Below are 70,036 nucleotides of genomic sequence, written 5' to 3'. Positions count from 1 at the left end.
TGCACAGCTGAACGTATTTCTAATTGCGTACAACTGCTTCAGCCGCAAAGAGGCAAGTGTTTAGTAAGTGGTTTGTCTGTGAATCTTGCTGAGGTGAATGGTTAGCATTTGTTTGCTTGATACGCACATTAGTGTAGGAACTGCTAAAATCCAAAGGAATTAGGAAAAGGAAAGCCGGACAGGATGATTTATAAAGACTGCAGGCGAAAGGAGCTATTTCATTCAGCAGCAGGGCCTCGCTATATTATTACCCTGGCCACGAAACCCAAAGGGTGATGCTGGAATGTCTGGAGTCTTACCTGAATAACTACTAGCCCTGCGTTTGCATTTAACGTCCCCCTGCACCTGCTCTGCTGTTCGACAGGCAGGAGAATCCCTGCCAGCAGGGAGGCAGGAGCRTAAGACGTGCCGTGCCGTCATTTTGTTCAGTCGGCTCGGCACATCCAGTTGTTTTTCTCCTCGGCAGATGGTACAAGCCCATTTGTCGGCTGCAGGAGCGGCTGCGGGACGCGTCAGCTGCAGCCGAACGGCTAGACAACTATTTTGCAACACCTGCTCCCCCTTTTTTTTCCTCCCCCCCCGCCTTGCATTTGCTTTAGACGTTTGGTATTCAGGGCCAGACTCTCCTGAAGGTTTCTTATGTGCCCGAGGGTCTCCGTGGCACGACTCCAGGAAAAGCTGTTTATACTGCCATCATCTGAAACAGCTCTGGCTTCGTGCTGCGAATGAGCCAGCCCTGGCTGTGTGAGTAAAACAGAGCCAGGACAGGTTTCCACTTAATTATAGCCACTGGGGGGGAAAAAAGGGGAGGAGGATGGGAATAACTCAGCTCCTAGCCAACAGGAAAAAGATACCTTCACTAAGAGACTCTAGGAGTCAGTAAGTACCAGCACCTGTGTTTCCCTGGCTGGAGAGCATTGTGTGCTCCCTGTAGAACAGGACGCCTGTTTTCTTTCACAGGCTGCTGGAAAGGGGTCCAGGCCTCTGCTTTGCCTGTTGACCGTGCTCTCCGTAGTGATCCTAGCAAGCATCTACCACTAAGGAACAGCTGCCTATAGCTAACTGTTATTAAGCACTTGGCAGGAAGGTGAGGGTCCCTCTTTGGCGTGTGTCTGCCCGGGTAAACGCCCAGTTTACGTGTCACCTCCGAGAGCCAGCAGCCTGCAGGAGTGATAGGTCTTGGGGCAGAAGTGATAGATCTTGGTGAGGTCAGGGAGGTTTCTGAGCRTTTCCTTAACCCGTGGCGCAGGTTGTTATGCTTTGGGAGCAGGCGTACTGTGTGAATGAGGTAGCGCTAACAAAATTGGCTTTGCTCTACAGGTGCGGATTTACTTGTGGGGTACTTAGTGGTTAATTATTTTTGTGGTGCTCTGAGGGGCTTGAATGGGAATTACTATGGAAACAGAAACAGTAATCTCTAAGGAGGACATGGGTTTTGGCTCCTGGAAGGTTTTTGTAAGTTCCTGGAGTAGAAATTAGCCCAGAAATTCCTCTCTGAAGGTCTGGAACGGCTGAAACCTGGCTCCAGCCATGACCACAGTGAAGATCAGGTTCAGTGAACATCTTGGGTAAAGGGCCAAACTGGGACTTCAGTGTCGGCATTTAAATTAGGGGCCATGCTGGGATTAGAGAGTGATGCAGGGAGCCAACAAGAGCCTGACAAGCCACAGCCAGAACCAGAATCCAGCATTAATGAACCAACCAACCCCACCAAAGCCCTGCAAATTGCTTGAGCCTCCAGCAGCCCGTCTGATGAAACGCATGTCTCTGCTGTCTCGTCCTAGGACAAGGAACAGATGACTACAGGGATTTACACGACCAAATGGTTCCTGCAGTGTTTCATCGACCGGGTGAGCACTGTTTGTGGGTTATTTTCTGCTCTGCCGCCTGTACACACAGTGAATTCTGGTTATTTTACTACTGAATTTTGAGAAAGAATCTTAATTTTAAGAAGACATTAATATTTATAAGGTGGGATATTAGGCATATTTTCATAAGGCCAGAAAATTTAACAAGGGAGAAGCTAAAAACAACTGCATGTCACTCAAGGCTGATGACAAGCAAACTCTGACTGCCACACTATAAATAATAGCTGGGAGAGGGCTTTAGAGCAAAGGTATAAGCTTCCAAATTGGGAGAGACTTTTCTCTTGCCCACTRGCACTGCCGTGAACTTGCAACGGCAATTAACCTCACTTTGGCTCTGGAAACATGTAGGGAGAAGAAGAGCTTGAGGCATAAACCTGAACAAATTGCACTACAGCAGCTGCACACAAATTAGCAGCCTGTGCACTGGAGGCACATGAAAGCGCGAGAAAATTACCCTGATTTGTCCAGAGCTAATTTGCCAGTGCTGAGCCAAGACTACCTTATTTTTAAGGGCAGCCCTGTGCTCGCACACTTGAACATGGGTTTGGTAATGTTTAGTACATCTGTGTGTCCATAGTCTCTTCCCTATCTCTTATAAAACAGAGGATAACCTCTTCCTTTCGGGAGCGAACTCAGTTGTGTCCGTGCAGAGCTTTGTGTTCCTTGGGCAAAAGCTGTTTAAAATGCAAAACCCTTTAACTGCTGTAATTTATGGTAAATGAGCTGTGATGATCGATTGTGCCAGACTCGGGAGAAGTGTAGCATCCTAAATTTGAACTTAAATGTCACGGGAGGATCAGGATTAACTTCTGTTTTTGGGAGGTGCCAAAATCTTCACTGACCTCCCTGGGAAGTGGGCTGCTCTGTCGTTTTGGATATCGATTCGTTCCCACTGGTCAGAACGGGTCCGGGCATAAGAAAGAACCTCTTCCAGAGGCACTCGGAGGTTAATCTAGCAAGCAGGAATAAGCCCTTCTCAGCCTTGTCTCAGAAAGAAATCTCTGTGTGCCCCTAGGCCCCACACTAGGCCCTTTTTTTATGCTAGTGAAATCCCCCACCCCACTCTGGTCCTAGGGCACCATGCACCTTCAGGTCTGTCACCTAAACAGCCATTTCCTTGAGCAATTCTGACCTCCTCCTTGAAAACAGGAGTGGTTTTACGCCCTTGGAAAGCTGAAGGGTAGCGGGGCTTCCTCCACGGTACAGGAATCCATTTGCTGCTATGCCTGAGCTGACTAGTTCTTCTTTTTCTGCCCTCCTGTCTCTGTTTTAAGTACAAGTGCCGGGCCGCCCATGTGTTAGCTTTAAACCCGCAACCGTGGCAAATAAAATACATTTCGGGCTAGATGAATCCTGGGCATGAAGTGCCTTGCTCTGCTGCATGTTTCGGTGCAAGTGGTCATACTTATGCCCCTGACCTCTGTATTTGCCGTCCCAGAAGTCAGTGCAATTAGAGTAACGCTGGAAAGCGGTCTCTGTGTTGTCTCATGGGCTGGGTCTGTTTGTTTGATGCAGACGCCTTTCACTCTCACCTTGCGGCTATGGGATATCTACATCCTGGAAGGAGAACGGGTCCTGACAGCCATGGCTTACACCATCCTCAAACTGCACAAAAGTAAGTCCCCAGCAGAAACCCTTCCTTGTCCCATGCAGCACAGGTGGTACCATGTGAGGCCATGGTTACCCCATCGCTTAGCTCAGCGTGCCTCTGTGAGCGGTAACCGATTTGGCTGTGGAAATTCCCTGCTCCCCATTACCACACGGCCGCAGGTAGGCGCAGAGCGCCGGCGCAGGAACGAGCTCCTGGGGAGGGCAGGAGAGCCCTTCTGGCAGCAGAACGGATTAGCTGCCACGTAGCCACGAACTGAGAGATGCGCTTTCGCGTTAGCCTAAGCCTGTGCTGCCATCCAAAGGCAGCAGTTTGTGTTTAGCTAGCTCAGCTGCGCAGTCCCCGCTGCCAGGGTGCTGGAGGTGCTGGGGAACGCCTTAGCGGCGGGCRAACGGCTGCGCCCATTGTGCGCGACAGCGCCTGTTTAGAGGTGGCGATCTAGAGCGTGACCCCTTTGCCAGGAAGGGCAAAAAGGATGGAAACCCAGCGCTGCTCCGAAAAGCTTCCTGTTACTTTAGCTGGACAATCAAACTGAGCCGAGGGCTCCTGAAAAGGTTGTAGAGGGAGAAATAAAATCATTAATATACCTTTAAAATACTTCTGAAATGCCCCAAACCTGTTTTTCTTACATAATGTTCAGGCGGTGCCATTTCTCTCTTGAGATCTTTGTGCCTTTGAGGTGAGCCAACCAGCCTCACGAGGAAGTCAGAAACTGCTTTCTCCTTGCCTGCCCCAAGCTACAAGGCGTTGCTCTGCAGCCCTGCTAGATCAGGAGATCTTAAATCCGTGACGGGGAGAGCAGCGGATACTGCGTGCTGTTCAGCCTGTCGCTTGGGGTCTATCACATGGAGCTTTTCCTCCTCCTAGAGGTGTCAGCGAGAACTTCTCAAAAAAACCCACATCCTAGTCGTGCCAGTCGTGCCCTGACCCTGCAAACACCTCCAGCATCCGCGCTGGCCCCTCGCTCCTGCTAAGCAGCTGCTCAGAGGACTTGCCTGGTAGGGGTGCACAAGTGTCGGTGAGAGCAGGGCATGAGACAGACAACCCCGAACCCCGCAAGGAAAGCAGAAGAGATGCAAACGTGTTCAGACCTTCTCACGCCCAGAGCGCTGGCTTGCAAACAGCAGCAGAACCCCCTGGCTCGGCGGATTTCGCTCTGCCCATCTAGGCAAAACCAGAGCAATGCTACCTGCACTCCTGTTGCATGCTTAAACAAAACCCTGAGGTTTGGCCTTGCCGCCCTTCTTACTTTGCTGTGTTTTCTGCCGTTGCCTAGAACGCTTGCTGAAGATGTCTCTGGAAGATTTACGGGAATTTCTGCAGGAGAAGATTGCTGCTTCTTTACAGTATGAGGATGATGCTGTGATTGAGCAACTGCAGGTGTCCATGACCGAACTGCGCAAGATGAAATTCGACCTCCCCCCGCCAGGTACGCAGAGCAAAGGGAAGGTCGAGCAGCGGGAACTGCACCCTGGCGCCAGCAGTAACTGTGCACCCGGGGGGACCAGGCCACCGCCACTGCCCCGGGGCGCTGCTGTCTCCCCGCAGCAGCTGAAGGCTTATTGCCACAGCTCCACAAACGGCGGAAGCGGCTGTGTCTTCCCAGCTCTCCGCTCCCTTCGGGAGCTGTGTGGTGCAGGGGGAGGACCAAGGGGGCAAAGGCACCTTCCTCCAGTCTTCTGCAGCCAGCAGCTCCTGTGGGAGCGTGGCAGCGGTCAGGCAGAGCTCAGCATTGCTCAGTGCCGGAGCCAGAAATTCAGCTCTGTGTGGCACCGGTTTTAATCCTAATGCGTGTGTTTTGCTGCTCCTCCCAGGGACATTGTTCATCTCTCTCCCCAGCCTCTCTGACTGCTGGCAGGTGCCGTGGCTGTGGCCTGCATGCGCACTGCGCGGGCTGGGCGGGTTTTCTGTCCGTGCACAGCTTCTGGCCGCAGGCGCCTTGTGAGGCGGCGGCTTTGCGGGTCGAGCGCAGGGGGCTGCCGGGGGAAGCGCCCTTTCTCGGCTGCAGTGCCGTGCACCAGCTGAGCAGCCCAGCACGCTCAGCGTCTTGCAGCTCACTGACTTGGTAGCGGCGTCCCTGCTCACAGACAGGGTAAACGGAGGGAGGAGACACGGAAACGGACTCATCCAGCACCCCAGCCACGCTCCTGCGTTGGGTTTCTCTGGTTTCCCTTGCTTTTTACACCTTGCTGTTTTTAGTGAATCAGGTCTCCCCTGCTTTGAGGGGCTTCCAGGAATGCCTGTTTGAGCCCTGCCTGTAAGTACCGGACAGACGGTATGTTGGACAAAAGATCTTCCTGATCCAAAGTGTTAGGTTCATGCTGTTAAATAGTTGTCAATAACTATGGAAACACAAACAAGGGAAAAGCTTGGAAAATCTCTGACTGAGATCTCCTGTCAACAGAAAATATGTCTGTAATGGCACTGGGTTAGCCTGCTAGGCCTCTGCTTACGATTGCTCCTGGAGACAGGGCTCTGGGCCGCAGAGACCACTGGTCTGGCCCAGCAGAGCTGTTCACATGCTAACTGCTCGGGCTTTTCACTTGTGGAGAGCCAGCGTCACCTAGACCAGTGGTTCCCAATTCATGGGGTCTGTCGGGCAACATAAGAGGTCTGCGGATCTCCTCAGACCCGCTCGCTTGTGGCCCTGACACACATGCCAGGCCCCGCATTGGTCTCTGCCACGTGGTGGTGGCCAGCGTGTGTTGCGATGTCCCTGATTTGCTAGCTGTCTGTCCTGCCTGGCAGCTCAGAGGACGTCTGTCTTTATAATGTTAGAAAACATACGTACCTCAAAACTGCGTTTGTTAAATCTCGCTAGGCTCATTCTTACCTTCTCGAGGTATTAGTAACTAGGCAAGTACAGTGTGAAGGAGCAAATAACTCAGTGGTAAAAAACGTTCTGCTGGCTGGGGGGGGGCGCTTTGTTTAGTGAGTAAGTCCCTGTTGACTCATTGTCCCCTGAGCTATTGTTGCATTTTGTTTCCTGATCGTCTCATCAGCACAAAGAGGCATTAGGAAGGAACAGGCCCACGCTCTGCATGTGGGACTGCTCCAGTGTCGGCCAGGCTAGAGCGGGCGACCACCAGTTCAACAACTTCGGTTTCCTTAAATACAGGTTCAGGCTCAGCTCCCTCAGCAGCACTCGGCTGCCCTCGGGGCACGCAGCTCCTGTGGGCTCTGCTCCTGGCATTAGCGATTAGCAGAAAAGCAGCAGAGGGGAACATCTGGGACTTCACAAATGATGGGCAAGGGAAAGGGGCAGGACAGGACGCTGATACCGGGGTCCTCCTGGGCTCCCAGGCTTGCCAGAGCTGCCTCATGCTGCTGCGAAGGGCTGGCACTCGCTGGGGGCCGCGTGACTCTTTCCCTGCGGCCAGGACAGGGCCTACTGGGTGAAGCGCTTGATGCAAAACGAAATAACGCACGGTTTGGTTTTTTTGCTTGTTTTGTTTCCCCTGTTTCCCCCTCCCTCCAATGTAGCAAAGCCTGAGGAATTCCCGCGGAAACCCCTGGGCCTGGAGCTCTCCCTCAACCTTGTGGCAGTGAAGGCCAACATCGCAGCCAACGGCCAGAACGGCGTCGTGGGCGAGCACTACCCGGACAAGGACACCACGCAGCCCTCTCCAAACAAAAGCCCTGGGGCTCCAGGAGAAATGGCCACTGATGCGAGCGCAGGGGTAACTGGAAGGACTCCTGATCTCCAACGCAGAGAACCAGCTGAAGCAGCAGACGCCCATCTGCATCCACCAAAGAGCCAGGACAAGGAGCAGCCTTTAGAGGATGATCAGCTGAGATCACCCAGGAAAGCTGCCAGTGAGATCCCACCACAGCAGCCCTCTCTTCTGAAAGCAAGTGAGATGCAGACCTTCCCGGAGAGCCAAGATGATGCTTCTGCAAGCAGAGACCTTGTCTCAGACGGCAGTCCATGGAGTAAGTGTGGGAGGTGTCAGGGGGAACAGCAAGAAGACAAACCGCTAGCCACTGCAGACAATACTAGCAAAGCTGCTGGCCCCGCAGTGGCTCGGTCACCGGCGCTGCGTCGGGTCCTGCCGGCCTTGCCAGCCAAGGGCTGCTCTGCGAGAGACACCGACGCGCGGGGTCAGGCCCTGCAGGCCGACCTGCCTGTTCTCAACCACAATCATGCACTAGCAGATCGTGAGTCCCCAAGCCAAACTCTCTCCCTTCCCACCTCTGCCGAGCACAGCTCCTTAGACTCTTCTCTCCAAAACGTGCCAAGTCCTCCAGACTCGAGCACCACCACCTCTTCTGTAGATCTACCAGCCGGGGAGGTTTTGCCGTTGCCTGAGCAGCTTTCCAATATGGACCACTCAGCAGGGCAGCCAAACCTTGTTGCTTGCAATTTGCCAGAGGAACAACAAGCATCTCCCTTGTGTAAAGAGAAAGCACTTGACGCCCTCCCTGTTCCTCTGCCAGATGACAGGCAACAGCTCTCTAACACATCTCAGTACGATAACTTCCCTGAGAGTGAATACAGGGAGAATACGGCTTATTTACAGGTGGCCAATACTGAGAGACGATGCAGAGCGATGCAGCTGAACAAAACAGACTTCAGACACTTGGTACCCAAGTCTGCGTCCGTGGGTGAGCTTGCCAACCTGCAGCAAAACGGCCCGGGGAGCATAGACACGGCCAATCAGCCAGGACTGGGCTCCGCAGCCTTGAACGTGTTTCCTCCGCAAAGGCTGTCTGGCGGCAGCATGCCCATCTTATCCGGCAGTGACTCGGGGACGGCGGGGCTGGCGGAGGGGGGCCACTTCCAGCTGATGCCCTCCCCGACCACAGAGAGGAAGAACAGCCCCTACACAGTTATAAAGACCACCACCCCCCTTCACGTGGCCCATGCGACAGAGCAAGACTTCTTGAACAGGAAGCAGGTGGCACTGCCTTTGCCAGAGGCTGGCCGTCCCCTGGGTGCCACCTCTGCAGCTCCTGGTGGAGGGGCACCTCCTGCTGTAGAGGACCTTGAGGCAGTAGCTGCCCAAAAAGACATCCAGAAATCATTAAATGCACTGAGAGCGCCACGGCCCCCCCTGACCCCAAAACCAAAATTACCACCGAAAGTTACCAAATCCCACTCAGAGAATAATTTCATTTCAGGCTCTCCTCCCCCAGCACGGTTGCCCAAATCGGTGACATTTTAGCAGGGAAGAGGGAGGGCAGGGAGAGGAATCGGGTGCTGGAACAACACTGTCCGTTCTTGAGACGCCCATACGTTAGGCTTGTGTTTGTGTTTGCGTGACAACACAGCCTGCGTAGGGCAAGGAGGCAACTGCGTGCTGAGCTGCGCTTCGGTACGAGTGCACGGGGAGGCCTTGGTTCGCTAGGAGCTGGAACTGCGGCCACAGACAAACATATCAGTGCCAGGAGGCACTCCAAATCAGTTTTATTTTTCATCCGTGGTTTCTTTTCTATGGACAAATTGGAAAGTGCTTTTATTTTCGTTTGTTCCTGGAAACTTTCAAAGCCCCACCGCTCTGGAGGGAGAGACGAGGCTGGTTAACTTGTTACGTATTTCGTTGTTTTCCTACCTGTGTTCTGACAGCTCRGTGGCTCGCACGCCAGAGTTGGGGAGCCCTGGGCATGGAAGTAGGCACAGTGCCTAGGAGTCTGCAATAGCAGAGAGCGAGGCTTTCTTTACCAATGACTGCTCAGCGTGGCCAGCGGCATTTCTTTCACAGGCCTTTGTAGCAATAGTTTTTTCTTTTTCAAAATCATAGCAGGCAGCAGCCTTTCAGAGGAGGTTGTGGAGCCTCCGCAGGGCGTGCGCCAGCCTGCTGAATAGTCTATGCAATTCCCAGCCGTTGCACGGAGCAGAGCTCGTGTGCCCGCCATGGTGTCCATTTCTGTGCCGGAGCTCCTGCCTCCCCCCAGCTGCAGTGGACGATTTCCTGGAGGGGAAGCGTTAACAGCGGTGAGCTCTTCTGCTCCTAGTGGATCTCCTTGCCCTGACCTCAGAGGAGGACTACAAAGCAAGGTGGGAATGTGGGCTCCTCCTCCTGGACGGGCATTAAAGCCAGAGCACTGGTTGGTTGGTTGGAATTTTTTTTTCCTGAAGTTCTTGAGGTGACAAGGACAGTGATGAAGGTTGAATCTGGTCTTTTGGGGAGGCTTCTGAGTGGCCTGTCTGGTGCCCTCTCCCTTGCAGACCCAGGACAGCAAGCGGGCTTGCACCCTTACCATCGATTGAACAGGAGAAGAGGCTGCTACCTTGGTAAACCGCCAAGCAGCGTTTAGCTGGGCTAATGCAACGCAGTCAACGCCCTGGCAGGTGCCTTGCCTTCACTAACAGGGTGCTGGAGGTGTGATGGTGTCTAAGCACAGTGCCCAAGCTGAAGCCAGCTTCTACTTTGAGCAAATAGTTTCAGGGTAGAAATGCTACAGGAGGTGGCAAGAATGAGCATGTTGCCCAGAACCTGCTCTCAGCCCTTCTGGTTTAGCACTGCCAGAAATCAGCAGCCATAACCAAGAAAGGAGACCTGGGCACGGAGGTTTGGAAGATGAGGCTTTTCTCATAAATCTGATGAGTGCACGCAGAAATGTCTTGCCATAGAGCATCAGTGTTGCAACAGCTCACTGCTGTGGAGACACCTGAGGGGTGCCCTTGTACCTGCTTTCCCTTCAYGCTGTGGAAGAGCATGGTGACCTGTCCATCAGGTGGTCCTCTTCCCAGTGACCGCTTGGGATCCAAGCAGAGCCTTGCCTCCGACGCCTCTGGGCACACCCCACTGAAAAAACTGGTCCAAATCCGTGTCCCCATTCCCTAGCAGCTGCTTCACCCCTACAGGTGAAGGGACTTCATTAAGAAGGCATCTTGATCAAAGCGGCAGGAAATAAACTCTTGCCCAGATGTGCTTGCTGCAGATGCCACCTTTGGGACTGCGTGCAAGCCTGCTGTCCATCCCGTCAATGGAGAACCTGGGCGGTAGCTCATTTAAGGTCTGAGGCAACTTTGAAAACTGGCTTTTATCTCCCAGGCTAATCCAAAGCCTACCTGGAAGCTCAGAAGGAAATTTCCACTAAATTTTTGTGAGGTTTGATCAGGTGTTTTTTGTGCGCGTGTGGTGGTTCACGTTAGTGGCAGGTACAGACATCGAAGGGAGCACGCCATCGCTGGCTAGATGCAGTCGGCCAGACCGCAGCACCCACAGCTCCTGTTGTAACCCCTGCTCTGACAAGGATCCTGCCTTGGGCCTTGGAGGAGTCTCTCAACCTGCCTGTCCTCTCCGTCCGGGGAGCAGGGATAATCATATTAACTACCTCACAGGGGGGTGTGAGGAGTCTCTAGTTGCTGCTTGGAACGTGCTTTGAGGAGAGGTGTTGTATGAATGCTCAGTATTTGTATTTTGAGACACCACGGGTCATTTTAAGGGCAAAGGTGCTTGAATTGGTTTTAATTTAGCGTACGTTTTTCAGTAACCGTGCAGTAGTTAAACACGTCTGTGTGTTACAATACCTGGGCAGTATTTCCGACAGGTATCAATTGCCTTTAGCTAGGGACCGTACCCCGCTGGCCTCTGGGCCTCGGTGGAAAGCGGTGAGAAGCATCCGAGCGGCTGTCGTGCTCCTCCTGGCTCGGTTTCTGTAGCTGGGGCCTGCTCTCTCCTTGAAGCGCACGTAGGACTCCTGTGAACTCCTGCCCTTGGTCAGCTCACGCGTGCAAGACATGAGCCCTCTTCCCCCCTCATTTCCGACAGCCTTTGCGCGTCTTGTTTGCCAATGTTGTGTGTGAGCCCTGGGTCCCCACCCAGAATGCGTCTACGATGTTTTGCAGTATTTACATTTAAAAGGTGATTTGCTATAATTTTAAAGAGCTGTCAAATTATCCGCTTGTTGGGAAAGCGCAGAGGGGGTTTCTGCCCTCTTTTGCCCTGGCAGGTTTGGGAAGAGTTCCCACGGGCAAAGGCGCCCCCRGAAGTCCACTGAGAGCTAGCGGCACACGCTGCTCTCCTTGGAGTGACGCCTCACGTAGACCTGGTACTACTTCAGCACGTCTTTGCCCATCAGCTGCGTTATCATCTCCCCTTCTCTGCTTGTTGTCGCAGCTGAATCTACAGCCATCGCAGGTCCGGTCCCTGCTGTGACTGCACGGAGCCTTCCTAAGAGCAGCCCGCTGCTCCTAAAAGGACTTGGCCTTTAAAGGGCACGTCCTCTCCTGCCTGGATTCACGTGCCCCTTTTCTTCTCCTAGAGGCTCCAGGCTCTAGAAGGGCCTCTGTGGCAGCAGAGGTGGGAATGACAAGGCCCAGCCTCAGATGTTTCTCCGGGGATAGGAAGGGAAGCTGAGCAGGAATAAGAGGGGTGACAGGTCAGCAGGACAAACACCAGCCAAAGCCCCTTTCGCTCCTGYGCCAGACTCCTTAAAACGGCCTCAAGCCCATAGCAAAAGCCAGTGTTATTGCAAGCAAACTCAGGAAAACAGCTCCCCGCCCCTTCCTTGGCCTTGCAGTCCCAGGATAACTCTGACGTAGCTGACGCGTTTAGCTTGAAAGACAAACGTTGTGGGTTGGTTTTTTGTTTTGTAAATGAGCACTTTGAGCAGATGCGGCGCAGCCCCGCAGCAGGAATCGCAGGTCCCCGTGTTCGGGAACGTCCCCTTGTTGCAGCTGTAACCTGTGCAGGTCTGTGGCGTTAGAGGTCAGTGTCTCTCTTCTGTGCACTTTGATAGATCTGCTACCATGGGCTTTTATTTTTAATTGCTATTCTTGTTTACAGCGTGGAACGCTTCCTCCGTGACTCTTTCTAATGTATTATAATTGCTACTTAAAACCATTTTTGCATCTGTGCTTCCCCACCCCTCCTTTTTTTTTTTTTTTTTTTTGTAAGAAAGTTTGGAAGACAAAGTCAATAGTTTCTTTTTACTCTGACCCAAACAGACTGTACATAGTATTCAGTGCTGTGTTTTACATGGTTGTAATGATAATGGTTAAAGAAGTTTAGCATAAAACTGGCTCCAGGAGGTTTCTTACAACAGCAAAAGCTACCACAGTCCCAACTGCTCTCTCCGGCCTTCGCCTTGCTGGCTCTTAGCTCGGTTGACCAGGGGAGCTTCAGCTCTGGGTGCTAGCCCTTAAATTTCTAGCCTCCTCCCTGTTTTTATACTGCAGCTAAAGCCAGACACAGGACAGGAGAAAGGCTCACAGGATGAACTGCTCTCTGTTTGCACATGAGAACATGCAGATGGAAAAACGCTCAAAAGTTTTAGGGTAGGGCTTGGTGCTTCCCTTACGTGAACGAAAGGGTGCACTTCCGTGTGCGCAGATGGTGGAGACGTTTGTCCAAAGCAGATATCACAGCTGACAGCGGAGACTCATCAACACTGCCTGTATGGTAGAAGCACCCTGGCCTTGCTCCCCAGTCAAGGGCCACAGCGCTGAATGAGGCGTTACCACCAGCAGAGGAAAGGAAGCTCCTTTCCCCGTGTAAAGCCTTCCCATCCAGGCTCGCTGAGCTGACAGAGTGCTCCGCTTTCAGGCTCTGGCGCATCCCGCGGGAAAAGGAGCACTGCTGTTGTCCAGCAGCCCTGCTCAGGCTCTGTTTCAGTGGAGAGCTCAGGTTTTGAGTTTGTTTTCTTGCCAGCATTCAGTTCTGTGCCGGGGAAGAAACTGGAAAAAGGTTTGAATGGCCGGAGAGCAGAAAAACAGAGCTCCCGCAGGATGTGCTGGGGGTGGGTGCGACGCACCACGACAGACCTGCCTCATGAGTCAGGACTGATTCATGCTTGCAGCACTTACTGGGACCACAGGTGATGAGTGGTGCCTCTCGCAGCTATAATGCGTTTTAAAAAGCTGCGTGTGATCAGCGCCTATCACGCACCCCAGCCTTCATGTCCACTACTTCCTACTCTGCAATGTTCCCAGTACTTTGGGGTGTTAAATTTGCCCATCATTCTGGTTTCCCATAAGAGAAAGCTGCCACACAATAACAAGGAATATGGTTACAGTGAAGGTCTTCTGTCCCAAAGAGAAGAGCACGGAGAGCAAGAGAGAGGGGCCAGGATTAGCTAAAGGCCACATTAGGATTTAGAAGTGGTGCAGAAAATCTGACATCTCGGTGCATCATCCAGTCCGTGCTGGATGGCGTTTATTCCTGCTTCAAGCAAAGAGTATTTCCAGTGCTCTGACACCTCAAACAGCTACCACAGGACAGGTAAAGAGATCAGATCGCTACCTGTTTCTCCAGTGTCATGAAGCTAACGCATGTATGTTAACCGATTAAAACCTTGTCTGCAGCCCTGCAAAAAAGCAGCATCAGTAACCAAGGCAGCAGAGCACGAATGCGGCGAGAGGCGGCTGTTTGCGCATCTCCCGACACCACTCCCAGGTAGCTTTCCGTGCCGAGCGCCAGCCCTGCCCAGCCCACGCTCGCCTGGGAAAGAGGCAAACCTCTTCTCGTGGTCTCAGCTGCCAGCCAACAGCCCTGCCGCGGTCGGACAGACRACTTCAGTTCACCTCACAGTTGGCCTCCCTGCCGAACCTGTTGGCCTTCAGTCAGCAAGGCAAGAGCCTGTTTGGACCAGCTCTGAACCGCTCCAGCGTTCACCTACGTGACACACTGCAGAGGCAGAGCCAAACAACAGCCAGGGCCAGATACTCTCTTTTAGAAAGGGAAGGAAATTTCCATCTGGGGAAAAGCACAGCTGCAGGAAGGAGGGGGAGGCCGAGTGGCTCTGATGATGGATGTTGAAGCAGTGTCTCTCCCTAATCAGTTATCCCCCCATGAGCCCAGGCCCACGGAGCCTGCTAACAGCTGCTCCGACCTCTCCTTCCCTGTTTCTCACAGCAGGTTGCTGCAGCTCTGCCCCTTCTCTGTGTTTGGGCCAGTACTTCCCAGTAAGGGGCTAAGCAATACCTGGGGAGCGGCAGGCAGCACAGGTCCGTAACGCCAGCACCACAAAACGTTCCCGCCCGGGCACCGATATGGGCTGCTAAGGCAGGAGTAGGCCCTGCGCGAGCGCGGGAGGGCGCCTGCACGCCTTCCCTCAGCAGTAAAGGCACTTTGCAGGCAGGCTCCGTACGCGTCGCGAGCRCGAGCCAAACTTCCAAGGAGAAGGGCTGTCTGCAGCTGGGGGAGGCAGGATATGGCTTTTAGCTGACTGCTGGAGTGGCTTCCGCCCCGCCGTGTCGGCTGGGGCTGGCTCAGGAAGGGCAGGGGGTTCCCTGGGGGGGGGGGGGGGGGGGGGGGGGGGGGGGGGGGGGGTGAGCGATGTGGCACCCAGAGCCCTGTTCCTCACTAAAACACAAAGGATTGGCTCACTCAGTCATAAAAAAGAAGAGCGATGTGGCACCCAGAGCCCTGTTCCTCACTAAAACACAAAGGATTGGCTCACTCAGTCATAAAAAAGAAAAAAAGATAAGTTACTTACTGGTATTTTTGGCCATCGCACCCCCAGGTGCCTGCTGCCGGTGCCTGGCTGTGGCCTCCTTGCGGCCGCAGAGTGCTTTTTCACCCTGCCTCGGCTCCTGCAGGCACCCGCCGCAGCACAGGTCTCGCAGCGGCGCCGGCGCTCGAGCCTGAGGCAGCAGCGCCAGCACCCTGCACTGCTCCCGCCAGCACCCTTGCAGCCGCAGCAAATAACGCGGGAGCGCAACGTTCCCCTGCCTGGAAGGGGTGCTCCCGGGGACGCGTTGAGGCAGCRGTGCCAAGCGGCCTGCTGCTGGCAACCACCATCTCTGCGTGGGTGAAGGCAGTAGCTGGCTGGTGGTGTGTTACCGGCACCCAGGAGGGGGTGATGGGCCACACTGTCCCTTTGCAGAGCCGGTGGCAAACACAGGCATTACCCAGGGGTCACCCGGTAGGGTTCCTCGGTGCTCTCTTGGGGCCTGGGCTCACGGAGGATCTTCCTGCGCGCATCCAGTGCGGCAAGCCCTCCCTAGGGGGAGCGTGGCCGTGGCTGGGGTCAGAGCTGTTTCGCACCCCTCAGACTCGCTCGTGAGGTGAGCCTAGGCCCTCCAGCCCTCCCCTGAGGAGGGAAGGACCTCGGCATGGGGTTGCAAAAGCTGAAACAGTGGTCGGGTCACAGGAAAGGAAAGAGCCAGCCAGCAAAAGCAGCACCCGCTGCCGCCCCCCCGCCCCCAGGGCCTGGGTGCTGCTCCCATGGGACTGGCAGCAGGACAGCTGGGCGGCTCAAGCTCGCCAACACCCCGTCACTGCGCAGCATCGGGACCGGTGGGGACTGAGCTCTGTGGGCAAAGGTGTCGAGGCTGCTCCTTAAAGCCTAATCAATTTGTCAGCCGGGGACTGGTACTCACGCTGCCTCTCCCTCGGCACTTGGCATTTGCCGCTCATCCCATTAAATCAACCCTTTCCCTGGCAGAGCTGTGGCTCTCGTTGCAAGTTTCAGGCAATTCTTTAACGCCACGCTTGCCCTTTTGCTTGGCTCAGCACAGCAAAGCAGGAGACCAGCGTCGGCCTCAACCCCTGCCCAGTTCTGCTCCTCTGAGCTGCTGTTTTCCTAATCCCTCTTTCCTGGGCCTTTGCCCAGGAATCACCCCTTCCTTGAGCCCCACAAGCTCTGTGGCTGCCCTGCTGCAGTAAGAGAAGGGCAGCTGTCCTAAGAGCAGCAGGAATTGATTGCAGCAACTTTAGCCCAGCGGCTCAGCTGCAGAAAAGCACAAAATTAGCAAAGCTGATTAGCAAAGCTGCTGAGCTGGGCTGTGATCTAGAAGCCCAGCAACAAAAGGCCCTGCTGGCCCCTTTTCCCTGTCCAAAATGCTGGGCTGGTCAGAGGAGACCTCTTCCTTTCCTGCCACTGGCAACGGCCCCTCACCTATGACTCTGCAGCCTGTAGGCACCAAACCAAACAAGCTAGCTAGCTTCTCTGCCCTGGTTCACAGCACCAGTGTTTCACTTGCCCCTGCCCTGCCACGTTGGGGCAGGACTCCAGCCACATCCCCTGCTTTCCTCGGCCAAGGGAGGCTGCAGCRTTGTAGCTTCTTTGCCCTCCTGTGAGATCTAGCATACATTAAGGCGCTCGCAGCTGCTTGGCCGCTGCCTGAGGGGGCTCAGCCCCAGCTGGCTGCAGGCAGCATATGCCAGAGCACTGAGGGCTTTATGTGAAGATACCTGCAAGTTACCTTCAGTTCATGGCAGCCTCCTTTGGCCATCGTGAGTCAAGAAAAGCAGGAGCCGAACTAGCAGTGCCAGGAGTTGGGACAGACAAGAGGCTACGTCTCACCCCGGTGAAGCATCTTGGCCCGCTGTTCTCCAGCTCCCTGCCAGACCATGGCTGCTCTCCTCGTCCTCCCTGCCTGCCACCCGCAACAACTAAGAGCTCAGCAGCCCTGCTGCGCGCCTCTGCAATAAATCAGCAAGTCAGCACTGAATAATTGATGCTAAGTGGAGTCTGGAGCAGTGCCAAACCAAGGGAGAGAGCAAAGCTATTGGGCTATTTTAGGTTTCGGGCTGCAGCGGGTGGAGAGACGGGAGCTCTGCGTCTGGAAGCTTTGCGTCCCAGCCTGTTCAGCAGGGGCAGCGCTGGAGTTAGGCTGCATCTGGGAGTCTTCCTCTCCTTCAGCTTGCCGTGCTGCTGCAGAGGGGCTGCAGCAGTGGCTGGGGGTAGCACGGGGCACGCAGAGCTCACGGTGTGCAGCTCCCGACCGCAGCAGCCTTGGCCAGGGCTGTCAGCTCGGCTCTGCCCCAGACACCGGCCCCATGTTCAACCCTGCTGAGAGCAAGGCTCACCTGCACAGCTGCTTGCATGCACGCTCTCACCTGTGGCTTGTTTGTCTGCTGGCTGCGATGGATGGATGGATGCAGGGGTGTGGAGGGATGGGGGAGGCACTTGCTTTCTCAAGGCTGYTCTGCACTAGGCAAACTCTCCTTGYTGGTGCAGCGATTGTGTCCGAAGGGGCTGGTTTTGGTCGCAGGATGACAGCTGGACTAACCTGCACCTCTCCAAGTAAACGTGCATCAAAGACTGCCCCTCTGGCTCACCATCTCCTCTCTGGAGACTCATGGCCACAGGGCAGCAAACAGGGGTAAATGGAGCTGCCCCCTTTCCTTTACACATCCCTGACTGCGCGTGGGGCCCAGCACCACCTGCCTGTCCTAGTCCCCATGGGTCACTGGCAGCTGAGGTGTTAGTTGTCTGCCCTCTGCCTTGCGGCCAACATACACCTCCCTCTGAACACTACCCCTTCCTACAGCACAACGTTAGGTGAAAAAACACCGTACAGACAAGCAGCTAAAAGACACAGGTCCGACTTCTCCTCAAACCATCTCCTAAATCTCACAGTCTCAGGAGCGAGGAAGCCCAAAGGGCAGGCAAAAAGACATACTAGCATCTTACTGGTAGAAGCACAGTCACACTCACATAAAGGGACACGGGCACCAGCATAATACAGACAATAAGCAAACCTGAGCTGAAACAGCTTGGTCAAAATCTCACTAGGAAACATTTCACAACACCTGGTCCGTCTCCTCAACCCCAGAGTTTCCCCATGTTTTGGCTCACAGACAGCAGTTACAAAGGAGGCTGAAACAGGGATGGAAACAGCTTTGAAGATAAATACAAAGGTATAAGTCCAGGGGAGTAGAGTCACAAAAGCCAGGCTTATTTAGCCCTCTCCCTCACTATAAAATGAACTTTCCTTAAGACATCCCAAAAGGGTACCTGTAAGAAGTTTCTCCAGAACTGGCATTGTGTTCTTAGATGTACCTGCAAATAGATGGGGTGTGCAAGCACACAAAAATATCCTGCTTCCAGCTGCTCCTTTAAGAGCCTGGGCCCTCCCCACTCCAATTCCCAAGCAGGCCTGTGATGATCCTGGAGTCCCACCTGGCCCAAGCCTGAGCAGTGCTAAGCTGCCCCACCCCCAGGGGTGTGTATATAAGCCCACAGTTTGAGGAAGCTGCTTCTTAGAGAGCTTTGCTGTCTTGGCTCACCTTCATAGCTTCCCAGCAGAAGTTTGCTCTACTCCTGAGGCTTCATGCTGAGCTGGGATACAACCTCAAGCTGACTAGCTCCAAGTCCAGATGGCTGCTGCTCCACAATGCTGATTCCTGCTCTACTATCAGTGATAAACTGCAACTCAAAGATATTGCTGCTAAAGAAAGAAAGAAAAAAATGACTGTACTTGCTTCACCTACATATCCAGAGGAATGCAGCAAGAGTGTTCATAGGATGCCTGTTCCTGAAGAGATCTACTCTGATGGTGAGGAAATACAGTTCAAACCACTTAGTCTGACACCAGATTGGATGAGGTGGTCCAGCTGCTCTAGACTCACCACCCAGTCCTTGGCAGACAACAGGCTGTTGCTGGCAACCCTGAAGGAACTGAGCTCTACACCTAGAGCAACAGCTGCTACTGGAAGATGGCAAGTCATCTAGAGTTACTGGCATTGCAGGGGAACAAGCAACACCTAATCAGCACTTCCAAGGGCCTGTAAGTTTTGTCAGCTGCCTAAACTGTGATGTCTCTGAAAATCCAGCCCCTCAGTACCTGATACTGTGGGAGATCAAGCAAGGAATTCTACACACAAGTGAAAATGATACAAAAATAATGCTCAGGCTGAGAAGACCTGTAGCAGTGGACTAGACTGTAGCATGGAGGGGAAGGCTGTTCTGACCCTCCTTACCCAACAGAACTGCAAGTAAGAAGGCACAGGGCCAGCATTCAGCCTGGCCAGAAGGGCTGCTCTGTGAGCCTCAGCATCTCAGCTACACCCTTCACCTGGCAAGTCTCCTGTCAGCAATGAGTCATGGCTACCAGCTCCTGCAAGCTCAAACCAACCCAGCTGCTGCTGAAGCCTACAGCAAGTACCATGCACTCATCTGTTCTGGAGTTGCCTGCAACTGGTGGATCTCTCTTGGCTTAAGAAAAGGCTTCTGTTGAAGCCCTTATAAGACCAAAAGGCATAAGACTTGTTCCAGCACTTAATCAGCATCTCTAAAGACTTGTAAGCAACTTTGTCAGCTGACTCAGCTGTGATCTCTCTGAAACCCCAACCTCTCTGTAATAGGGTGTGAGGTGCTTGAATGATGTGGGAGAGAAGCTTGACATCAGTCCCGACCGGCTTGGTCAGATCAGACCAAGCCAGACTTCTTCAGCTAGTCCATCATACAAGAACAGGTTCAAAGAAGGCACTCCTCCATCATGGGAGATGCAGCCTCGAAGGATAATCAGCACAGTACCTCAGTGCCTGAAGCCTTCTCAGAGACCATGTTCATGCTTGCGTGAGATTCACATCACAGCACCAAATTCAGTCCAGCCTTGCTGTGACCAGCTAAAGAGTTCACTGTAGCTGAACAGGAAAGTTGGAGTGCCCAAACATAGCAACATCCTTACCTCTGTGGGCTTATGCAGCTTCCAGCCACACAGCTGAAGCTGCTCTTCAGAATAATGGCATGCTCTGCTCACCTAAGCATATGCTGCAAAAGCAAAATTGAGATGGGTAGCAAACTCCTGGCCATAAATGAAACTCAACTGTTGCAATATCTGAAAAACACTTCTTCCAGTGAAGGTATTCCTAGAACACATGCACCTAAATACCTATGTTCTAGCAAAAATGCCTAAACCAACTCTGAACCCAGCAACTCCTTCTCCAGACCTGCCTTCACTCTAATGAAACTATAACCCTGATGCTACTCGGAGGCTCAAGAAATGCACCCAGCAAGAAGTAGCTGTGAACACATGGTGAAATAACACTGACATCCTGCCTGTCGTGACTAGCAAGCTGCTATGCTGTATTGACCCAGCCTACTGGTGTTGGTCATCCAAGTGAAGCTGACAAGTGAAAACACAAAGTCCAAATTCACAGCTCCAACTGAGAGAAGCTACAGGGTCCAAGGGTTGTTTTTGCCTGCCCCAAATACCAAATCACAGCTGACTGGTCTTACTGACACATTAAACAACTATCTTGACTCTCCTGAAGCTGACCTTGCTGGCTGTTTGAACTGAAGTTAGCCTCCTGGAACAAAGATGTAGTGTTATAAAGTTGCAGTCTTACAGCACCATCTTGGGTGAAGAGCTGCTGCATCAAGTTTTTAGCACCTCCTTTAGCTCCTAGCCTATCTCCAACCTTCAACATGGACTTTACTGTTGACCCACCTGAGTCAGGGTTCCTTGTCATCTTCTAAGTACAGCAAACAAGCTAACAAATGGTGCTTCCTATTCCAGAAATGAATCCCTACTCCAGAGAAGATGGTCATGTTATTGACCAGCACTACTACTGATAAAGGATCCCAGCTGCCTTGCTKCTTAAGGGTGCTCTGGGCAATCCACCAAAGAAATGAGATTTGGTCTGCAATCTGCCAAACTCAAAGCACCATCTATCAGCCAGTCCTTCCTAAAATGCTTGCAGTCTCCAGTTCCAGTTTCTACCCAACTCCAGTCCTTGACAGATCCCTAAAGACTGAAGCTACATGTTACTTCTAATCTGAACACCTGCAGCGTTTATAACTCAAGGGGCTGGGGCTGGTGGAGGATGAGATAGTTCTATTCTAGCAAAATAGTATCATGCTCCTAGTGCAGTAACTACATGAAGCAAGGGTTCTCAAATCAATGCAGCCACTAACTGTTAGACTTCTAGTCCTCTTCTGGAAGGACAAAGCAATACTATGCTCTGCCTCGCTCTCAGCTGCACGCAAACTCCCTTAGTTGTGTCAGCGTCAGGAACAAAACCCGCATTTCCAAACTTCACGCTTGGAACAACTTAGGTTGGGAGGCTTTCCAGAAGCCCTCTGGTCCAACCCCCCACTTCACACTAGACTGCCTTGCATCTTTAGGGGACTGCAGGACTCTTGTAGTACTGGCACAGACACTGCTGGAAACGGCACCCAGCTAATGATGGGCAGCTCTTCCCCTGGGCAACTGTTTGTACTTGAGTTGGGAGCAGCCCTTTTGCTGCAGGAACTGGGTGCTGGGCTGCTGCAGCCAGGGTAGGTGATGTGCCCCGCAGCTAACACAGAGGCTTGGGGAGGGCAGGTACAAAAAGGCTGTTAGTGCAAGTCGCTTCTTGCCCAGACCAAAAGCCAAGCCAGCAACTCTGAGTAGCATCTGCTTTGATTCTGCTGCTGCGCAGTGTGGCAGAGCATAGGGATGAGAGGCTGCTGGCATGAATACTAGGAAAGGAGAAGGGATCTCAAAGCAAGCCCTTTCCACAAAGATTCCCTAGGCCCTAGACTTGCGCAGGTTAAAGTCTTGCTGGGTCTATGTTAAGGGCACAGGGACACTGGAGCTCTCCCCCAAAGCTCTCCTCGTGACCAAGCCTTGAGCTGGGGACTATAACCCTGTAGGGCAGCAGCTCGCGCTGGGCAGGGCAGATCTGTGCTGCCCAGCCATCACTCAGTGACTTGTTCTGTGAGCACCAGCGTAGGGGACTGGATTCTCCTTTCTCTCTGGCTGCCTGGCATAGCACCGCACAACCCCATCTAAGCACGGAGAGCTGCCTCGGGGCAGGGCTCATGGAGTTGCAGCTTGCACAAAGGAAGATGAAAGCAGGACTCCTCTCTAAAGCAATCCTGTTCTCTCTAGCTGGCTGCTATCTGCTCTCATTCGCCCTGCGGTGGGCTGTACGGACAAGCCTTAGCGGTGGCAGCACAGGCACAGCACGCCTACTGCGCTCCACATCCCACCCTGGCTGCTCTGCACCTTTCCCAGGCAGGAATGTCCTCCCTGCACTGGTGCAGTGCACAGCACAACAGCGCCCGCGGGGCTTGGATTCAGCCACTGCTGCTGTCAGTGCACGCGCACAGTGACAGCCCTGCCCTGCCCAGTTCACTGAGGGCCAAGTTTAAAGACCAGCAGCGTTTGCTGCTTCTCTCCTTGACTGAAGGGGAGAGGGAAAGGCACTGAGTGCCAAGACTTGTCTTGGCTCTGTTAGTGAAAGCAATGTGGGAAAATCCAGTCTGACCCCAGGCAAAAATCCACAGGAACCAGGGCTCAGAGACCACACGCAATGTCGTTCTGCCCCCTGCGTGATCCCCCGCGTGAAGAATTTTGTCTCAGACCAGGGAGGGCTCCTGCATCGTCTGCTGCTTGGGAGGAAAAGAACAAAGTTCCCGCTGCAGCAAGCAGCTGGGTAGCCTGGCCCCGAAGGGCGGGCTGGGTCAGAGACACAAGATTTGACCACAGCGTGGGCAGATGTGATACCTGGATGTGGTCCCAAAAAACAGGCCTGAGAGCGATGCAGCAACACACCCAGCTCTGTCACGAACAGCTACACTGCCATGGAGCAGGCGAAGCAGGAGGGCTACTAAAGGAAAAAAAACAATTATTTCAGGAAAGGAATATAACCGTCTTTTCAGTGAGTTGCTGGAGGGCTTCCCAACAGGCTTAACCCCAATCTAAAACATTCTTACCCACACTAAATCTGAGGACTGGAAGTCTGAATCCTTCCATCTTAGCCAACAGCTGCTGAGCACCCAGATTACTGTCTAGAGTGAAGCAGAGCCTTTTTGCTGTGTGCTCACGGGTAATTCGGCCATGCGAGGGACAGACAAGGCTTTACATACCATAACAGGCCGCTGACAGCCAGGAAAAGCCCAAAGGCGTATGTGCTTTCAGGAGTCAGTTAGCTGGGTGCTAGAGGGGAGCGGAAAGGCCCGATTCTGCCTCCGGAGCACATAAGCACTTGGGGGAGGTTATGTCAAAAAGAGAGGCGCCTGTGCCTGGGAATAGCCATGGCTGGGAGGCTGTTCAAAGCAGCCAAGCACATGGACTTGGGTCAGTTTTTGTTCTCCTCTCAGAAGCCCCCTCATCCCAACTAACTGCATGATGCTGCAGAAAGAGAAAGAGGCTTCCCTCCTCTTTTTGCCCTGCTTGAAAAGCTGCTCAGGGAAGACAAATCAAGGAAGCAACAAACTGGCACCTGCTCAGGTGAACACAGCTTTCAGCTCCCCTCCCTGATGCATCTTCCCTTCCAGGCATCACATCTGAGCTCACGAACCTCCCACACAGACTACATCTAAGGCAAAGCACCTGGGGAGAGCTGAAGACAGGTTCAGACTGGTAGCAGTCTTCCACCTGGCCAAAACTTGGGGGCCAGCAAAGCGTTTCAGCTGGGCTCTTCCTAGGAGAGCATGCATGTTGGGGGGAACTCGCAGGAGGCAAGGACAACTCTGTGAAGTAGAATATTGGTGGGACACATCCTTGGGAGAGAGCACAGACAAGGCCTAATGCAATCAGAGCACTGGGTTTTGCTTCTTGCAAACACTTATCTACAGATCCTAACACCCCTTCAGAAAGCCACCAAGCCCTCAGGGCAGAGAGCAGCCACCTCCATTTCCTCTCTCTGACCAGCTGTCAAGGAGCAGCTCTGGTAGGAAGCTTTAGCAAGGTTTTGCCTGCAGAGGCAGACAGACAGTCTTCACCCATCTCAAGGCCTCTTCAAAATTCACTTGTCTCCAGGAAGACAATGTGTGGGCTCCCGACCCACTTAGGCTCCAGATGGGTTTTTCTCATAACCACCCTTAAATCCACTGGCCCACTCTTCCACATGATCTCAGTCAGTCGAGAAAGCAAATCTCAGCCTCTTCCCTTTCCACTCGAGCCACATGTGCCCTCCTCCCCCCACCAGCCCACAAACAGTCCTCACAAAAGCACCAGCAGCAGCAACCGCTGAAGCAGGACACAGCCACCAAGACGGTTTGTTGAGACCATCAAATAATAATTTACTGTGATTCAATCTGTGGCTTTGTACAGTTGCCGGAATGGGAGGAGGCCAAAGGAGGAGGGGATGGGGAAAGAAAAAAAAGTCGTTTGCTGCAGGCCTGGGTGAAGTGCGAGATAGTCCATGGAGGGGCTCATGCTCCCCCCGTCCTCTTCCTCCTCTCCCCCTCCCCCCATACTCCTCCCCTGAATCCATTTGTTTCTTCTTTCGCTTCACCTCTTTCCTCGCGCTCTGCACAGTGGAAACCCCTCCAAGTCACAGTCCAGTCAGCTGAAACAAGAAGGGGGAGAACATTAATTAGCACCCATTTCATCTCAGACCCAGTGGTTGTTGCTCCCATGACCCTCCCTCCCTTTCCAGGACAATCCCACTAGTGCCCATGGAGGGAAAGCAAAGGGCTCCACAGGTTTTGGGAGTCTGGCCTTGACTCATCCAAGTATCTGGACATGCGCTGAAGGGAAAAGCAAGTACTCTGCGGAGTAATGGACAAGTCTCAGGCGTCTTATGAGACCCTCTGCCTCCTTTCAAACCTTGGCCCTGTCTCTGGAAGAGGCACAGTCTGCTGATCTCTTTCCCCCTCCTCCAGGGATGATGGGAACCATGAAGGGAGTCCACAGCAGGGCAAGGAGCAGCACCCAAACCTCTGTGCCGCCTGGCCACACGCGCACCCTCTCCTCTCCAAAACACAGCATGTCTTTGCCTTCCTTTTCCCTCCAAGTCCTGAGGTTCCCCCATCTCTGCTCCTGTCCTTATCTGGTCACTGCAGCTAAAGGAAGCTGGGATGTCAGGTTTCTAGTTTCTGCCTCTGATACTGCCAGGTTGCAAAAGTCACCTGCTGGGGCTGCATTGCCCCAAGAAAAGGCTTGTGCATAGCCCTTGCCTGCGCAGTGGGGGACAAAACAAAGCAAAACGCTCTGATTTTACTCCTCTCATCTTSAGCCTTCTCCTCTCCTGCCCACTGTGGGGGAATGGCCCTGAGTGGTGTAATTGGCTGAAGCATCTTAAGATGCCCTTGTATCTCTGTGCCGGACTGCATTTGCACTGCAGCTCCACAGAGAGGAGACAAACTTTCCTCCCTCCGTCGCTCTGTGAGCCACCCATACCCAGAGAGCTGAGCCAGACCRGCTCTCCCATCGATCAGGTGTCTGCCGTGAACGCAGGGAGCAGAAAAAGGACCCGTCAATGCAGCCGGGGCGTGGGTAATTCACAGGATGCTCTCTTAAGAATCAGAGGGAAGAGCTTCCAAGACGCTCCTTCCCTCTCCCTGCCCCTCCATTTCAAGGCACGGTCAGTGCTGGTGCTGGACACCAGGCTCGCACTCGCTCTGACAGGGGATCAGCCTCCTTACAGTCAGCGTAAGGGGGAACAGCAGCTTAAGCAGAGCCTGGGCTTCTCCACGTGCTTTCAGATGCGAGCCAGGGCAGGAAATGAGCCCCGAGCTCACATCCCCATCCGGAGGAAATGCTCCTGAACATCTGGGTGATCCAGACATCTGGAAACCTCCCTCAGCAGTGATAAGTGTGCTAGGCACAGAGCACGGCTCAGCCCCCGTGGGAGATCCCGCCTGGCTTGCCCTGCGCCCGTGCTCTCCTCAGCTGGGAGCAGAGGGGTGGGGTGCTCAGTTGATTTGTTTATAGGAAGCAAACGCTGCCAGCGTTTCTTTTCTTGGGAAGAGCTCTGCTGCACTCGTGGCCTTTGCCTCAAAAAGCAAGGGAGAAAAAACAGCTGCCCACCTCCATGTTCAATCGGCCCCTCTCAGCAGGCTCTCTGGCTGGTACGGGCTTTTTTCTCGAGGACGTCAGCAGTTGTACAAAGGGATAAAGGGCCGCCAATCCTAGAGTTTGGAGGACTCCCCCATCCAAAGGACAACACCTCGAGGGCAGTGGTAGCACAGGCTTTTCTTACTCCACTCCTAGTCCTTACAAGTACATCTCCCCGGTGCACTCAACCCCAATTCCCTCCCTCCCCCTTCTGCCACAGAAGGACCCGGTTATGCAGTTGTTCCTTTAAGGTGGAAACCAAACCAATGGATGTTTGGCCTAAGGCCACCTCATGCACACAGGCAACCAACTGATAGGAGCTCTCCCTCCCTACTATCCAGCAGGATTGCAATGGTTTAAATAAACTCATCATTAAAACCAAGAAAAGAAAAAAGAGCACAGACAAGTGAAGTTGGACATGCTGAAAAACACCGTTTCTGGCTCCAACGTGCACAATTCATAAAGGCAAAACAGCCCCCTTATGGCTAATTCTCAACATTGCATCAGTTTCAAATATCCCAGGGGATATATCTAAAGGGAAAACTCCTCTAAGGAACACAAGACTTTCACAGTTAGGTACGTCTGCTCCGGTGTTTTAGGACAATGCAATTTACACAAGTGTGTTAGGAGCCAGTGTGGTCACACATCTCTTCATCTGCAGTCACCCCCTTCCCTGCTTCCAACATACCCCCACTGTACCTTGTCTCCTGCTTCCAAAACTCACCTTAGTCACGATATCACACATTTACAGTTCATGCAGCCAGGGCCGCTCTCATCTGGTGGATTCAGCTTGCGTAGTTTGTGCTGACGGATCTCCCGCACTAAGGTGTAGAAGGCATCTTCAACACCCTGGAAGAAATGCACCAAGTTTCACTTGAACTGGCTGAGAAAGAGGACAGTGGAGAGAACAGAGGGGTTCGCCTACCAGCTAGAAACCACCAACAGAAAACTGCATGCAGTCTTTTGAGGGGTGCAGATTACTGAGGCACAGGCATGAAATCAAGCTGAGAAGGCTAACAGGATCCTAGGAGTGGCCCCAAACAGCGAGCGAGACTGAATGCACAACCATTTGGCTGAGGAGCTCTTAAGCCCTTGTGATTAACCAGCTTTCAGGAATGAAGCTGGCCGTCCAAGAGAAAGGCCATCTAAATGACAGAGGGTTTCTGCTGCCTCTTTCCCACCTCTAGGCTCCGAGAGCCCCAAATGGTCCTTCCTGCCCCAGTCTCCCCTGGCAACCGTGCTGCCAGGGCCAGCGTGCGGTTCACCCAGCTCCGCAACGTGTCTGAGCCGTCCCCATCTTTCCAGCAAGGCTGGTGCTGAGAAACTGAGCCATGCCAAGGGCTCAGAAAAACACTGCCTTCTCAACAGACGCTGTGAGCCAGAGCTGCTGGTAGCGCCGCAGTGGGGAAGGTGTTTGGAGGCAGACTCACRGCATTATGTAGCAAAGTCTTCTCCCCTCTGCTGCTGCCAGAGCATGAATTACACACTCCTGCTGGAGCACTTAGCCTTGAGGAGGCACCTAACCTCAGCCCGTCCATGAATCTGTCCGCAAGGCACGCAGAGAGCAGAGCACCCTCTGACATACCGTGTTGCATGGGTTTGTCCTCTGGGACACAGCGCTGCATGCACATGAGTCCCCAAAACAGAGGCAGCAGCTAGGGGAGGCCTGGGGAGATGCCCAGAGATCCTGCTACATGAATTCATTTCCCCAGCACCATCACTTAATAGACTCCGCAGGCCATCAAGCAGAGCTTGCATACAAGTTAAGGTAGCAACCAGCTCCAGAGCTGGGCTTTCCGGCAGCTTCATTTCAAGCATCTTGATGGTGGTAAATCAGTATCCGTGCTGGCCTGCTCTAATTCATGCTCGCTTCCCCGCTTGCCACCACTTCGAAGCTGTCAGGGAGACTTACAGCGCGCTGGGGAACGAGCAGCTGGAGTGCTCCTCGCCTGACAGCCCATGCACACGGCTCTGTCAACAGGGCTGCGTGTCAGTCCTGCCACTGTCAGTCAGGGTGTCTCTGCTGGCAGATCCAAGCAGTCTCCCTGTGCCTCCTCACACAAGCGGGGAAGGGGAGCTGGCTGCTCTGGGAGGGGAGGAGGCCACATAACTCAGCGGGACTCTCACCGCAGCGCATCCCTGGGCAGCCAACACTAAATGCTGATGTGCAATCCAGGTTTGTTCCTGGCTCTCTAGGACAGCACTCAGGTCACAGGAGCACAAGGAAGACTTTGGCAATGGGATGCTTCAAACCATCCCTCCTCCTACCTGTCTGGTTTTGGCAGACGTTTCTATGTAAGGGATCCCGTAACTGCGGGCCAGGTCCTGTGCTTGCCGGGTCTCCACTGTCCGAGCTGGCAGGTCACATTTATTTCCCACCAGCACCATGGGAACATCATCCGAGTCTTTCACCCTCTTGATCTGCTCTCTGCAAGAATAAGAGATGCCAAAGTGAAGGGCGAAAAGGTAGCAGTAGGCAGTTTTAGCGCACTCCCCACCGGAGCAGAGGAAAGGTCACTTTTAATCAATGATAACAGAGTTATGCTTCACTCCTACAACATGCTTTCTGCAGGGCTTTCAAAAGCACATAAGTGACCACGGCGTGTAAGCAAGGAAACTGCAAAATAGTTAGGGATCTTTTGGAAATGAAAACTAACGTACTTCTGCACCTGTTTAAAAAATTCATCTTGAAATTATGGCGATCTATATTAAGACATAAGCTTACCATAACCTCTTAGGATGATTTAAGCTAAATAAAAATGAATACTCAAGCAGTTACCTGTATACTTGCAACATTTTAGATCAAGTAATACTCCTGAACAGGAAAAAGCCACCAGATAAACAGTTGCAACCAGAGTTTGCTGAGCTGATAAACCAGCTTTTGGCAGCTGTAACCTTTTCTACAGATGCACAGACAGTATTTTCTTCATTTCAGATTAGTTCAGTTCAGACAAAGTTGAGAAACCAACTGGGAACTAAAAAAGCAGTGATGCTTGTTTTTCAGTTCCAGTCTCTGAATTAAAACTAGGCGGGCGAGGATAAGATCTACTACTTTTAAAATCTTAAAGGCTATTATGACCGCAAACAATCCATTCAATTCCCTCATGATAGATAATAACTTCCTTTGTTTAATAAATTACTTAACTTCTGATGTAAAACAGCTTTTTTGCTAACATATCCAGAACTATTAACATAGTTTTATTTAGCTAATGAAAGCATTTTTAATGCTGTTTTCTGCATTTTAATTGAATTCAAATTTCCATCCAAAGCAGCTTGATCACACATCGTGTTTAAAAAAAAATCAATCATCTTCTTTTAATATAGTAAAACATAGAAATGAAGTCTGAATATATGTATGTTAAGCTTTAAAGCCACTTAAGTGTTCAGTGTAACATCCTGATCAGCAAAAGCAAGTACTAAATTTAGTGCAGAGGCTACACTTAGTTGAAAATAGATACCTCCTAATGGTTACTAACCAGTGAGAACGAGCATTTCTCTAGGGAAAATTCTTTTTAAAGTGCAAATGCAAAGAGCACAGGCAAAATGAGATTAAAGCCAGTGATTTACATCATGATTAAAACTGGGGCTTGAAATCAAGCCATCCTTTGAGTGATTCACAGGCAGCAGCCCCAGCACAAGGCAGCAGGATGAACGCTCCCGAATCCCTCAGGTGTTTTAGGAAAATCCCACCCTTTGTCCTTTGGTTCAGCTGAAACAAGCCAAATTAGCCCACTGCATATAGTCATTCCAGAGAGCCTGGAGACTGAAGACGTCTCAACAGCTCAGAGCGGCCCCCCCTGACTACAGAGGGCTGGGCCTGAGCCGGGAGCTTGAAGATTATCTGGGACCTCAGCACGCAACAAAACTGCGGCGGTGCTCAGCTCCCTATCGCCAGGCAGCTACCCCGGGGTGCCGAAATGTCCCCAAACCCTTGAACTCTAAAAGCTTCAGTATGGGAGGCGAGCCATCAAACACAGCCCCCCGTCACCGGGGTCAGCCCACCGTTTCCCCTCTCCCGGATGGTCCAGTCAGAATCAGTGTTCGGGGTATTTTTCCAAAGCAATGACTTTCTTCCTCAGTTACTGCCCCATGCGGAAAGGAGATCTATGACCTAGATACAGTGCAACCCACAGTGCTCCTCCAGACAAGATCCTGGGAATCCTCCCACCTCTGACGTTCGTTCAGGATGCTCCTCGCCTGCACAGCCCCGCTCTGCAGGGCCACTTCTACCCCAGCTCCTGTCATGGGGCTGTGGGACCTGCCCCCAAGGACTGCTGGCATCACCCCCCAGAGCAAACCTCCTTTCCCCCTTGCAGCTGAAGCTGCTGTTCGCCATGCCCTGGGATGGCGCGCAGCCGCACACGCAGAACAGCCACCGGCGCAAGGCCCAAGCCCTCGCTGCCTTCCTCCCCACACTCCAAGCATTTGCTGAAGAGGCTTTTTGCCTTCTGCCTTTCCACGGGAAACCTCCTCCAAAGATAGTCTTTAAGGGCACACGGCTTCTTTGGCAGCCAGCAGACAGGGCAAGGACCGGCTGTCCTGCAGCCTGGGAGACGCTTTCAAAGAGCACTGCCTCGTTCCTTGGAGCAGGCAGACTGCGGGCTCTGCAAGTCCCTCCTGTCCGAGACAAGTCCTTGCGAGCAGGCATACGGCAGCAGGACACAGTGGCAGACACCTCCCAGAGCTCACGCTCGCTGCCTGGGTGGTGACCAGGGAATACCTCCACTGCACTGGATACGTTCTCCTTGGCTCCTCAGCTTAGTGGGGGAAGGAATCAAAGGCAGGAAGTGATGTGGGGAACCTGGGTGTAGTTAACGCAGGAAGCACAGGACAAAGCCGCGCTGGGATCTGCTCCTCGCTCTGCCACTGCCCAGCACATCCCCTGGGGCAAGTCACCTCTCTGTGACTCTGACTCCCCTCCTGGCTGGTGTCTGCTCTGGTCGGCTCAGACCCCGAGGTCTTAGGGGCTAGGGCTGCCTCTCCCGGTGCGCGTGCACCCAGCACGACAGGGCCTCGCCACAATGCCTGCACGCAGGTGAAGCAGCCCCCCCGATCCTTCCCGGCCTCCTCTCCCAGCTCCCCAGCACAGGGGAAGCCACTGAGATTGATTTCACTAACAAAGCAATTCCATTAATTAGAGAGGGAAGGGAGGGGGTCGTAAAGGATCAGCTCTCTCTTTAGTCACCATAAACACTTAAACATTACATTACCGAGTCCCCAAAGGCCACAAGCAATCCCTTCGGATGGGTTTTACTGGAGTCACCGACATTAGCTGTCTGCTCCGTCTCTTCCCTGGGGAATGGCCACTTGAGCTAATTGTCTTTGCTGTCAGCCAGTGCTTCCACCACAGAGGCCCGATCTAAAAGGGAGGGCAGGACAGCGCAGCGGCGAGGCCTCCTCCTCGCCCGGGGCAAGAGAGAAGGGGGCTGCCCAGGATACTGACCTGTACTGGTGAATATCTTCAAAAGACTTTGTGTTGTTAATGGCGAAGACGCACAGGAATCCCTCCCCTGTTCTCATGTACTGGTCTCGCATGGCACTGTACTCCTCTTGCCCTGCCGTGTCCAAGATGTCTAACAAACAGGTCTCTCCATCAATGACGACTTGCTTTCTGTAGGAATCCTGCAGGGCCAGGAGACAGAGCGAAAGGGAGAAGAGAAGCATTAAGGGAGGGCATGCAAGGAAAGGTTTAACCCCCAGGCCACTTGCGTTCAAATCCAGCCATCCCGTAGGTACAGGAACAGACAGGAGTTTGGTATCTCCCTTGGGGTGCTGTGTTTGTCTGTACATGCCAAGCGAACACCGCCTCTGTCTGCGCGGTGGTGGGGCGAGGGCAGGACCGGAGCCCACGCCGGCTGCAGGGGCAGCACCAGCCCAGTCAGCAACGCCAAAGGGTGCCGGGTGGGGAGCTGGGGTCTGCTTTGGCCAAGAGGTGCTGCGTGTGGAGCTCAGCATCTTTGGAAAAACTGGCTTCAGGAAGAGGCGAGGCCACACATTGCCCAGATTTAGCTCCCATTAAATAACTGACTCAGCCCCTTTTAAAAATGGGAGGGCAAGGGAGGGAAAAGAAAAAAAGAAGGGGGGAAAAAAGAAAAAAGGGAGCGGCGGAACAGGTTTCCCTCCTCGGCAGGGCCTCGGAGAGCCCAGCTCCTGGCCTGTTCCTCCCCCTCACAGCCCGCTCTCTGGCACAGCAGGGGCAGCTTTGTCCCCACCGCACCGCACAGCCCGAGACAACTGTTTTCCTAACTTTATTTAGCCCTGGCTAGTTCCTCCCGAAGCCTCCCTGCCCGGGAAGCTTTGCACACGGAGCTGTAAGGGCCAGCGGCGGTTTGCTCGCCTTCTGCAGCCACAGCTGGGGGCAGGCRAAGGGGTGAACAGAGCACGCGGGTAAACGGCAGCCGGAGCTCGCGTGAGGTATCGCCGCTGCTTCGCTGCGTTCCCACCCCRCGGGCTCTATAAAAGCCTCTCTCTGAACTGCCGCAGGAAACGGGGAGATAGAAAGGAGCTGACAAATCATCCCGGGCAGCCGCCGCTCCCAGGCTTGCTCCGCCTGGCGTGATCTGTCCTACAGCCGCTCATCCCGTCTCGCCTTTGATGCCCGAGGAGGCACAAGGCATCTGTTACTTCCCCCGAAGGACCAAGCCAGAGGCTGGGGCCTCTCCGCCAGGCTTTCGCAGCCTTTCTCTAAAGCCCCTCGCTCTGCCGTCGCTGCCCTGCAAGCCAGGAGAGCGGCCTGGTGGCGGGCAGGCTTCCAGTGCCTGACCTTCCCGCTCYGCACTGAGAGTCGCTCGGAAAGACGCTGGAAGGGGGCCGTGCACAAAAGGAGGCTCCGGGATTTCCAGACACCGTTTGTGATCTGCGGGGGCAATGAAATGTGTTTAAGATCACCTGGAAATCTGGCATCTCTCACATAGCTTAGGCACCAGAGGCGAACTCCACCAGTAAGGCTGCAAACTGGGGTTGATGGCAAACCTCTTATTGTCATTCAAACACAGAAAAAAAAAAGAGAATTAAACTGTGAGGAGGGTGTTTCCCACAACTAGTCTTTGCCCAGAGGTGCTCTGGGAAAAGTAAGGAATATCCGGCAGTCCCTTTGAAGTTGTGCTTTTTCCCTGTGGTGGAGATGATTACAACTTATCACACATGTGAAAAGGCCTGGAAATCACCGAGAGCGTTCTCCTGGGTATTCCTCCCTCAAAGGGTTTTATTTTAAACACAGGCACTGCTCCTTACCACCATGCCTCTGCCTCAGGCCCAGTCTCATCACAAGGGATGATGCTGGGATAACCCGTGCACGCAGAAACAGCCTCATCTCTCTCTGAGCTCAACCTCAGGAACAGCACAGTTGGCTCGACTCTCAGCCAGAGCAGGGAGCCAAAACCAAAGGTGTGAAAAATATGTAGGTGCAAATCTGTGATGCAACACTTGCACAGCTTTGCATTCTGCAACCACTTACAGAGGCTACAGCTGCTGTCTACAACAAAGTCAAATGACYGTCGCTCTTCCGAAGACCGTAACAACGGCATCAGATGAGCCTTGTCCCCTGAAAAACAGGCCTGCCGCCAAGCAGCAGCAGACACAGCAGAGGTCACTGACAGGACCAGCGGCGGTGGAGAAAGGGAATGAAGCAAACCCGGACTCCACCCTTCTGTTCATCGCTATCAAAATGCCAGCTACCGGGGCTAGTTAAAGTCTTTCTTCACCTTGCACTGAGAGCCATGAAACCAGACTGGAGGAGACCTGCTCTGCTGTGACCTTCTCAGCGATTCCTCCCCAAAAGCAACGGACTGCTGAGGCAGGGCTGCTAACCCAAGGGGAACAGCAGTGTTGAGTGATGGCATGGCTTCTTGCCAAGCGTTCCAAAGGCAACTGGCAGGCTGCCCTGCAGGGATGCACTTGCATTTCTAATCAATAATATATCTGGAGCCTCCCCGGTGCAAGGTAAAAGAACACTAGTTCCATCTCCTGGGTCCCAGCCTGCAACTCCAGACATAGTGCAGACTTAGTCTGAGCAGATGGCGACCCAGGTGCCGGCTCTGCCCGGGGCCAGCATTGCCGCTAGCCACAGCAGAGCTGGGGAATTTGCCTCCGCGACTGCCTGGCTCGGCCGCTGAGCTGAGAAAGTCCCACTGCACAGAGAGCTCGTTGTCATTTTCAGCCCCACAACAACGTGATCGGTCAGACTCGAGGCACGTTCTCCACAACTCCTTTTATCCCCATCCTTTGCCACCACGCTTCTGTCTACAAAAGAAACCTCAGCAGCTGGGAAGTTAGTACGCAACYGTCACTGGCCTGTCCGTAATCAAACAGTATCTTCACGGCCATTTAAAACCTCCTGCTCAGCAGCGGGGAGCAAGTGGGGCAGCGTTCAGCGAGGGTGGCCTGTGCACGTCAGGCTGCTGTCACACACGCCCGCCACTGACTCGCTTCCATCCCTGCTCCCTGGCGTGYGTCCAAAGGACAAGTCTCTCAGTGCAAGTGTTCGCGTTCAACTGCCGAGCCCCAAACTTCAGCAGAAGTCTGGCAATCAGACAACAAATCTATGGAGAGGCGATCTGACATTTTGGCTCGGGTTATCAGTCCAAACACAGAGTATAGGCTAAATGCTGGGGAACACAAGAGTCCCCAGGTGCTGCAGCAAGGGACCACCAGTGTTTCTGAAGAAGGAGGCATTGCTAGGGGAAGATCAGCTCTCCCCACCACCACTTTGGGTCCAGCTTCAACTGAACCCCCCCCACGGATGTTTTCCACAGTGGCTCAGTTCACTTCCCACTGATACTCCCTCCTCCCCGCCAGCCATCACAGCTTGGGCCCCCTCCTCTGGCTCACTGCCAGGCGATGGAGTTGCGGCTGCAAGGGCAGCCAGCCTCACGCTCGGCTACAACCCCTCGGCGTGAGCACACACGTCAAGCTGCTGAAGCACGGATCCCAGCATCCCACAGCTCCCGCTCCTCTGCAGCTTTCCTGCTCACAGTCCCGTCTTCCTGCACAACAGAAAGGGGCTGGACTAAGTGGCTGGAAGGAGAAGTGCAGGATGACAGAAATAAAATCCTCCATCCCCTCTCGCTACAGCAGACAGCGATTCCCGATTCTGACTCAGGAACACAGGCAGATACTGTTCCAGCAGCTGAAAAGACTGATTTAAATGATGACAGCTCTTAGGTGACAACACACAAGCCATGAATTCCAAGCACTTAGGAATGGACACCTCAGACTGTCTAAGGGCTCAGGACAGGCGGTCGGGACACCACCGCTGCTCAGCCTGGTGGCTCGTCTGCTGGAGCACAGCAGAAAGAGTCCCTGTGCCATCAAAGGGGAAGTCAGCAGCTGGTCCCCATCTAGCTCCCCTCCCAAAGCGGCCCGGCCAGGTGGCAGGGCAGTGCCTTTCCCTTCCCAGCACCCCAAATGTGCTCAGAGACCCGGGCAATAGGTCCATTTGTTAAGCACTATGGTCTGGATACAACCTTGGGCTTAGGAAGTCTTTCAGTGGCTGATTTCTAGAAGCTGGAAGATAAACCAAAGGATTTCTCAACAGTCTGGGGTTCATCTGATCCTCTCCTGCTCATCCACTGCTGGGCTAGACAGACATTTTGTCAGTGCCTTGGTCCTCAGGTTCCTGGAAGGTCTTCAGGGTGTCTGGCAGCTGAAAGGCAGGTGCGCTAGCAAGCGCCGTATTTGGGCAGCCCACGCTGAGCCCAGCTCAGCACAGCGCCGGGCAGGAAGGGCTGCCTGGGTTCAGCCGAAGGAGCCTGGCTCAGCAAGTTGCATTTATAGCGGCAGGGCTGCGGTGTGTGAGCGCTGGGAACGAGGGGGGCAGGACGTTCGTTCTGAGGCATGGGAACAGCACCAAAGGCAGCTCGGCCGGGAAGCGGCAACGCGTATCAGCTGCCAGCCAGAGAGCGGGGCTGCTGCCTCCAGCTCTCGCTTGCGCCCGGCTGAGAAGGGGCAGGTTACAAACCAAAGACTTTCTGTTGCTTCCAGCCAAAGATACCGTGCTGGGGACAGGGACCTGCTGCTAAAGAGACCCCTTCCTCACCATGCCAGCCTATAGCCCCACGCCCTGACGGAAAAGCAGTCCAACAGAAGGAATGCAGGCCGAGAGGGGAGAGGCACCGCTAGGAGCACGGGCGCCCTGCAAGGCTTCCTGGGCACAAACAGGCCCGGCTGGGAAAGTGCGCCAGGAGGGCGCACGAGGAACATCTCCGTGCTTTCCCCAAGGTTTTTGCAGCGGGTCTTCTCTCTCTTCTGCATCTGCATGTCCTTACTGCTCCCATCTCCCACTTGCAGCATGTCCTTCCCTTGCAACTCAGCCCTTCCCTACCTGCTTCTTCACATGCCTTCTTTTCCGTGCCTACTCCTGTTATTCAGGCTACTCATCAGTTACAAAATGAGACATTTGTACTAACAAAACAGCAGGACAGGAAGGGAATATCAGTTCCTCTGGCTGATGCAGCTGCAAGACGGAAAGAGGTGGGCACGGTGTGGGTGCTGGGTGCCCCCTCTGGCTTGGGGAGAGCCAGCAGAGCTGCATCCGCTCCTGGGGAGGTGCTGAACAGGAGCACGGAGAACATGAAAGAGGCACGTAGTGGGATGCCTCCCTGGGGCAGAGAGGCAGCTCCTTCGCCTGGCATGAGAGGGCCTGTTGCTGGCTCGGGTGGAGCCAGGGCTGCCTGGGAACGGAGACGCTCAGTCAGGGTCTCTGGCCCTCGCCTGCTCCCCCCGAGAGGCTACCGAGCGCATTGCTCCTGCCCCCGGAGCTCCTTTCTCGGGGCAGCCCTCCCTGCTCACGCCTCACTTTTAAACACAAGCCACACTTGATTCATTTAAGCAACCTGAATGGTAGCACAGTTAAGGCCTTTACTCCATGCACACGTATTCTTTTTTTTTTTTTTTGTCTTTTAACCTGCACATTTCAGCATTGCTCTGCTGTTTGTTACTCAGCTGAACAGCCAGAGTCAGCTCCTGGGCATGATCCAAAGAAGCTTAGTCACAAGAGGATGGGGATTTTGCTGGTCACATCCAGATTACTGGCAGGTAACTCTCTGCACATCCTAAATCCCCATAAAATGAAGCCTAATTGAAAGGGAGCCTTTCAGGAGGGTGTTGGTCAGTGAGGAGGAGAGCAGGCGTTTCCAAGGGCACCGACGCGAGCTGCAGACAGAACGGCAGGAGCAGGCAGGGTGAGGAGGGCAGGCTGCTAGATGCCATGCAAGGTTTACATTCCCCACTGCGTGTTTACATGGAGAAAATTCCCTACGGGGTACATATGGGGGGGGGGCAGGCAGCTGGAAACAAATCCAACAACACCAGCTGGCAAAAAGGAGGCCAAAACCCAACTCATCGTGGGTCAGAGCTGCATCTGCCCAGCCCCAGGTTCAAGGGAGAAGAGCCTTTGCTTCCCTCTCTTCCCGACGTTCATCAGCGCTGCTCCCTGACCCCTTAATGCAGACATCTCCCCGGGGAGGCTGCTCTCGAGCAGCAGCTCTTTTGTGGAAAACAACCTGGAGCAGATGTCTAAGAAAATGAGGGAGCTGCTGAAACAACGGTCCCAGCCCGGACAGAGGGTGTATAATTCTTGCTGTACATAAAACTGCACAGGAAGGCCCAACCGGTCGCGTCCCACCCTTCTTCCGAGGGGTCCAACCACTGGAGGCCAGGATCATAAGTCCATGGCGTCGGCACTAGCACAGGGAGGAAACAGGAGGGAGGCACCCTCGAAAATGTGAATCTGAGTGCACTAAAATGTCTTGCAGCAAACAGTCACAGACAGGAAAATAAAACAGCAGATTTTCTTGTTTATGCAAAAGTTAATGTTTTCTAAGCAAGTTTGTTTTAGAAACAATATTTTGGGGCTAAGAGCACTTCAAATGCAGAAATAATATTAGTGTTGGACAAATAAAAAAGTTTGTTCAACTCAAAAAGAAAAGACTTTTCAAGTGCTCAGACTGGCCAGCAACTAAAACAAATAGATATTAATGCTTTGCATAGCTTTTCCAGGCACCCCGGTAGGTGAAAAGACACACCAGCCAGAAGAGTTAGTATTTCCCCCCTACCCTGATGTCCTCAGTTCCCTGAGCATGCCTGTGTGCTGCAGGCACGATGAGCAGGTGCCAACACCAGGAGTTTGGGCTGGCTACAGCGGTTCACGTGTGTCTGACTCTGCAAGGCACCACCACAGCCAAGTCTCTCCCGAATTTCCTGAATTTTCCCCACAAGTTATACTTTTTTATACTTTCTACTCTGCATATGATGCTACAGATAAAGCATATAGGTGAGGGGAGAGGAGCTGGGGAAGAAGACAACTGGATCTGTAAGCAACGTGCAGCACTGAGACTCAGGAGCCCTAAATTAAATCCCAGGCTCTGCCACAGACTTTCTACGTGACCCTGGCCAGAACGCTTAATAGCAAGTGCTTTTAAGTGCTGTCTCTTTTTCTGCTTCCCATCTACAGGATAAGAAGAATATTTCTGCCTTTCTACCAAGGCTTGTCTCTCTTGTTTATTTAAGCTATAAGCTCTGCAGGGTGGGGACTACACACACAACACCTACCAGAATAGATTTCTGAACCCAGCTGGGACCTTTTAGGCACAATAATACTAATAATTGCACTAACCACAGCTGTTTTTATACACATCTGGTACAGAATCCTTTAGGACTGCAGACAGGGAGGTTATTGTCTGAGAGGCATGACAGAGCTGTGATTTGGATTTCCAGGGTGGACTTATTCCCAGTACAGAATTGGCCACAACATGGCCAGGAGCTGCACTGAAAGCAGAGCACTGCACAGATCTATCCTGAGTAAAGGTGTAAATCATGCAGTAGGTAAAACCAGCATCTCCTTAGCAATGGCGGAACAGTGAAAGTAGCTGGAGAATGGAATACATTTTTAAAAGGTATAAAAATGGCTGTGTTGCTTACACTTGCAGTGTGGAAACCTGAATTCTTAAGACTGAAAACTGCATTCTGCACCACCTCCAGAAGTAAAAGGTTTTTGGCTGCTTCTCAAGATGGGGTACTGAGCTAGACAGACAAGTGCTGCAATCCATGCTGACTATGAGACAAATACATTAATCATTAACTCCTCTTAATAGAACACAAGCAGAACCGGCCCTTACAGCTCACTCCCTGCTCTCTGCCTCTCACCAAAGGGTGGACTCATCTGGCTCTGGCAGAGGACGAAAGCCAGGAGCTCAGGGTACACCAGCAGTCTCCTCGGAAGCACAGCCCCTGTTTTGTCTTTCCTGAAGCACTAAGCTATTTCGTAGCGTCTGCAAATCCTGGAAAAGAATTGAAGTGTCATTWTTCCCTGTCACAGAACAATTCTATAACCATGCATGAGACAGCCCAAAGAAAGTCAATGAGCTTCCTGCTCTGCAGAGAGGTTGGGGTCTCTTAAAAGAAATTCAGCAGTCTTCACCTCTGTTTGATCTGTTAACCCACACCTGTCCCCGCAGTAACACTGTAGAAAGCATTAAGGTTTAGCTGCTTGGCATGTCTCACTTAAACTGCAGGATATACATAATACCACTGAGCTCTGATATAGCCCATTCCATCATTAAGTCTCAAAACATCTCACATAGGCAGTCAATATATTTACTTTAATTTTACAGGAGAAGAAAGGGAAGCACAGACACAAAATTGGTCTTCATTCCCAAACCTTTAACCCCTCCCTACGCTGACACCTAATCAGAATGACGGGCTTTTGTGCTACCCCAGCTCTCGGCCCCTGCGCAGCTCTGCCAAGGGCCCTGCCTACCTTTACTGCATCCCTCTCTATTTCTGCTCAACAGACACTGCTGTCGCTCTTCAGGAGGCACAAATTAGTGTAGAAATTCAGGATAGCTTTGCGAAGCAGAGACACATCCCCAYTCAGGCTCAGACTGAGCCCAAGCCAAGCACACTTTGGATTCACAGTGAAGTGGAAAAGAGCAATGGGAAAACACGCAGACAGGCAGGCCCTCTTCCCAGAGCCACTCACCTCTATCGTGGGGTCATATTCATCAACGAAATGGTTCTGAATGAGCTGTATCGTCAAAGCACTCTTCCCAACACCACCAGCTCCCACCACCACCAGCTTGTACTCAGTCATCTTCCAGCCGACCCCAGCTCAGGACTTCCAGGAGCACCACCACCTGCAAGGAGAAATACAGACGTCATGTTAGGAGAGGGGTTTGCTTCTGTCTCCAGCTGCTCTGCAGTAGCAGCTGCCTGACCATGGCCAGGAAACAGGGAAATGGTGGAATCAACGGTGCGCCCCAAGGGTCAAGGACTTCTTCATTCTCCCCATCCAGTACACCGACGACCATGGAAATCTGGCCATAGAAATTTATACTTATTTCCTTCTGTCATCCTGCACTATGGCTCTAGGATCCATTGCCTTTATTTTGCTTTTATGATGCAATTCTCTGGGGTCTCAAACATGAGCTAACCTCACCTAAAAAAAATGGAACTTCATCTAAAACTACAGCCCAGAACTGCAGTATCCAGAGCTATTTAATCTAATACCCTCCACTAGTAATGAAGGTTACTTAAAATGATCAAAGAAATCAATCAAACTGAATACGAAACCATGCACCACATCTACCCTAGGATACTCTGCAATCCTTCAGCCTGACATTCAAGAGACAAACTTCACCCGTTCCCAGAGCAAGCCACGCGATGTAAGGGAGTATTTTACAGATAAGAAAACCGAGGTATAGGCCAGGTAAATCAAAAGTAACCAATTTCAAGAGGCCTGGTTTTCAGGAAGTGCTCGGTCCTGTCTCTGATTTGCCTTATCTCAAGCTGGTGATCCAAAATCATTAGATAGATTTGAAAGCCTTGGCCAAAGTGATTTGCATGTCAACACCCACACAGCAGTAGCAGCAAAACTGGGAAGAGGTCCAGGCCCCCCTCAAATAAGCTTTCTTAGCTAAGCGTTTTCACCTTCAAGGCTGAGTTAAATACAGCCTGCCTTCTGCTGCAGGGCAGGTTTGAGACGGCGGCACACCCACATCCTCCGCCAGTCCTCCGGCTAAAAGATGCCGCTCGCCGTACTGGCAATTGCAGGCTGAGACAGAGAAGGACCACAGGTTACTTCCTACTCCCGAGTGGAAAACAGTCCTGCGGAAGTGGCACGTCTATTCCCACTAGACGAAGCTGGCGCGCAGCACGGCGGAGGATGAGCTGCTGCACCAGGGAGGGYGCTACCACGAAAGGTGCTCGTTGGGAAGGCTTAACGCGGACAGGATGAGGCAACCACACCTCTGCCGAAATGTGTACCCTTCGACAGGAGAAAATTTCCTCCCCTTCCTCCCTGCCCCGCTCCCTTAAATTTCTGCCCCAGTTCCACCGAGAAAGAGGAACTTCAACTTAGCGTTTATAAGCGGAAGATTACAAAACCCTGACATTTAAATAGACGTTCGCTCTCATTGGACTGCTCCTCCTTACGGCTAAATGTCACCCCAGGGTAGATACCGCTCCGTAGCTTTAGGGAAGCCAGCTGAAAAGGAGCGTTAGCGCTAGCCAAGCCCAGGGCCCCTCCGGCTGTTTGCTGTCCCGGACGCTCTGTTTGCACACCACCAGSCTGCTTTTCCCAACAGCAAGGGCCACTCACGCTTCCTTGTTTGTTTTTAAAGCTCTGCAAGTGAACTCAGCGCTCTGCGAGGAGCCAGGAGGCTTGTACAGCAGGGTTCGCCCGTAGGGACTGCCCCCTCTGCTGTGCCAGGACACAGCAATTCCCCGATTGTAACAAAAATGCAGCGTCTCAACCCGGCTGTAAAAACAGCCCCGTGAGCCAAAAAGGCAGCTGTAGCTCCGGGGCACAAGTCCCCCAGCTCACACACCCAGGGACTGTAAGCCTGGGGCGCTCTCTGCCCCCACCTCTGGAATTCCCTTGTGCCGCTGGCCACCGGGCAGAGCGTGTGAAACGGCAGGGCGCGGAGTCAGGCCTGCGTTTGCAGAGCGYGGCTCGTGCGCGCGCGGCGGGGCAGGGAGACAGGCAGGTTATTTTTCGGCTGGATCGATCCCCCGGCCCCGTTCATCACAGTACTGCACACCTCCTTGTGCCGGCGCAGCGCGGGAGCTACAAACAGGGAGGCTGCAGACACGCATGTTGTTCTGTTTCCAAATATATTGAGTTATATCCGTTATCGGTATCCACGCCGGCTCTCCTGCCTCAGCCTGCTCATGTAAATGTGTGGCTTTAGAAAAAATAAAAATATGGAGTCAGCTTCAGATAAATTGAATCTAATAACCCATTAAACAACTTAGGGTTTATGGCTTTGTTTTTCTATCTAATGAAACCCTGGAAGCCTTCCTTGTCTGTGGCAGAAGCGGTGGCCCGGGTGCTTATTTTTCTCCTTGTAACACTGCACCGCTGTAATGTCTTCGCTGCAGTTCTGCCAACTCTGTCACATTTTATGAGAAATCTAAGCAATATTTCATGCTTTCCTTAAAACCAGGCCCTGAGATTACACAACATTATGAAGAGATGTAGCTCTGTTATTAAAAAAGAGAGATAAACAAAGAAAAATAACTGTCTTGCCCTCACAGTTGCTGAAAAGGCTGTGAAGAGTGGGAATCCTAGCAGCTCAAAAACAAGTAGACAAATTTTAAGAATAATTCAAGAAAATAACATCAAAGTCACGATTCCTAGCTATCTGACGTTGAAGGCTCTAGWCATTTTGGTGGTAAAGCCAGCAGGGGCCACAGCATTTTGAGCAGCATGGAAACCCTCAGAAGGAGGCCACATCTTCATCTCAAAGCTTTGGTAGCACAGAATTTCCTATCAGGCAGGTGATTGCTCTCAATATGTTAACAGCAGCTCCAGCACAGATGCGCTCTCGTGAGAAGAGCAGGTTTTGTTCAGGCAGCTGGTACAAAGCGTACCAGCGAAGGCCATTATACATCCAGCCCATGTCTGCATCTAGTGTATTTGCTAACGCAGCAAAGATCTAATCTAAAGTAGGCCAAAACTTTCTGACTTCAATCCCCATCTGATTGCAACCTTAAACCACTCAGACAGTTCAATTACCTACTCAAGCTAGGAGCAGTCAGACACAACCACGTCTTGCCGAAGCCCTTTCTTGAGCTGCTATCTCAGTAGTGGAAAGACAAACAAAGATTTTATCCCCCTTAAGCACCCAGGATCTTGGAGGAAGGCAAGGAAATGAGCAGCGCAAGCCCAAACAGCGTGAAGCAGGACCACCGGATCCAGCCAGATGCTGTGCCTGTGTCCGCTGATGGGGAAGCTGTAGCTCATTAAATGGGGCGGAAGAAGGGGAGGAGAAAATAAGGTGCAAATAATGTGATATCCTAGGTCTATATCCAGACATGCCACTCCTTCCTAGCAAAACCCTGTGCACCTCTGTTCTTGGGGCCAAGGAAAAGCTGCAGGTTGAAAGCAAGGCTGTAACAGAGTGACTGTAGCACACGATTGCACTGAGTGTACGTACATGGCTCTGCTCCATTAATGCACATTCTCACATACACAAACAGCTCCACTTCCCAGGGACAAGAGAGATCCCCTTGCCACCCCACGCTTCTAATACCTGTGATGGGAAGAGACAATTAACTGGAGGGAAACGGGGCCGGAGGGAAGAATGCTGACTGCCAAACTCCGCCGATTCGGCTGGCCCTAGAGGGGATCACTCCTGTAGCAAAGCAGTTTCACAGCCAGAGGTGTCTTGAGGGTCTAAGGAGGACATTCAACCAGGTCCCACCTTACATTCAGAGCAGAGAGATCTGCAACGCCTAGCAAAACACACAGCAGCTGCCAAGAAAGGCCTTCAGGGGCCACAAAGGACCTTGATCTAACCAGGCTGCTCCTGGTGCTGATGGTGGAGCAGCTGCTGCGACGATGCTCAAGGGGAGCTGCACGGCCGCCCAGGACTATGGGACTTGCTGAGGCAGAGACAAAAATCCAGACTCAAGTATGGGGAGGGGAAGAGAGAGTCAAACCCTTCATAAAAGCAGGCTGCCTTCTGTCTCTTCTAACTTGCCCTTGGCTATGCAAGATAGAGCCTCCGTGCAGAATAATTTGGCACAGGGCTAAAGGTAACTGGGCTACAGACTGGCTCCTCGGACACAGTCCCAAAGCTGAGGGCTGAGAACTGCTTCCGGCTGCCAGAGAGTGGGGGAGAGCGAGCGAGCAGGTATCCCTCTACCCAGTCTGTCCAGTATCTGAGGGCAAAGTGCTCCCGTGACAGCCACCTCCTCAAGAGCCCTCCAACCCTCTCCCTYGTGTCCACAGCAGTGGGAGGCGCTGCTCAAGCCGTGCCTTCTGAGGACTCCCAGGCCACACAGTCAGAGCAGCCTCTCCTGCTCCAAGCTGCCATGGGGGGGTCGGGGCTGAGGCTGCCACCCACAGCAGAGCTCATGTGCCAGCCAAGCTGGGGACAGGCAAGTGCCGGGGGGGCCATGCAACGCACACCTCCCTCAGGTAAAGGCCCAGGACGCAATAGCTGTGTGATGAGGCTGTGCCTCCTGCCTTCCACTCGGCCACAGACTGAGGAGAACGGGACCTGCATACTGGCCAGTTTTGAGACCAGTTTCCCAAACATGTGGTTTACACTTGGTCTTGGAATTAGGTCTCTTGCAAATGGTTTCAGCTTGCATTACAGCCCAGTTTGAATGCAGTGCCTTGGCCCTCTCCTCAGAGTCTCCGTTCCAGCCCAAAGGAAATCAGGAAAGCTGTCAGGGTGGCTGGGGACCTGCCAGCCACCAGCCATGCACAGATACGCAGACCCAGGCACTCTCTTGTTCCCGAGAGCCAGGACAGTTTTCATAGCCGGCTCTTTCCATTATTTCTGCTTTGGCTCTGCAAAGCAGCCTTTTGTGCATTGCTGTCTGTCAGCAAAAGCCCTTCGACAGCTGACCAACAAGGCCCTCGTTGCACACACCGCTGAACGGAGCGTCTGAGCTCTGCCGCGCTGCAGTGGGGACAACCGAGACACCAAGGGACCAAGCCCTGCACATCTCCCTTCCCCACCTCACTCTGCCCCGCACAACCACAGCGCAGGGCTTTGAGCTCTGGCTCCCTCAGCAAAACACGGACCAGCATTTCCTTCCTCCTCACCCACCTGAGAGGCAGCAGCACTTGAGTTCCCCAATCCCTCTTTCTGGCAGCAATTCCCAGGCGGTTTTGCTGAACAGCAAGTCTGAGCATACTGAAAGGCAGCTCCCCACTTTAATAGTTGCAGCCTTCTTCACACTTATCTCATATGTTGTACGAGTGGACGAGACAATTGAAACTGCAGGCATAAATGCCAAGACCTTTAAGTTAAAGACTGGGACGCTCTGGCCTCCTGAAAGTGTCTGGTTACGATTTATCTGCAGGAAAAATTTCTAATGAGTTAGAGGTCAGGGCATGACYGCGCTAGCTGAAGTGCACACACACAAAGCACAAAGGTCCTCACTCCAAAGCACTGACAGTTTACTTACAAGCACTCTGCATTTTTAGGATTTGCACACTCCCGCCGTACCTGGAAGACGCTGGTGCCCCAGCTAACTCCTCACTGCTCTGCACTTCATTCCTTGCTCCAGCAGCGGCAGCACAGACTCTCTAGCACGCAGAGAATGGTACCAAACCATCTCTGCTGCAACCCTGGAGCCGAGTCCTGCCCACCCTACTGCTTCTCACCATCACTGCAAAATATATCTTAATGTGAGCGTGGGCAATGATGGACAGCACTGGGCACGGGAGCTTCTGACAACGGTCGCTAGAAACAATGTGTGCTTAAAATCAACACTCAGAGGAGCTCCCTCCCTTTCCCAGAGTATCCATGATACATGCTCTTCACAGAGAGTGCCCAGACCCGGCCACTCATCAGAGCATGTGCAAGGACAGAGTTGCCGTACGGCACTGCCACTTCAGAGGCTGAATCCTGCTCTCCGTTGCTTTCTAGACTTGCACCAGAGCGAAGCAGAAGCACCATCCCAGGTCACCATCACCGGGACAACACAACGTGGCCCAGAGCCAATGCCACACAGCCCCTTTTGCAAAAAGCCTTGTCCCAACACAGGCTTAGAAAACAGCTTCCCAGAAGTGTCAGGAGGGAAGGGTGACTATAACCATTGCAGACCCAGCCTAGAAGCTATCAGAGTTAACACTAATGCTTCTACCAGCCAGAGGAACGCCACAGGAGAGAGAACCTGGCCAAAGGCTGTGGCCAAACTTTCTTACGTAGCTGGGCAGCTGGTATTACTCCCAGGTTGTAATATTACTCCTACCAACAACACCTAGTTCCCCATCACAACCATCACATCCTTTGTTCGTGAAGCAAACTTGAGCCTTGCCTCTCCCACAGCAGAAGGCCTGTTCTAGGCTGCAGCTAGCGGTGCTTCAGTGGCTGCTGCAGAGGCAACCAGCGGATTTTCTTTCAGACAAAGGCAATTTTCCTTCACTCCTCTGCTTCACCCCATCTCTGCAAAATCCCTAAGTGGCTGCAGGGATCGTGCTGCATGAGGCTGGGTATCAAACTGCAGACATTACGAGCTATAACATGGGAAGAGCAGATACCAGACTCATCAGTGCATGCACAGGTTTCAAGAGGTGGATAGTTGCTCCTCAAAGCCTTCTGCCACGGTGAACAACCCCACATAGCCTGGTTCAAGAAACCACCCTTCCAAAGATAATAGTTCTGGCTTTCCTAAGAAGGGCAGGTAGGGAAGAGCAGGGACTTGTGCTGGAGAGATGGTCACAGACCCAAGTTACCACGCTCAGCTAGGGACTCACCGGATGGAAATTTACAGCCTGCTGATTGTTGTGAAAGCCTTTTCTGGTGTGAGGTTTTCCAGAGGAGGAAAAACAAGAGGTTGTAGTTCTCAGCAGCTACTGCAGATCCCAGACAGAGCTGACCAAAAAATAACAGAGCAAAACATGAAAGCACAGCTTCCCAGTCCCAAGCTAAGCAGCCATAGTCTGAGCCTGAGCTGGGTCAACTGTCCGTTGTTCTCCCTGTCCATCCAAATCCATCACCGCTGTGGTACCTAGCAGCCTTCTTAACTGTCGGAGCCCTGGAAAGCTGTGCAGGGCAGTCGAACAAACAGCCAAGGAAGATGCCACAGAAGAGAGCCATTCAGGAGAGCTGTCTGGGAAGAGAAGGGCTGGGATGTGAGTGCCAAGCCAGCAGCCCTAGCATGGAGCCGGAGCTGCTGCTATATTTCCTGACCTCGCGGATTTTCTCCCGCAGAGAGAGGGCTCCTGGCTCCCATTCAAAGCTGTCTAGGAAAGCCTAACCGAGTGCTTCCGCCTGGCAGCAGCAGCTGCTCCCAGCCCAGTAGCCCATGAATCCTCCCCCGCCTCTGTGGATTTCCCAGGCAGCAGGAGCAGCAAGGCTTCAGGAAACAAGAAACATCTGCCAGCCTTGTACAGGGAGCAGGGAGAGCAAGCGCCTTGCCCCAACCCCATCCCCATTCCCAGGGGGGGCGCTTGCACCCTACCTTTGCCTCGAAGGGAGGGGATGAAGGTTGAGGTGAGTGCAGAAGGCACATCCCCTTAACTCCTTCTGGGCCTGAGCATGCCAGGCTCTGAGGGGCAACGCAAAGGCTTCGGCTGCGGGAGTTAGGGCTGAGACGCTGGATACAAGCTCTTGCAGGTGAGCCTTCATGGGGCTAAGATAGAAAAGCACTGTCAGACCTAAGGCAGCTGAGCATAAAGGTCAGAGATGTTACTCAGAGGTCCAGCTATGTCCCTGCTTCAAGCTCGTCCTACACAGAAGAGCCTGACACTCTGCACGGTCCCTCTTTGCAAATGGGGAGACGAGGTTTGGGGGCCTGACTGATTACCACAGCTGAACTCACAGCAAAGCTAGGACAGCCTGGAGAAATCTTCCGAAACTTGCTTGGTGTGAACAGAGGTGAGGAACTCAGAGGCTTGACCCATTCAGCACTTCCCATCCTGGCAGCACTGCTTAAAGGAAAGCTCAGGTGCCAAGGAGAGGGATTCGCAGTGGATTCCCAATGCAGTCACCATTAAGGAGGCTCTGACACCCTTCAAACAGGATCTCAGAAGGAGCTTTCTCTGCTTCCTCCCGTTCCTCCTATTGACTTGTTCCTCCCCAAGATGGACACGAACCCAAGCACACAAGTCAAGAGGCAGATTTTTGTGCAGCACTGCCATATTGAGGCCAACTGCAAAGGAAGTTTTACAACTGCTCTTCATTACTGAACATATTAAAATGATATTTAAACCCTGCTTGTCAAGTGGGAAGCTCTGCATTTAAATACATCAGAAATCAGTTCCATCTCTGCAAATCTCTTAAAATACATCTCAGATTGGGCACCTTTTCTTCCAAAAGCCCTGTCCACATGAGCTGAAGAACCTGTAGACCAGAAACGCTTCAGTGTTTAATTTTATTTCCCTTCAGCAGAGATGTCTTGCAGGCTGAAATGGTCTACAGTTCTCCATAAAAACAACGCTCACCTTAACCACTTATCAGCGGTCTGGGATGACACACTCGCAATTCGGGAATTCTACTTGGTGATTTTAAAACGTTGACAGGGCAATCCTTGCTGGCTCACCCCTGTTGCTGTCTAGGCTCCTCCACTCGCTGGTGCACAACACTGTCACCAACATCTTAAATACAGCCTTTGCAAGGACTGAAAGAACCTCTCCAGTGGCTTGAAATGCCACCTTTGTTTTCAYTTAAGGATCAAAATGCTGATGTTCTCAGTGGCCTGCCCAGCCTGAAAGAGATTAGGGAAATGAGGMTGGCAAGCTGAAGCTCTGTTACGAATCACAGCCTATCCAATGCTTCATTTTAATTTACTTGTTGCTTTTTAAATTAACAAACAAGTGGGCTGCAAATCTATCACAACGTGCTTGGCTGTTGGCTTACTGGCTTTATATTCACAAACTCCAGACAACACAGCCCACAGCTGAAAAGAGAAAGGCATGCCAAAGATGAAATAAGAGCTGCAAATGGTGGTCCCACTTTGGAGAAACAACTTGGAGATAATAAGTGTCTTACATTTAGAAAAAAAGAAAAGCCTAAAAAGAACAGAATGGCTTCTTCCGTCCTTTGCAAATTCTTGCAGATCTGAAGGAACAGGCAGTCGGTCCCAAAAGGTTGAAGAGCAAAAATACTGCTGCAGAGAAGGAAAAGGGACAAGAATGACATCATGTACGAGGCTTAAAACACAGGCACCCACTCAAGGAGATGCAGGAAACCCTGGATGAAGAATAGCAGAAAGCTGTAGGCAGGTTCAAGGTGCAGGCAAGGACTAAAAGAGAGTGATTGTCTCTCCACAACAGTCATAAACATGTCCCAGCACCAAGGTGCAAGCCATAGCTGTGCACAGGGTTTTGAACAGGCACGGACGGGTCCTTGCACGGGGCCCAGCCCTTGCACAGTTTCTAGTTTAGGCGCCTCTGGCAATACAACCCCTCTGCCAGAGCCTACTCAARCACAAAGAACTTGTCAAGTCGCTGCTCTTCTTCCCTCTCCATCACGCTAATGTATCCCACAGGCACCTCAGCACCTGAAACTGTCACTGTTTTCCTAGGAGACAGATAGCTGGCAGGAGTCTGTGCTCATGCGTGTGACTCGCAGGTAGCCCCTCATCACACAGGCCACAGAGATGGGAGSACAAAGGAAAACAAGGCACCATGCCTGCTAAAAGAGCTGCCAGTTTTCTGTTTTCTGCTTTGTACTTCAGTTGTTCATGTTGCACCGTGTTTGATATTTTAATAATATAAAAAAGCAGCACAATCATCTACTATTAGCAGCAAGCTGGCCTGGCTATAGTGTTCTTCCTTTTCTTCCCAAATTGCAAGTTTAATAAAGTTCTTTGTTGTCTGCTTACTCTGCAAGAAAAACAAGTGGTGGTCTCAGCTCTGCCTAATGGTTTTATTAAACTACTGAAAGCAGCAACCGATCTACGCAAGTCAGTAACATGATAAACAGAGATTACAATCAGCTATCCCGGAGCTTTCTGTCTGAACTGATATTCAACAAAGGAATCACCCCTTAGCCGATACAGGTCATCAAACTGATTACACCCAAAAGAAAGGTTAGCAGGTCCCTTATCACAGGAGCTTATAAACCAGTACACCAGGCACCTTAACAATCTGCAATATAGCACTACAGTCTGTTGCAAAAAATGCCGGTGCAGAAAGCAGCATTTGCAATCAGATTGTCATGAAAATTTCCATTCTTGGCCTGAATGCGAGCACAGACAACTTCCTTCATTTCCCCTATTACACTTACACCTGACTCRCTGGTGGGGGGGGACTTAGTGGCATGAAATGGCTTAAGGATCCCCTCAAGTCCCTGGGCTGTTCCACACCAAAGCCAGTGTCTCCAGCACCACGGACATGGCACTGGGTGGCTCTGGCCGATGCTGTGAAATGCATGCACACCATGGTGGAATCTCCATTTGCCACCATCACTGCTCTACCCTTCCCTCTGAAAGCAGGCAGCCCATCCCACCGTAGTTTCTGCAAAAGAACCAGTCCTCCATGAAATGGTAGCTAACTTACACAGAGAGGAAACATGCTGCTCTGCAGGTTACTTGCTGCCAGTCCATGGAAAGGCCCGGCACAACCTGCAGGAAGTGGGTCAAGCAGAGGACATGTCCCATCCCACTGCTGAACGCAGACCCTTAAAATTGCAAGCACGTGGGAGATACCTTCTGGGCTAGCGCCCAACGTGATTAGCTGAAAACACCACTCATGCGCACACCTGGCAGGGTCATTGGTTTAAACAAATCAAAGCTCGTTTTTCAGTTATGTCCCTGATAGATGATCTAACTCTAAGTGCTGCTTGGCTCCCTATATAAGCAAGAGCAGCAAGCGTAAGGAAAGAGGAGACTGGAGTTTTGACTGAAAGCCTGGGTAAAGGTGAACGAATGAAGGCCAAAACATATCTACAAAGCAGGTTGGGGCAACAGGGGATGATCAGATAATGAAAACAGAGCACTAATCTGGCAGTCAGAACCTAGGTCTAGTGTTGACTCTGCCGATGCACGTGCGAAAGTGGTGTGGGGGAGGAAAAGCTCTCACTGCTGAGATGCAGATGACTGTAAACCGCCACGGCTCCTCTGCTTTCATCTACTTTCCTGCCTCCCAGAGCCAAGCACGTGATTTGGAGGCAGACACTTCCCCCCTTGGGCAGGCAGCACTCAACATTACCCTAGAAAAGCAACTACTACCCAGACCTCTCAGCCAGCTTTGGAAAAACAAATGAAGAACATACTTTGCATGATGGAGAGGCCTGGACAGTAACAGAACTCAAGAGAAGAGGCAGCATTTGGTCTTACTTTGCATTAAAATCCCATTAATAAATCATTGGTGAAAGGCAGTGTGATATACCTTCAACGTACGAAGGAATGGACAGGTACCCTAGGAAAGTTACAACAAGACCGCCATGACAGATGATAACTATAACTGCTAAAATGTGTTGGCAATCATGAACCTGGGCTCTAAGCAATCTTTCGACTTGCTGGACTCAGTACCAAATTGCAATGCATGATTCCCCCGCCAAGGATATGTCCACAAGAAATAAGGCACAATGGAGTATAAACTCAGACTAAACACGTATGTAGCTCTTATGTAAGTGTATCTCTGGAAATACAGTTATTAACAGGGATAGAGAACATCAAGCTTTGGGACAAATGCCGCCCAATAATGGGGTGGGAATTACAAAAGATACTGTCTCTCAGCTGGTTATTCCACAACGGCCTTTCCTAAGTATCTTAGAAGGGACAAATTCAGATATATTCCCCTAGCCACAGAGCTACAGGAAATGGAGCAGCCAATGCTGTATCAGGGGATGCGGGCCACGTGCAAAGACATTTGTGACAAACACCATCATTCTCCTCATTTTACAGACGGACAAGGCAAGGAAGTCAAAGGACTGATCCAAAGTCATCGAGCAACTGGATGGCCAAGCTGGGAAATAAATTCAGGCGACATAACTTCCCATCCTGAGTCTTAAGCACTCAGCTCCATGGTATACAAGGCTACTGCAGCAACTGGGAGAAAAAAGCTCCATGTATAGGTTTTGGATAGGAAAGCTGTTGGTCTCCCGCTGGGTCTTTGTGTTCGGCTGTCACAGCCGGCAGCTCCCCCGTAGAGCTGAGCTTCCATTTGCAGAGATGTTTGGCGCAGCAGAGCAAATCACGGGCAGGAAAGCCCAATGTGCTCCGAGAGGAGCCCTGCTCTCCAATTATCCTAATGAAATCACAACTGTGTCACAAGCGCAGGGAGGGCACCGGCAACAGGCAGAGACGCGGATGCTCCAAGGCACAGAATACAAGAGGTGGAGAGGAAGAGACTAGCTGACACCGAAACAAGCCGGGGCAGCAACCAACAGGACTGACGGACAAAGGGCCATATTTAATCTGCTCTATGGAGGTCACAGACGGCATTTTGCAGCTGAGACATGCTTTTGCCTCAGGAAGAGACTTCCTCCCTCCTGCCTGAGTGCCCCCGAGACAGCCCCAGCCAGCAAACAGCAGAGAGAACGGGGATAGTTCAAAGCACAAATGCGCTTCCAGTTTCAAACTTCTCTGTGCAGGCAGGTTACCGTTCAGTGAGTGCCGTTTCTGCAGGAGGGCAAGAGTCATGGTCAAACAGAGACATATGTTATACAGCTCATCCAAAAGCAAAGAACAGGCCCAAGCGCAGTGTGTCTGGAAAAAGACTGCGCACGCTGTTGGGCTGATAATGTCAGCCAGAGCGGAAGACGAAAGCTAAATGCCAAAGCCTTGGAGACCAGCAGCTGTCTCTCTACACACCACCAAACACATTGCCAGGGAAGAAGTTGCTCTGCATCGCGGTATGAGTCGGTTTCAGGTTTACGTTAGGGCTGTTTTCTGGTCCTGTCACCTCTAAGACACAACCACAACTGGCACTGAAAAATCTCAAAACCTCGCCTCATCGAGGGATTTTTAACTGGTCAGGGAGCTTTTGTTGAGGTGTGAGTACACGATAGATTGGGCAGGTCATGAAGGAAATCAGTCTGGCTGGAGCTGGTGGCAGGAGGAATAAAGACCATGTGGCTCTAGCCAAAGTCAGCTTTGTCCAGCTGGGCTTATTAATGTGGTCCCAGCAGCAGGGGCAAGAAAACAGGGTTGGCAGTAAGGAAATGCAGGTGCAACAAGTAGCACTGGAGCAGAGAGGGAAGCTGAGCATCAGGAAATGCAGCTCACTGCCATTTTTCTCAGGTGAACCACGGCTCCAAAAAGGGGGAAGCCACTAGCTTAACAGGACCTTGCAAGTCACACAAGGAAAGGACCAGTCCACCAGTCCTGACCTGAGCACAAGCACTGTGTATTGGAGTAAAAAATATATCCTGCATTCAAGAAACACATTCCCTCTACAAGATTTCCATTCTCCTTTCCCTCCCCATTCTTCCCCATTCCTCTGAAACAACTGCTGACAGGGAAAAATTTAAAAGCTAGTTTCAGGAAGCGCATCTAAGCTGTTTTCATTTAGAAGAATTTGCAATGGAAATAGGTCCGGCTGTTCAGCTTCCTGCTTGCTTTAAATCTTAACACATATACATTTTTATAGCAAAAAAATGGACACAGAAACAGGTTTTTTGCTACCGGGAAATTTCAAAAAAGCAGAAAGGTCCAGAAAAGGAGMCAGAGGGACAGGGAGTGGGCAGAAAGAAGTGCAACCTGTTGGTCAGTGGCAGAAGAGACAGTGAATGAGTATCTTAGCATAGCACTGGCCTGGGTTCCTTACAACCCCCAGTGACACTCACCCTTTGGATGGCTAACCCGCTCGGCAGAGAAATAGGGTCCTCTCGTCTGGGGATGGCTCAAGTCCCCCCTAGAAGGAGAAGAAACATAGAGGAGTGAGAAAATGACAGGCCCTGGCTCTGCAGAGGAGAAACAATTTTACACAAATGATCAAGTGTCCGTATCAGCCACCACCCCCGTGAGAAGGGGGACTTGTACGCAGGTTGCACAGGATATACACAGRACATGCAGCTGTACTGGAGCTCCATGAAAACTCCCTGTGTAGTCAGGGAGGCGCCTGACTAGTTGCCTGAAGTAGGTAAGGGGAATCACGCTCTGAAAGTGCCTAAATCTCTGCACTGATGGCAGCGGGAAGCCTAGGTGACTGTCTCGCACGGACAGCCAGCTCCACAGATGTCCCCCCAGTGCCAGCAGCAGGACTGGACAGAGTATCCAGGACTGCACCTGCCCAAATGTAGGGYGCAACAGGCCCCAGACTCCTGGCTGGCCTGGTTGGACTCTGATCCGGTCAATCTGTGAAGTGCCAGAGTGGACCGTGACAGCACTGCTCAAGCATCCACGCTTTGATGCAGCCAAAGACTACCCTCCCCGACAACACAAATATGCTACTTCCCCTTAATACTTGCCGAATGTCCAACTATTTTCAGCTCAGGGGATTTCCTGGACCTGGCGTGGTTTGTCTATTTAGCAACCCTCAACAGATCTCTCTCCCAAGCACTTGTCTGGCCTCCCTTGAACCCTTGTAAGCTCCTTAAACCCACAACATCCTTCGGCAAGGAGCTCCACAAGTCTACTAGTACCCCCGTGGTGACAACCCCTCCTTGTTAGTACCAAACTTGGCTCCCCCACTTCCTTGGATGGCCCCTACGTCTTTTACTGGAAGGGAATCCCCATCTGTTCTCTCACACATGGCATCACAGAGCACTGTCACATCCTCCAAATTTGTGTCTTTTCTAGGAAAAGGTGGCACAGCTGKTTTTTTGTCATTTTTCAAGACAGAGGACAGAGCAGGCACATTCACAACAGTCTCTTCTCTGTGGACTGGTTGTGGGTGAGGGAGCAAAAGGATAGTCCATCTTAGGATGAGGGGAGAGGAGGGGGTCTGCTTCCAGAGTGTCTCCTTTATTAGCAAGTCATTTAATTTATGTGATCAAATGTAATGATCGCTCCCCTGCATCCACTTAACCCTTGCAGAGCCCTTGCAGGTGCATACCCTTAGTTATTAGCGGAACTGGGAGGAAGGGAAAGAAGAAGGTACCACAGCAAAGAGCAAACCCGCAGGGCTTGTGCTGGCATATCCRGGAGAAGGAAATACATATGAAAAGCAAGTGATGGTGCATCTTGGGGAGCCAACGAGAAGCGGGCAGCYGGGGCAGCAGATAGAGGCAGGTAGGGAGGCTGCTGCTGAGACTCCTCTCCTGCTCTCCTTCCCCCGGGACACAATATTAACACAGTGACACGATGCTGTCCCAGCTGAATGGCTGTGCTGCTAGCAGGCATGAATATGCATCAGTCATTACGCAGTGGATAGTCAGGGGCACGCCGCTGATTTACAGGCTGAGCGGCACTGCTAAACAAATCCCTTTTTCACCGAGCACATGTTTGGGCCGGCCTCCTCGCTCTGCAGTGATAATGTTCTCCCTGACAGGTGCCTGGGAAAGTGGGGCCCAAGGCAGGAAGACAAGGTGCAAAACTCGATCAATCAAGTTGCAGAGGAGGGGAAAAGTGTGGTGAGGAGTGACACAAACACACCTAGGTCAGAGCAAGCATTTATCCTCGTGGGATGAACGGAGGCACGTGGCCCAGGCAGACACTTCCGAACTCRGGAGTGCCAGGGCATGCGGATCACTCCTTGCAGACAGCTTCTTCAAACAGGGTTGGGGTGACATGCCCAAGCCTGCTCGTGTTCCAGTTATGTCAGAACAGACTTAGCAGCTCTAGCACAAGTTTCCTCCACTGATGCTACACTAGCAAGCTGCAACTTGGAGTGCAACTGCCAGAGATGACCAACAAGGTGGGCGCTGAGCACAGCTGGCAGAGAGGTCTGGAGAAGATCTCATATGTCTCTGAATCCACCCCCATGCCAGCGAGGGTGAATGAATCAGACCTGCCCAGGTCTGAAGCCAGGCAGAGACCATCAATCTGCATGCAATTACTGAGCAGCAGTTTGACAGAAAGAGAAAGGTCTAAGGGTTAAGGCATGAGATCTAAGTTCGGATCAGATCTAAGTTTGGGTGCTGGATTACCCAAACCTCACTTTGCTGCTCATGGTAAAGCAGACATAAGAGGATYTCTTACTGTGACGCTCGCGTTCTCTCCCCGTGCAGCAGTCTGGTTTTAAAAAGCAAAGCGATGTTGCTGTGGGTGGGTTATTCAAATGAATCACCAGCACAGCACAGATCTGCTGCAAATACGGCTCAGATGTACCGACTGCAGCTCTCCATACTGAAGAGGGAGGAATCTCCCTCTTTTGGCTCTGAAGTGACAGATGAAAGGACACCACACAGGGACTCCATCCTGTGCAATTGGTACTGCTCTGCCTGTGTTGCAAGTGTAGTGGCATCCACGTAACGAGACCTATTCCTCTTCATCTCTGAGTAGCCTCCATGCAGGTTTAGGTCCTGTATATATCCCAAATGGAAACCATCCTCCACAGAGAATTCACAGCGTAAACAGATCAAAGAAATAAAAACTCGTCTTTGCAATGAGGAACCCACAGCCATTAAGTGACTTGCTCACGGTCACACAGGAAGCTCTTGGTACAGCTGGGGATTTCTCATCACCCAAGGTTCTAGCTTTTGCCGCATGACTGTGCTTCCCATCAATGGCTGTGGTTGATTATGCAGGGGACAGGATCACAACGCCTCCGTCACATCACCTCCGTCACAACCTCCAGCATCTACTGGCAAAACTGCATGATCAGCAGAGGGGGAGGGTATTTCCTTCCAGAGTTTCCTTAGGACCCTGCAGCAACAACAACATGCAGGATTTGGGCAGGCTCATAGCCAGCATCCAAAGGCACATTAAGGCTGAAAAGAAACCACAGGAAAGCAAGACACCAAACCTGCATGGGATGTGGCTCTACCTCAATACGGAAGTTAACTGAAGCCTGACAACCTCATTAACAAATATACGAAGCCACTCTGAGAGCAGCAGAGCTGCTGAGGTCCCTGCGATGAGGCCCAAAGGTTAGGTACCTACCTCTTCTGGAGTTCCCTGAGAATCTAGGGAATCTTTTTTTTCCCCCAAAACCTAATGCTAAGTAACTGGTCCGCAAACACTCAGGATGTCTCTGGTAGAGGCAGAAAATAGGCCCAGGTCTGGATGAACCATTTTAGTCCCAGGCCTGGGATCCCTGCTGCATTTCTCACAGCAATCATACCCCAGAGACCCTACTCCCCGTCTTTGACTCAGTTTGTTTGTTGTTCTACACTGACCTACAATTCACGAAGGAAAGGGCAACACAGGGCTCTGATCCTCACTGGACCAGCACAAAAGCACTGGCAAGTGCTCCTTTTGGTCATATTAGCCACACTTCCCAGTCTGAAAGAGGTGCAGATAGGAAGCAAAGTCAGCATGTAGACACCGCTGTGAACACAGCTCTGTCAAGGGCACATTTCCATAACGCCCCGAGCTTTGGGAATGACAGCTCTCTGTGGAAAACAGTCAGAGTGTTCAGGAAGCAAATGGGAAAAAAAAATGCAAGGGAGTTTGGACACAGGCTGAAAATAGAAAGAAGAAAAATCTTCAAAGTTTTTAGAGAAAAAAGATGTTGAGGAGAAGTCTTTAAGTCAACCACACAGCAGCACCTGCCCACAGGATGGTGTGGAGGTGCAGTTGGTCCCACTCTGGCTGATACCTGGTGGTCAAACACAGCTGGTGCTTACAACCAGCTCAGACAGGATTTCATGTTCTCTCTGCCCAATTCTTCAGTGCCTGGTTTCTGCTGAGAATATACAAAGAAAGAGCTCATGCAAAGCAGAGCCTAAAAATCTGCAGCATGAGCTGGAAAACTCACAGCTGGGGGAGAGCAGAACGGAGCCGCATGAGCCTCCAGGTCCCCTTCTAACCTAAATGTCCTATTTTCAGACCTGGCAACGTCCATCCACCATATATCAAGCTCTGTATGGCTAACTCCCCAGACAAATCCTATGTAGCACCAAGGAAAGGTCCCACACATTAGAGACAAAATGAGGTGTGGGCAAGTGCTGCTTGTAAAGCCAAACTGAAACTTGCCACGCAGATTTTTGCGCAGACAGAACAGACCTTCTCTCTCCTTCTGCGCCTACCCAGTCAAATCTCTACAAGCCACTGCACCACACATTCGAATATGCTGCATATGCTGCTCCTAATTAAAAAGCACTAGATCACAGTGCCCCAGGGCCACAGGACACTTGCCAGGGAGCATCTGCTTCCTAAATTGTTTCCCCTGCGGTGGTACTGTCCAACCCAGGAGTCTGCTCCTCCGTAGCCACACGCGCACTGGTGACCCGGAGAGGCGAACAGCAGCACCACTCGGGATCTGCTCCGCACGGCAACGTCAGCCCCCGGCAGCTCCCAACGCACACCAGTGTTGTACATCACACGTAGGACTGAGCCAAGATCATGCAGCTAAACACTTCAGGCAGAACGGAAACAGTGGACTAAAGGAGGAGAAGCTGCTAAACAAAAAGACAGGGGATATGTAAGTTGTTCAGAGAAATTAATACAAAGCATAAGATGTTTGGCACAAGACTGATCTTAATTACATTAGCAAAAATAAAGTAGGAAGCCAGACGACTAAAGCAGTGATTTAAAGTGGCACTGTTAGATTTCATATACACAAGCATAGGCATACTTTCTTTCCTTGTATTGTTACTACCAGCCTAGACAATCACAGTGTCACCAAAAAAGAAAAAAAAGAGAGAAGGACTTTTGAAATTTCAAACTCAAATACACTTCTCAATATGAACAGAGTAGAAGAGTAACATTTAACCTGACTCCCAGCTCAGATAATCTGACTAGGACAGCATAAGAGATGGTTGGGCATGAAAGATGTTATGGAGTGTCCTTAGGTAGCCCACAACCTTCTTTTACTCTTTTCAACGGCAACCAGCTTGGGTCCCAGAGCAAGGTCTCATCCTTCTGGGTGTTTTGCAAACAAAAAAAGGAGGGTTCCTACTCCAAACTTTCCCCTTTGGAGAATTACTTTCTTTTTAAGTCTGGCTATTCCTTCTGTGCATACAACACTCAAATCTTTGTCTTCAGAAGCCAGTAGTTTCCCTAAAACTTTGCAGCAATGAGGTCCTCAGGCTGTAAAATTACTTCTTTTTACCAGGCTTGTATATAAGGCCTCCCAATTTCTTTCCACATGGCTGTCTTTCTCTCACTTGCCTTTCAGACTTTCTGATCCTCCTGCACTAATGTTCGGGATGCACGCATTGCAGAGACACATTTATAAAAGAAACATAGTTGCATTCATTGGATTTATTCTTAGACTTTATAAGGCTCATGCAAACAGTTCTATATTTGGCCTCAAAAAGCATAACCACAAAAGGCAAACTTGGAATTTCAAAGCTTACTTCACCTGACAGTCCTAAGTCACTGTGCATGTTTATTATGCAAAAGGCACAAGATTTTTAGTTTCCCAAAGGAAGGGAGAAGCCACAGCCCAACACAAGTTGAGGAGTCAGAGCAAACCTGTGAGTGCCAAAACTGAGATTGACATTGGAGGATAACTTTGAGGAAAGGTAGCATTGCTTCAGTGAAGTCACTAAAGTCAACGCAGTCACCACTGGTGGAGGATCTCACCTCATTTATTTTAATTTTCAACCTTAGCCAGCTTGGAGCACTTAACTCTCTCAGGACCTTGAGACAGTAGCAAGGCAGATATTGACACTTCCTCAGAAAGGAGGAGTTGAAAATACACCTTCATTCAGCCCAGGAGGTGCACAGCTGGGAGGCAAAGAGAGAGCCTGCAGAGCAGGTATGAAAGACAGCAAAGACCAGAAGAAATCAGGAGCTAAATGAATTGTTTTCTTTTCCCTGGAAGTGAGTTTTTGAAGGCAAGGTGATCTGGTTGCTGCGAGGAAGCGTAAATGGTGCTTGGGGGACCCCGGAATGGAGATCTTGCTGCTGGGATCAGCAACTGGGTTGTCTGCCAGGCCCCTGTTGTCCTTTCTTCCAGGAAAAGGATTTGTCCTGCTTATCTGTGTTAAAATAACAGCTGAAGGACCCACTGCAGGCCCAGAGGGAGACTGTCACTGCCTTCAGAGCTGTAAACAGTCAGGGGGTAAGAGGTGGGAAGGGAAGAGGAACATAACTASAGATACTGTAGAGATAGATGGATTCTCCCAAGTCAAGCATGTTTCAGTGGTAGGGTCAAAACTAAGTGCTGAGGTCTCCCAACTATCTCAAACGCCGCAATGTCCTGTTCATTAGATAGTGGACCCCCTTCCCACCGGCACTGGCTCCTAAGGCTGTGCAGAACATCTCCAAGGGGGTTCTGAAAGGGGACTGACAAAACGTGTTACGCAGCACGCTCTGGGTTTCACCACCCTAGTGGACGTACAGGCCTCTGTTAGACAAAGTCTAGGGACTGCAAACTGAGGAACTGTTTTAGCACACATCAAGAAGACTCGTGATTCTGTGGGTTTGGTTTAAAACATCACAAGAAAAGAAAATCAAAAAAATCTCCCTTTAGCCTACCAGGAAAAATCCCTGCATCTGCCTTCAATCCCTAATATATAATAATCCAATTTTATTTTTATAAGTAATATTTCTTTTATATATAATATTATATATATATATATACACACACGCTATTACTATACTATGGAGGTGAGCAAAGATTTTTTTATGACCTACATCACTCTGCAGACAACCAGTTGCTGGGAGCATTTCGTGCTCTCACCCCTCTATCCAGCCCCATCAACTAGCAAACCAGTGCTGACCTTTTACTCGACTGGTTGCTACTGTATTCAGTATCTGACCTTGTAAACACCAGCAAAGGCACAAGAACTGAAGCTCTGATACTTATGCCATGTTTTCCAGAAAGGGGGTTGAAAGCTGGCCCCAGGCCTTAGGGAGGCAAAAACCTCATGTGACTACCTTGGGCTATGGCAAATACCACAGAAGGGGCTGGTGTGACAAAGAGATGGTTTGTACCCCAAAAGGTCACAGTCTAGCCGCTGCCACCCATTAGACTTTTCTCACCTTCAGCCTTTTTTGGTCTGTTACTACAGATATGAATTGTAACAGCTATGAAGCTGCTGTTCAAGCCATACTAGCCTGGTGCTATGAGCGGCAGATAGCATGGGCAACACCTCCCGGGGTCCCTTTCTGGGGACCAAAAAGGACAGGTGATGTGAACTGGCACTGTTAAGAGCATGATCCAGCCTAATCAGATGATGCAAACTTCCTAGCTCTTGTTTGCTAACTCTTGTTAAGGCACGACCTGTCTTGTGAGCTTTAAGTTGGACTCAGGAATTACTCATAAGATATGAAAATGAGCTCCCTGAGGAAACAGTCACTAAGAACCATCACAGAAATCTTTACTTTTGAACAAACAGCTCTTTCAGGGTTGTTCTTTTTTTTTTTTCAGTTAGCAGAGAACAACCAAAATATCTGCAATCAGGGGCTCTACTTATGGATCCATTTTTTCTCACAGTCCTTGGAGGCACAAAATTCTCCTTGCTGAGAAATCAAATATAAATTCAGAGATTAAAGCTCCAAGAAGAGTCCTGGCTTGAACTCTGGATTTTTACAGTCTTGCCAATACTGTCAGGCCTCTTGGAAATACTTAGAAAAAGTGCGAAATGTGCAAGCTGCTGACCACTGTCTGTGTGACTGGCTATGATCATATCTCGAGTGTGATCATCCTCTTTTGCAGGAGCCTGGGGGAGACAGAGGACAGTGGGGAGATTTTGGAAAGTTGTGATGTGCTGATAAGGACTCCCTGCTTCATAGGCCAGCAGCAGAGTCAACCAGGATTGTTCCTCAGGGCTCCTGAGGCACGCGCAGCAGTTTCTCATTCTTCCACTTCATTCACACTCAGCTGCAAATAAACTGGTCCTTGATTTCGCCCTTAAATCCTCTCTTATTTTCAGAAAGCACGTTCTCCCTGAGAACCACATATGACCCTGCAATGAACCTTCAAGGCCACAGCATGGTGTAGCGGGTATAGTTCCTACATAGCTCTCATTGTTCCCACACAGGAACGTCAGCTAAAAAAAAATGCATCAAATGTTTGCAAAAAGCTTTTTTAAACAGAAAAGGCCCAGCGAAAATCACCAGCTTGGATGTCAAACGAGGTAGCTTTAACTTGAAACACTGCTCAAGCAAAAATAGATGCTGCACTGCTCTGTAGAACATATTCACTGTTCTGTGAATATATTAACAGAAGAGGAAAATTGGTACTCTAATAGCAAGGAAAGCACTAAACTCTGAAAGCTGCTGTTTGTTAACTTACCCTCAAAATCTGTCTTTAAAAGCTTGGGATGATTCTGAATTAATTCCCTCTGTCAGGGACCGATTAGGATCTAGGATTTGGACTCAAAAAAAAAATAATTCACAGTAGTTTGTAATCTCTCCAACAATCTTGGCTTCTACCTGTGCACCCTCCTTCTGCTGTACCTGAGATAAGACCTGCACCCCAAACCAGAATTCAGCTGGTTGAACCTGGGCTGTTCCTATTCTAGGACTGGCGATTAGCATGTTAAAGGGAAAATTTACACACAATCCATAAGGTAGTCCTATTGTAACCCTATTTACAGCCTACAGGAGGATGAAGAGGTTCATGAAATTCTACTGGCCTGTCATTGGCCATACACCATTTACCTTCAGCATCCCATTTTGCTTGAAGAAAAGTATAATTAGAAGTTAGTATTTCTTACATAAATGCTTAATGCTGTTATAGTTTAGGCCTCAAACACTGCAGAGGAATGGACAGTTACTATAAAGAAGCTGTTTCAACTGGTGGTTGCCATTCCACAGACTTAATTTGTAAGGTACCTCCACATATTTTTGGCAAAACTCAAGACATACTGCGTCAACTCAAACAGGATATCTGCCTTAAGTCAACAGACAAAATCCACCTTTTTTTTAAAAGGCTGACACATGGCTGCAAGGTCTCAAGACACCACCTGACTGTATGTGATCGGCTGAGATCATTTAAACAGATGGCTAATGGCCCAGATTGAGTTTTGTTGTGTGACAACTGCTTGATGCCACTTTAAGCAGGTTTCTTTTATTCTGCAGCACCAAAGGAATCGCTCCTCTTGAAGAGAACAAATAGGCAAGTACAGAGAGTGCTCAACATACCCTAGAAAACCAGATGAATCACAGACTTCATGAGCTTTATTCAGAGTAGCTAAAAAATGAAGTGTGCTATAAACGGATGGAAATCATCCACCTAACCTCAGGTGTCTGAAAGCTGTCCAGGTCTGAATGACACCTTCTGTTTCTGAACCTGTATTAAAAAGGAGGGAGCTACCCTCTAAAAGAGCCTGTTTTCTTCCACTAACTCAGAAGGGAACCTGCGTGAATATCACCAGCTAAGAGTTCTGGTGGTGGCCAGCACAGTTGTTGCAACCACACTTCAACCATCAGATGAACAGCAGCAGCACCGGTAGCCAGCAGTCTGAAATACAGTCTTACGCCACTGCAGATGCCATGGTTGTGATGCCAGAGTTGGATGTCTGAAAACAGCCCTAGGATACTACTGTGCTGAAGATACAGACCCCGAAGGTCAATAAACACCAATGCTGTCTGAGCTGAATGAGGCTGAGGGGTAAAAAAAAAAAAAAAGAAAAAAAAAGAAAAGAAAAACCAACAACACATGGATATTTATTTGCAAAGCATCAGGTTCTGATTCCTGTGACAACATCCTGCTATAACATTAATTTTGCTGTTCTTGCATGATCTACATGATGATACAAAGGAGTAAGGCAGCTCTGTCATTTCCAAGCTGCTGCTCAGTGACTGTGGGAAGGCTGATGTGCTGGCCACACACCAGGAATGATCGCACCACTCAGTTTGGCAGGCATGGACTCCACCAGGCTGAACTTACAGACTTAGTATCCTACGTGCTATATATATTCTGTAACTTGCCCACAACAGCCGCAATACAAGCAGACAAAAGCTCCCAGAAACTCTCTGAAGCTGAATTTGCAGTAACATGTTGCTTCTTAAGGAAAACCACAAAAGCGTTTGTTTCAAGGTAGCCAACTGATGAGGAACAACAATAGGGAAAGGGAAAAAACCACCTAGCACCACTCCCACTTCATTCTCTCACGCAGAGTTGAGAAGCTTAAATTAATTGCAAAGCATGAGAAACTGAGCAAACACCTTCCTTGAGCAAGTGGGGCCATCCCCAAGAAAATATTTGCATAGGGGTTGTAAGAGTTGCGCAACCTGGAAAATACCAAGTCAGATAAGGCAGAGACCTTTCACTAGGCTCTACAGAGATACACTTGTAACCGTGATGCTGACTCAGGCTAAGACAAGTGGCTTTAATTTTCTCTCCCTTGCTCTAGCCTTCACAGGGGAAATAATACTAGCCTACTTCATATGCAGTTTGAAGCCACTAGACAGTATTTGCAGAGCTGAATCAGAGATCGATGAAGCCTTTGGTAGAGTAGGGGAAGGAATGTGGGTTCTCTGAGAAGGGAGTCTTTTTCCCTGTTCCCCCTCTAAAGGTAAAATCTTAAGGAAATGCTTTACACAAAAGGGTTAGCTCCGCCTTGGACATGATGTGCAACTAACATAGTACATTATTTCCCATGCCTAGAGGGCTTTATACAGCCTAGGCGCCTTGTCCACAGAAATTTAGTTCCATAAATAAATTATATTAGGGAATTATACAACAGAAATAAGTTAGGAAGGTCACACAGTTAGTGAAAGAGACTGGTGGATCCTGGTTTCTCCCATCAGCTTTCAAACACCAGTACCTGCACCCGTTAAACTAAGAAAGCAAACAGGCAAACGAAACCACTGCACATCTCTCAGGACCTATGACCTGTCTCCTGTTGACAGGGCAGGGAGTGCACTGTCAGTGGTAAAAATTAACAAGTAAAAAGCACCATTTTGAAGGCGTATATCCAATCAGCAGCAGGTTGATAGCCAGGCAAAAAGCCAATACTGAAGACCAATACCAATGGAAATGCACGGTGCTCTGCAGCCTTAGGCAGTGCATAGAGTAAAGGAGCTGCACCGCTCTCGGCTCGCAGACGGCACTTTGGTTTCCACATAGGCCTATCAGTGCCGAATCAAAGAACAACAGCAAAGCTCTGCAGGTGGCTACCATCCTATGCAGCAGGCTATTCGCTCCAGGGTGAAAGCAATGTTTTTGCAAACCAAAACCCTGTGCTAACGTCTCTTTGGGCCCTTGCCGATTTGTTTTTGCAGATTGGAAGAGATAATGGAAACGATTACCTTAGATGAGTGGGCATGTTACAGTTGTAACTTTTGGTCTTTCACTGCAGAGATTATGTTTATTGTAGAGCAATGGTTTTCTATCTGTTTCAGTTTCAGGACTCCTAAAGATATTCCTGTGCAGACTCCTAAATAATATCTTTAAGCCCCCTGACAACAGTTGTTTTTGCTGTAGGCCCTTCAGAAATCACCAGGGATGCCTGGGAGAGCTCTAGCGTTGGCTGAAAACCACAGCAGGAGAGTTTGAAGTGGCCATATTGCACACAGTAGATTTCCAGAGACTCTCCAGGACTAAGCAGTCATTTATGGGTGCCTGAGTTCACAGGATTTATAGCATGAGTCTCAGTAACAACAAGAAGGGTGGGGTACAAAACTGACTCTGGTTTTCTTAGGAGTCCTAGGATTTGAGGCTAACTACACAGGCATGAGGCTGAGAGTAAAAACTGGCAGAGCACCCTCCCCTTCTGAGGCACATGTTGGGTAGAGCAGGTTTGCAATCAGCTGCCAGCACTGTGACTCAAAGGCTGACTTCAAGCTCTGCAGACTCTTGCTATGGACAGGTTTTTTGCTCTTGAAACGCCTGGTGCATCACATTTCTGCCACCAGGCTAATTCTTCCCCAGAAAAAGGCATGATGGAACAAGAGCTCCCAATCAAAGGGGAAACTCAGTCAATCAAGAAAATCCTCCGCAGGCTACAAGGTTTTATTCCTACCAGTTGGCTCAACTTTGTTTTTCAGTTCTTGCAAGAATGGCTCTCAGCCACCTCCAACCTGCTCCTTGTGAGCCACGCCAGGGTCTTTCAGAGCAATGGTGAACGTTTAGCAACAGCGGAATAGAAAACTACAGTAACTGGCACCATCACCTCCAAAGACCCATTGCCCTGAGAGCATTAACAGTGCTCCAGTATTAGAAAAAAGCCCTGAAGACAGTGGTTCTACCCACCAAGCCCAGGGCCTTCCTGCAGCACCCAGACTGCAGTGCTCGTAGCCATGAACCTGGAGGCACCACAGGGCTCCTGCTGCTATCATCTGTTAACCCCCAATCCGAAGTCCCCACGCCTTTGTCTCAGCCCTGAACTTAGGGCCTTGTGTCTTCTCCCACTGCAACATGACAGGATTGCTGCCCAGGCATGCGCACTAGGTCAGCAGCTTGTGGGAAGCATGCGAGTAACCCCGCAGTCACCCTAACGCAGTCACTATCAGCTGCTCAGCCTCAGAGTACAAAAGGGTGAAAGAGGGACAAAACATACTAAGCGCTGCCCAATTCCCACTTATGCTTTCTGCCTTTGGTCAGTTGAAACTTTACATTGTAAAACTGCTCCTCAAGCTCTATCCCATGAGGAGCTCAATCCCATGGGGAGCAGGGAGGCAATCTTTGGGAGGTATTTAACCATGTCCTCCAGTTGCTGTCTGAATGATGTCCATCTAACTCTCAGCCAGCAAGGAATCAAAATGAAGGGCAGCTTCCTGAGCAAGGGAAGAGGCAGAGGTTTACCAGATAGACAGTATTTAGCTAAGACGAAGAGACACTACATTCAACACTGTCTTGCTCTCTTGTTGTTCTACCCCAACCTGCTTGATGTAGCTAGTCAAGGTGGGATTCATCTCACCTACCACACAAACATCTTCACGAGAGCCCGTCATCTGGAGTATCTTTGTAATCAATGAGAAGAGACAGACACAATCTGTCTGACCCGTTTTAGACATCTGCATTAGCATGAGATGAAAGTGCCTATTTTTCTCTGCTGCCTAGATAAGGGGACTGAGGGTAACCAGCTGAGATGTTAGATCTCAACATCTGGACAGGTGAATTGCATGCTGATATTCCGCATCTTGCACTCAGCTTGTAAGCTTTTCAGAGAAGGACTATCTCATGCTGTACCTAACATGAAAGCACTTCTTGCCCCCAAGGCCTGAAGGTAATATTGCACTTCAAGTGATAAAAGAGAGGCTTATACCCCAAAGTGTTTACCACAGAGAACACGCCCCATTATTTTCCCTGCAACAATATTCCAGATGGATCCAAGTCATTTTGGGGGCTGCTTGGCTGGTGAAGAGAAGGCAGAGTTGCAAGTCTTAACCTGCCTCTATGTCAGCAGAAAAAGAAAGTGAAATGTCCCAGGCACCAAATGCTTTGTGCCATGAGAATTGCAGAATGTGGAGATTTGGGCAGTTTCACTTTATAGCTGTCAACAAATAGACAGAACAGGCAGGGAGAGAGGGGTTTACACACACAACAGGGCTGGAGGAAGGACACAGGAGACAGGAAAAGATACAAGGAATGTGCAAGCCGGGTGCTCCAAGGAGAGCCTTGGGATTTTCAGACCAATTTCAAGGATTCTTTTTCATGACTACTGATATATGACCCTTTGGAGCTAGCAACACTAGAGTCTGATACAGACAAATTCAAAATAATGAGTCTAGGGGCAGTAAGCCAAAGCAGACAGCACATATTAAATGGAGCTGTCATGCTGCTGGACTGGCCAGGGGAGAGTTTGAGGAGTTATTGTAAAAGATTTGTGAGGCCATCAGCCCCAGTGCTACAGAAAATAAGAAAATTAAGCTCAAACCGGGATTGCAGGCGGAAAAACTTCCCTCTGACAGCAGGATAAATGAGGAATAAGTTGTTACAAAAGGCCCTCAAATCCATAGGAAAAAAAGCACTGAAGAGACTGAGTGACATTGATCTACAGTGGGACTGGACTGAAGGGTTCAAAAGACAAAAAGAAGTTCAAATTAGCTCCCTGAAAGGGTGACTTATTGCTAGCAGAGCTTTTTCTTCCTTATCCACCCAGTGTACAATTATCGCTGAGTTTGAAGGCTCCTATCTCAGCTTTTAAGCAATATCTCTTTGCATCCTAGCACAACAGGTGCTTGCTCCCATTGTCCCTGCAGAGAAAGGCAAGCTGAGAAAGAGGGACCAGTGGTTGTTCGGCTCCAGACATCAGCTGCCAGCCACATCCCAGTTCCACAGCATTTATTGCTGGCAGAGCAAGAGCTGTTGGATTATTTTGTTCTCGTTTGTTTTTCTCCCAGGGACTCATACTGAGGTTACTTTTAAGCTGTGAATCGAATAAACTTTTTCTAGATGTGGACTTTAAAATAAAGGAGATGAATACCTGAACTGACCTTAAGAGAGATGCTGTACTGACTGCCAGCCCATGCTCACTGCATCAACAGTTTTTCAACCGACTTCAGCAGACTTTGAACAAGACCTTGTAACCCTATTGCAATGCAATCATAGGTCCTGCCAAAGGCCATGCACTTACTAGCATGGTCTGAAAACCCCCAACCCCTCTGTTATGAGCTCAACTTTCCATCTCTCCACATGGAACACTGTTCTCCAGGACCCTAAGCAGGGCTACAGAAACAACTGCACCCTTCTTTCTATTAAAATAGTATCTATTCACCTAAAACTCAGGCAGGCTTTCTCTCATCTTCCAGAATGTCTTCCAGTTGCCTCATATTCTCTTTAAAAAGGTAGAGATTTCAAGTCAGATTCACACAGCTTAATTTGCACCCAGATGTTGGTAACCACAATTTTCAGTCAGCTGCCCTGGGTCTTCAGAAGTCCCTAAATAGGGACGAGAGGGTACAGGGACTTCCATGGTTTTTAGACCATGCAACAGTGGAGCCAGACCACCACTATTTATTGTTGAAAGCAGTAATACCTCATTCCTACAGAACATGGTCAGATAAACCAACTGACTTTCACTTGAAGCCACCAACACACATGAGTGTTTGGGACCTGCAGCAGAAATGCATATTTACACAGCATTGGCTTGCGTTAGATATTGCAGAACCACTGGGCTTTCCAAAAGCACGTTTCCACTTCTGCCCTTTGCCAACATGGAGTTTGCTGTACTGCAGGCTCAGCAGGCAGCGATTTGCATCATGTATCTTCTCAGAAACTGGTACCTGAATCACGCTGTCCTTAATATCAAATTGGCAGGAGAAGTCTAAGTAGCACTGAGCTATATCCGCCATTTCTTTCATCTCTGCAGGCAGAAGCTATTCTTAATTTTCTATCTGCAGACGCATCGAAAGACCTGTCCTTTCTGTGCCCATTCAGCACCTTTTCTTCTGAATCCATTTCATCTCTCAAGCCAGCCAGTACCAGAGGGTCTTCCCGAGCAACTGCCTGGGAGAATCATCACAAACCCCCCTTGCTGCCAGCATGAAATGAAATAAAATGTGCAAGGGCTCAGCAACACTGTCCTGTTCAGCAGATGAGATGCAGTAGCAAGGCTACAGGTGCCATTAGAGGCTCAAAGGAGTGAGGAGACAAACCTAAATTCCAGGAACTGTATTTCTGCATAGGTATCTTCCTTCTATGATTTCATCTGAATAGCCTCCCTTACTCATCTCCGATCCTGAACAGGTTTATCATCTGTTCTTCCACAGTTCCTCTGAATCACCCCAGAGGTGATTGCATTTCAGTGGCAAATTAAACTGTCACAATACATTCTTTTCTACACTGTTTTTTAAAACATGCAAACCCTTGCTGCTAGGGAATTGGTTTGGAAAGATTATATTAGGTGCCTGGGAAACAAGTTTGAAAAAGGAAAGGGTTTTTTGCTTCTTGAAGAAATTTACCTTTTTTTTCCTGGAAAGTTTCTTCTCCTAAAAGACTTTGTCGATTAACTGCATCTTGGTTTTTAGATTAACTATTATTTCTATGAAACGTGCCTCAGAGCAGCTGGCAAAGAGGGGGATGGCTCATTTTGGAATTAGCTGCTACAAACACGAACCAAGCTCCAAAAGCTCTCTGAGATTTTATCAAGCCCTTCTCCTTTCCCCATCTAAAGGATTACAAAGTTTCTCATGAATTGCCCAAATTTTCTTACTATGGTTCCACACCACAAGAGACCAAGACGCTCCAGTTTTACTCAATGTCTTACAGTATCTGTATTTATTCCTGGAAACTTGTTCCCCATTTACAGCCTGGAAGATTTACATGGAAAGGGCTGCTATTCCAGCCCTCCATTCACATTATTTTTAAGACTTGATACCCAAAATATTTTAAAACAAATAAAAAATAAGAAAGCCTTGCTTAAAATG

General features: G+C 50.8%; 2 protein-coding genes across 13 annotated transcripts in view; one reads left to right on the top strand and one right to left on the bottom strand.

Moving 5' to 3' along the window:
* The window catches only part of LOC112962709 (USP6 N-terminal-like protein), an 89,398-nt gene extending 77,080 nt beyond the window's left edge, over positions 1-12,318 (top strand). For all 10 annotated transcript variants that reach the window (XM_026059132.1, XM_026059141.1, XM_026059139.1 and 7 more), the window contains 4 exons: positions 1,785-1,850; positions 3,384-3,483; positions 4,754-4,906; positions 6,961-12,318. In XM_026059132.1, coding sequence (XP_025914917.1) covers positions 1,785-1,850; positions 3,384-3,483; positions 4,754-4,906; positions 6,961-8,642 — 2,001 coding nt within the window. In that variant the 3' untranslated portion in view covers positions 8,643-12,318. The remainder of the gene's footprint in view (positions 1-1,784; positions 1,851-3,383; positions 3,484-4,753; positions 4,907-6,960) is intronic.
* An 11,768-nt stretch (positions 12,319-24,086) lies between these two features.
* HRAS (HRas proto-oncogene, GTPase) lies at positions 24,087-53,634 on the bottom strand. Of its 3 annotated transcripts, none has more exons than XM_026059102.1 (6): positions 53,566-53,634; positions 39,849-40,002; positions 31,314-31,492; positions 28,139-28,298; positions 26,595-26,719; positions 24,087-24,380 (listed from the first exon to the last, which is right to left on the bottom strand). In XM_026059102.1, exons 2-5 carry the CDS (start codon positions 39,957-39,959, stop codon positions 26,600-26,602), a joined length of 570 nt encoding a protein of 189 aa, XP_025914887.1. In that variant the 5' UTR covers positions 39,960-40,002; positions 53,566-53,634; the 3' UTR covers positions 24,087-24,380; positions 26,595-26,599. The 3 variants fall into 3 exon arrangements, with proteins under 3 accessions (XP_025914887.1, XP_025914888.1, XP_025914889.1); XM_026059103.1 differs by lacking the exon at positions 53,566-53,634 and adding an exon at positions 46,587-46,698; XM_026059104.1 differs by lacking the exon at positions 53,566-53,634 and adding an exon at positions 40,796-40,816.
* Between the last annotated feature and the right edge of the window lie 16,402 nt (positions 53,635-70,036).

The sequence above is a fragment of the Apteryx rowi genome, unplaced genomic scaffold, assembly GCF_003343035.1.
Source record: "Apteryx rowi isolate R43461 unplaced genomic scaffold, aptRow1 scaffold_152, whole genome shotgun sequence".
In the NCBI taxonomy this organism is placed as follows: Eukaryota; Metazoa; Chordata; class Aves; order Apterygiformes; family Apterygidae; genus Apteryx; species Apteryx rowi.
This window is presented reverse-complemented; position numbering and strand designations above follow the sequence as displayed.

Excerpts from the sequence above, each read along its gene's own strand:
- HRAS (XM_026059102.1), bottom strand. The coding sequence starts at position 39,959 with ATGACTGAGTACAAGCTGGTGGTGGTGGGAGCTGGTGGTGTTGGGAAG. Across the intron at positions 28,299-31,313 it reads GAAGATATTCACCAGTACAG|AGAGCAGATCAAGAGGGTGA; the intron begins GTCAGTATCCTG and ends TTATTCTTGCAG. Across the intron at positions 26,720-28,138 it reads CGTCTGCCAAAACCAGACAG|GGTGTTGAAGATGCCTTCTA; the intron begins GTAGGAGGAGGG and ends CATTTCTTCCAG.